Source organism: Pezoporus occidentalis, unplaced genomic scaffold, assembly GCF_034315485.1.
Source record: "Pezoporus occidentalis ecotype Australia unplaced genomic scaffold, CSIRO_AGI_Poc_V1 ctg15, whole genome shotgun sequence".
Lineage (NCBI taxonomy): Eukaryota > Metazoa > Chordata > Aves > Psittaciformes > Psittacidae > Pezoporus > Pezoporus occidentalis.
This window is the reverse complement of record NW_026913316.1, coordinates 3,980,137-4,052,225: the sequence shown is the minus strand read 5'-3', so window position 1 is coordinate 4,052,225 and position 72,089 is coordinate 3,980,137. Positions and strand designations below refer to the sequence as shown.

General features: G+C 42.3%; 2 protein-coding genes across 3 annotated transcripts; one reads left to right on the top strand and one right to left on the bottom strand.

The window, feature by feature from the left end:
• Positions 1 to 20,656: 20,656 nt before the first annotated feature.
• MED10 (mediator complex subunit 10) lies at positions 20,657 to 24,274 on the bottom strand. 2 transcript variants are annotated; one of them, XM_062610873.1, is made up of 4 exons: positions 24,090 to 24,269; positions 23,773 to 23,856; positions 22,577 to 22,679; positions 20,657 to 21,461 (listed from the first exon to the last, which is right to left on the bottom strand). In XM_062610873.1, exons 1-4 carry the CDS (start codon positions 24,215 to 24,217, stop codon positions 21,366 to 21,368), a joined length of 411 nt encoding a protein of 136 aa, XP_062466857.1. In that variant the 5' UTR covers positions 24,218 to 24,269; the 3' UTR covers positions 20,657 to 21,365. The 2 variants fall into 2 exon arrangements, with proteins under 2 accessions (XP_062466857.1, XP_062466858.1); XM_062610874.1 differs by having other exon boundaries at positions 21,363 to 21,492; positions 24,090 to 24,274.
• A 15,362-nt stretch (positions 24,275 to 39,636) lies between these two features.
• UBE2QL1 (ubiquitin conjugating enzyme E2 Q family like 1) lies at positions 39,637 to 58,109 on the top strand. Its single transcript, XM_062610907.1, has 2 exons — positions 39,637 to 40,933; positions 56,761 to 58,109. The coding sequence occupies exons 1-2, from the start codon at positions 40,106 to 40,108 to the stop codon at positions 56,890 to 56,892; spliced, it is 960 nt and encodes a 319-aa protein (XP_062466891.1). The 5' UTR covers positions 39,637 to 40,105; the 3' UTR covers positions 56,893 to 58,109.
• Positions 58,110 to 72,089: the final 13,980 nt, after the last annotated feature.

The window sequence follows — 72,089 nt, the reverse complement described above, 5'->3', positions numbered from 1 at the left end:
ATCATGGGCCAAGACCCTTGGAGCACATTTCTGGGCCCATGCAGGAGAAGGAGGTGATCAGGAAAAGTAAGCATGGGTTTACTAAGGGCCAGTCATACCTGAACAGTCTAATTGCTCTCTATGAGAAAAGAAATGGATTAGCGGACAAAGCGGAAGCAGTGGATGACTTTGACGTTGTGTTTAGCACTTATCAGCCCCTTTCAAAACACCCTTTCTTCTCTGAACTTGAATAATAAATGACATCTGATAAATTTCTGTAGTATTCCTACCAGTTAGCACCTGGGTCTCATCAGCTTCTGACCACAGTGACTTGAAGTGAAAGAACTTACACAAAGAGTTACGGATGTCAACTTAAGGCTCTGCTATCCTGCAAATATAGAGAAGATATCCTTGTATCCATGGAAAAACAACACATATTTTCATTGCATTGGCAGATTATTAGCCTGCAGAGAAGCAATGATAAGCACCCATATCTCTTAGCGGAGGTCTGAAATCCAGCAAGGGAATAGTTTCTGCAGTATGAAAACAGATGCTTACCGGATATGGGGTGGCTCAGCACCTAGGGTAACACCACAAATGAGAAAAGGCAAAACATAAATAAAATGTTAATAACACGATGAAAAACTGAAGATTTTAGAGCAGTAGCTGCAAAAGAAGCTTTCTGAGCCTCTGTTCATCCTGACAATAGCTGGTCACATCTCCAAAATCACTGACAACATCACACATGCAGGTTTGAAGCATCTGACTGGACACTGCAGTCTGTCCTTGCTCTTGTTCCATCACTATTTCTGCACATTCTGAAGAAGGGCGAGGTGTCCTTGGAGGCTCACAGTAAAACACTGTGTGTGAGCCTTGGAAGCTCACAGTAAATCACTACACCTCTGCCTCTTTAGCATTCCTTCCCTTAGCAACACCTTCCTCAAATCTAAGGAAAAAGTCTTCTCAGAGTCTAAGCACACCAGTCAGTCATTGCCAACAAACAAGAAGGTCAGGAAACCGGGAGCATGAATGACTTCAGAGGAAAAGCAAAAGACACGAAAAGAGGACACTGGGTAAGAAGGGAATCCCAAGCAAGTAGAGAAAAGTTTGTCCCTTGGGGAGGAGAAAAGATACAATTCATCCTCAACTTTCCACTTCTCAACTTGGAGAGTTACAACTAGATTCAAACTTACCAATTTTCCTAGCTACTTCCCCACCCCTAGTCTCAGTACTTGGACAACTTGCACATAACAGGCCTCTACAAAGCTATAGAGCTGCTGTCTTTTCATATAAGCGCTCATCAAAAATTCCCCAAACACTTGGGCTAACTGTCCATATACCTCTTCCTTCTCTTAAACCCTTCGCAAATCCATCCCATACACCCCTAAGTTTTTCATAGTAAGCTCACCTTGGTTGGCATAGGCTCTTTTCCTCTTGCTCAGAGTACACTCAACACTTTGTGTTCCAGTGAGGAGTCCTACACCTAGCTTCCAAAATGATGCAAGCTCTACAGCTACTTCACAGGCTTTGCTTTGGAGCCATTTGGAATAGACTTTAACCACAATAAACTGTTGGAGGGCAGAAGAAAACATTCTCCTTACTCCTTTGGCTTTTTCTCTTGTCAGGTGCCCTGAGGACACTAACAGTCCCGAACTGACCTTATTGGCCTCACCTGGGATCTCCATCAACATACCCTCCACCCACTTGTCTGAAGCTCCATTAAGCTGAGACCTGAGGCACTAGCTCTTGGTTGAGCTATGTTTTAGATGTCTTTAGTCTGGACTCTGGACTTACCTCGTGGCTGAATCTTAGACCTATGTTCTAAGTAGTTGGTCTCCAGTTGTGCCTCTGGCCCTCTCTCTTGTGTGGACCTCAGACTGCATTTGTTGCTTTCCCTTTGAGCCTCATCTCCTGCTGCTCCCGGCTCAGATTTCTTAGTGTGCCCAAGACCTGATTTGTCACCTCACTTTCCCTGGGAATGCCAAAAGAGCCTGTTACTAGCTCCATACCTACAGATCTGTGTCCTAATCAAAGACAGCACTGTCCGTGCCTATGCTATGGTCATCCTCAGCTCCTGGGTCATCTCTCCTGTAGAGGAGCATTGTTCTTGCTGCTTCCTGGCACCTCTTGCCCTGTGTGGTGCAAAGCAATCCTCCTGCACTGGAGAGCCCATGCTATAAACAATTTAGTAATGGTCAGATACACTGCAGACCTGGAGCCGGACAAAACTGGGTTTAGGGCTAGGAAGAAGAGCAAAGAAATACATTAAAAAAACATACAGAAATCCAAATTTAATATATATGGTGCTATGTAACCTGGAGCTGTAAACCAGGGAAGACAGACAAAGGTGTACAGACATGTGGCATTTCTCTGCCTGTAGAAATCTGGATCTAAAGCTCTTTTTGAACATTCTCATCATGACACTGTATGGCAGCACAAGGGCTGTAAACTCTCCCCTGCTCTCAGAATAGCTGGTATCCTGATAGTATGGTACTGATTTGGCAGCATGTTCAGATTTTCTCAAGAAAACAAGGGAAGCCAGAGTAGACCCTATGCATACCAGAGGTAATTTTTTATTCTCTAAGTAAAACTGGCCAGAGGAGATTCAAAGTTACAAATCTTGACTGCAGGTTAGATGTTTTTCTCCAATCTGGATGAACTGACAGACTTTGAGAGCAGGCATTAAAGCACATGTCCCTCCTCAACTTGTGTTATGAGCTGGAAAGGCTCTCAAGGCACTGAGCTTTCTGCACTCTTAACCTGGAGGGAGCAGACTGCATGCAGGGAGCAAGAGGGTCTGTGGTTTTACAAAGCCATCCTAGGCCCAGTCTCCAAAAGAAGTATATTCCTATTCAGTCTTCAGGGCACACTAATTCAAACAAGAGCAGCAATTTATACATGCAGGTATATTTCTCCCAGATGTGGAACCAGACCAGAGATGTCAAGTGTAGATACTCTTCTTCTGGAAGAGTTCTTTATGGAAAAAAAAGAATCAATTATCAAATAAAGTGGTACTAATTTGCCACTACCTTCCTCTTTTTGATCACCTGCTTAAACCTTACTGAAATAGAAGAAAACTCAGAACAAAATCCATAGACTAAAATAAATTATTATAGCAACACAGACAATATTCTTGCTCTCCAAGCTTCATTTCAAAATCTCAAATATGGAGAGATAGCCCTTAGTCTCAAGTCTTGTGCTTTTTGAAGTTTTATCTCTTGAAAAGCAAGACAGTTTGCAGATATGAGGTTCAGAATTACTAAAATTAATATCTTTTAAAATATTTTATTTTGAAGGCTTAATAAATGTACACAGTGTTATAGAATGACATATGCAGGAATAACTGCAGTTTCCCTTGTTATCTGTGCTATTCTTATCTCCATGGTAGCTAAGCACTTTAGAAAAGAATAAGCAAACAACTTATTGCTGCATGCTTCTCTCCCTCAGCGAAATTCCTGGTTTTCTGTTGTTTGCTCGCAATATCTACTGTGGTGTCCGGACCAGAAAATGTCAAGGTTAAAAGAAGTATGTTACCTAACTGTGCCACACACTCTCCACAGCCCTTGAAATTTCTGTTCCTGAGAAGCTACAGTTAATCAGCCTGATTCTGTCTGTCCTGGAATGAAGAAGGACTAAAACTGATTATTGTATCTTCCAGGTATCAACTAACAGCTCTTCCAAGAAACAGATCTGTCAAGGCTTTCATCACACTTGCAGCTCATGGACCCCAGCCTTGATCTTGTTTCCTTCATCACAGAGTTAGCGACTCCTGTTTCCCACACTGGGCTTCACTCCAAAACCTGGGACTCCTTCATGCTGATGAACCAACCAAGCCAAAAACCTACCATGTCAGGGAGATGGGCTACATCAAAGGTAGAAGATGTGTGCTTCAGAGCCACAGCCCTGAACACCAGCCTCACAGCCTGTCTCTGGCTGCTGGCACTTGAACACACAGGCTTGAGAATGAGATTACACAGGAAAAAATAGTTGAGAATAGGATTTAGTAACAAGATAAGAGACTGTAGTCAATGCAGGACTTGATCAGACAACCATATTGACCAGCAGCTTGCTTATACTTGACTATTGTCTTTCATCTTCACTTCTCTCCATTTTTTCATGCTTGTAATTCCTCCCACCCATCTCTAGCCCTCTCTTTTTTCCTCCCAAATAAACCACCCACCCCCATTATTTTTTTTCCCAGTGGTCCCAGATTTGCTACATCTGTAACCGCTTTTGATATTTCTGATACTGTTACCTATAACATCTCAGCTTACATGACATTATCGATACAGTAACCTGGACGCTGTTTTCCTTCCAAGACTGCACTCCCCAGAAGTATTCCGGTCCAGTTACCTGTGGAGCTTATCTTTCCCTCACATAGTTCCTCAAAATGAACTGTGAAATCCATCCGTTTCTCATGGTGTCACACTGTACTGTTTGTCAGGAGCTCACTCTGCTATTTGTTATGTTCTGCAACTTCTCTTGTTATGTTCAGTGTTTTCTTGTGGTCTGTTCTGTTATCCAAGCCTCTGGACGGGGCCTAGTCATTGCCCTGTGTATTTCACAGGGGAAGGTAAGCCATAAAGTGTCCCGGTGCAGAAATCACAAAAAAATGCAAATAATGTGCCCCTTGCACGCAATCAGAAAACCCAGTTGGAAAGGACTTTTGGAGGTCATCCATGTAAGTCTTGAGAATGCCAAGGAAGGAAATTCACTGTCTCTTTGTGCAACCTGTTTCAGTGCTTAACCACTCTCACCATGGAAGAATTGCTTCCTCATACATCACTGGCATTCTTATTGTTGCACCTTGTTGCTGGAAAAGTTTTTGCTTGTCATTTCACTGTGCCTATCCAACAGAGTCTGGTGCAATGTTCTCTATAACCCAGTTTTAGTCTAAGACAGCAGTTAGATTCCTTTTTAGTCTTTTCTTCCCCAAGATATGCCGGACCCACCCCTTTAGCTATCCCCAGCCACATGAGCATACTGGTGTCCCTCTACCAGGCTCACTCCCTGGGGCTTCACCTCTTCCTGGAACACATCATGAATGGGAAATTTGCTCCTGTACCATATGAAGTTCACTTTCCCTACCCCGTTCACATCAGCAATGTGTCTGGTTCAGGACAAAGACCAGGTAAATAATGTCAATGGAAATAAACCCAATTACTCAGTGGAAACAGAATTCAGCTGCATTTCCCCATAAATGGTTCTAAGAGAGTATAGGCACATAGAGATATACCAAATAAATTACAGCTTTCAATTCTGTGGAATCACTTCCCCCAAGGCAAGGCTATCTTTTGTGCAGAGAAACAGAAGGGGACAGTCTTGGATTTAAAGAATGAGAGGCAGGGAAGCTATTACAGAGCTTTAAATGAATGGAAAGATACTGTCAGAAATTCAGAAAAGGAACTCAATACCACCTGGCCAAGGATGTTAGTATTGTCTGAGTTGCTAAGCAACTATATAATAGTTATTCATTTCAAGATTAGGTAAATTTTGTCATTTAAAGTATGAATTACAGTCTAGTCTGTGTTATTCAGAGAAAACCAAAATTTACTTTGCAGTGATATAGTACTTCTCACTCTTTCGCTTTACAGTAACCTGCCAGTAACATTTTCATACACTGGTTAAGAAACGTAAAATCCTTAATCTGAATATGGATATCCAGACAGAAGCAGCCTTCTTTCCTCAGTTTTTCCCCTTTCCCTGAGATGTTTTAATGTCACCAAACCTGAAGCTGTTCTCTACCACTCCATGCCTCCTTTTTTTGTATCTGCATTCTGTCAGTACATGACAGAAAGACATATTATAGTAATCAGTGTTCTGCTGAAAGCACAGCATCTTGTTTGATGCTTATGAGATTTATGAGCTAAAATAAGTCCTGGTCAGCACAGATGTTAACTGTTTCAAGCATGCTGCTGAAACCGCCCCCGAATACTATTAAAAATAAATAAATAAATAAATGGCACATTAAAATAATTTACAATTCCCAGTTTGCAGTGCTGGAATAGATGGCAAAATGTGTTCAGACATTTTTAAAGGCTGTTCTACCACACAAGACAAACAAAAGAATTTAGTGACATGAAGAAAGATGCCATAGAGAAAGCCACACAGGATAGAGAGGAAACTATTGAAAACATCAACAGATTAAATACACCTTCAGATTTAAGCATTTATGTCTTTTTGTTATTTGTATCATATAATAAATCATATAATACATACTTCATAGTAATACATAGACCATAACATAACTTTTCATCGGTTAAAATTATTCTGGTTTTGATTGTGGCATCCCTACAATGATAATTGCCAACTAGTAAAAACTGGAGAGGTTTTATAGGTCTCAACATATCGATTCACACTGGTCAAGCACCTGACCTGTTTTTCTTTGTCCAGCAATCTCCTCATTTGGCACTTCCCACCTGCTCTTTAGGGAAGGAAGGTGGATTTAACATAGCTCACCTGGGGATATGTTTATTTTTTTAGTAAGGAACAGTTTCATTTGGATGGTATTTGAGGGTGAGCAGTAGCCCTAGAACGTACTCAAAGAGCAGGTCTTAGGCACATGGTTGCATCATGAATATTTATCTGGTGGCACGTGAAATCTCTGAGCATCTTGGCTGTGCTTTTCTCCTTCTGCAAGACACCCTCCTTTGTTGGGCCAGGGCTGCCATAGCAACAAAAGGCAGCAGAAGGCAAGGGGGCTGATAGGCTTGTATATAAAGCAGGTTGGATTTTCAGGCTAATTAAAAGGTTTTGTGTTCTGGGTCACCTTGTAAATGAGATACGATGCTCAGAAAGCGGCAGCCAAAGCTGTTCAGCAGAAATACACAAAGGTTGAGCACAACCCGTAATTTTCATGGCAATGGCTCTAGAAAATTGGTTCCTGGGTCATCTTGCTAAACAGACAAAAGTTGTTTTTATGAGCCAGACTGTTAAAGCCATTCACTCTGAGTCTAAAAAGTGATTCGTACCAGTGGACCACTACTCTCAGAGTCCTTTTGATGCACTTGGTAAATTGCATTTAAATTAATTTTAACACAGCCTGAATGAAATGTTTTTTTAAAGGGTATATATACACATATATACATACATATATATACATACATATATATATATACATATATACATGTATATACATACATATATATATATACACATACATGTATATATGTATATGGCAGACTCAGACCTTCCCAGGGCCTCTTCCTTATACAGGGTAGAGATGTTGTGGGAAAGTGTACCTGCAGACAGGACCTTAAGAGCACTATAGGGCCCCTCAGTTAATGCATAGCCTGACATACTTGCATAGAGCACCTTGGCTTTACACATGCACATCTGCAAGCAGAATATTTTGCAGCTGCTAGTGCTTACCTGGGATGTTGACAAGGACATCAGGACAGACATCTATCTCCCACAGGCTACTCCCAGCATGTCATTAACAAGGCTTGCTCTCTTACTGTTTTGGCTTTGTTCCTATCTTCCTTTAGCATTATGGATCAGTCCTTTGCAGAGAGAAAACGCTGCATACAGTGAATCACTGCTCTGGTAGCTCAGATCAGGTACATAACTGCTCATGAATTTGGGGGTCATAAGGTTTAGTTTTCAAGTTGCATCAGAATCACTGCGTCTAACACCTACTTTTGGACTTTGCCTGATTTTTAGTGAAATGTTTTAACCTAGCCCAAGTTTCATAACTTAGTCTAAGCATGTCTGAATGAAACCTTATGGTCTCCAACGTTAAGAACGTCACAGGAATATATTAAGGCTGGTAAGATGATCTAGTCTCTTCTAGCCTTATCAATTTTTATAATATTTTTTTGCAAGCTTATCTTTCTTCTAATTCTTTTGGCTTAATGTTTGTATTCACTCTAGGTTTGTCATTTTTTATCTTAGTTACAATAACACTAACCACTGATGTAATAATAACAGCTAATAAGAATTGTGTATATAATAAGAATTATTGGTGTAATAATAAGAGCCACAACTGTGTAAAAAAAAAAAAATCCGATCCATTCACATATTCTCTCTGCAGAGATGGGGCAGCATCTTCCTTTAGGACACATTGGTCCTTTGAAATTAGCAAGCAATTTGCTGGTCAGTGCACCTAAATGAGAAACAGGCAGTAAATCAATGCCTGCACTCAGGTCCCTGGGCTCGACAGTTATTGCAGGAGCTGCAAAATTAAACAAGATCCTTACTCTACCATACAAAGTCAATTCAGACCAATGGAAGAATGAGAGAATATTGTCAGTTCTTCGGGCAAATTAATCTTTCATCTTGCCCTCTCTGATGCTGCCTCAGAACTGTTGCAAAAACAACTACTATAGAAATGGATCAGAATGGCGTTTTTCTCTGTCCTTCAACTTTATACCACCTCTCCCAAAATACTGCTGCCTGTGCAATACTTTTTTTGTTGTTGTTGCTGCTGTGCCCAGAAGATAAATCAGCTCCAGCAATTTGCAGCTGTTTAAAATCACTGATGGGTCTTGAGGATGCCTTCTTTGAAGGGAAAACACATCCGATTAACCATGTGTTCGCTTATTAGGACTCTCTTCAACGCCCTTTTATTATACTGATAAGCGGACAAAAATGTGCGGAGAGCATTCTGCATTTTTTTAGCTCTTCAGTGTACCAGATCACTTGCAGAAAACAGACTAGCAAAACTGCTGTAATTCACTTCAATTTTTAATAGCTCTCTTGTGCTGTAGCTACAATCTGTGTGAAATTACTAAAGCGCTGAGTAAAGAAAGCAGCTGTTACAGTTAATGGAGCTACAGTATGACCAGAGCTTTCTGATAAGTGTGCAATAATACTGCACAAAGTACATACATTCACTTATAAAATATGCATTATTATAAAATGTAGAATTATAGCTCAAAAAAAGGCTCCCAGGTTCTTACATGAGAAAATTTCAGTAGCGCATGGTATTGTACAGTATGGTATTGTGATTAATTCACCAGAATCTGAAAGATATACACTCTGTGGTGGTGTGCAGTTGGATGACTGCATACCTGTATATTTAAATACCATTTTATATGTATTTACATATAATTGCTAACATTCATTTGAGGTTATTAAAATGATTGCTTGTACAACCATGAGCCATGCCAGTTTGAACTTTTACATATTCATTTAAATGTGTCTGTGTTTACTCAAACAGCCCCAGCATGCAGTATAGATAAGAAAAGGAAATGCCAAAGCTGTGAGATAGACATTCCTTTTTCTTTCCTTTTCATAATGCATTTGATCTAGTTCCCAGGAGATTTACATGGGTGAGCTAACATGATAAAATATTACAATTTAGTCTATTAAATTGTTTTCAAAGAAAGCTTAATTTTATCTCTGTGCCAAGAGGACTTAGACAAAGCAATGTGATTTTATGCTGAAGGATTCCTGGGCAAAGGAGAATGTCTTTATTTCCTTTACTTTAATACCTGCTCTTAAAAAGCACATGTACCTGATGCAGCAAAGAAGCAGAAAATGCTTCTCCTTCTTGTCCTTCGCCATGATGTATAAAAGAGGATTTTAAAACATTCTATCAATGTTGACAAAAGATAATTTCATTCTTTGAAAAAATACCAGAGGATTTTATATATGAAGCCAGAACTGGCATATACTCTATGCAAATGTTTGATTAAAAGCTGTGTTCATTGTCTTTTCTTTAAGTGGTGTGGTTCTGGATAGATAAACTGTGTGCAGTAGGAAAGGAATCTGACTTGCCCAACAACATTTTTAATCCTAAAATGATAAGGAAGAACTTTTCAATCATTCACAGAACCATAGAAATATAGAATAGGTTGGAAAGGACCTTAAAATCATCAGGTTCCAACCCCCCTACCATGAGGGACACCTCACACTAAACCATGTCACCCAAGGCTCTGTCCAACCCAGCCTTGAAAACCGCCAGGGATGGAGCATTCACAACTTCCTTGGGCAACCCATTCCAGTGCCTCACCACCCCTACAGTAAAGAACTTCTTCGTTATATCCAATCTAAACTTCCCCTGTTTAAGTTTTAACCCGTTACCCCTTGTCCTATCACTACAGTCCCTAATGAAGAGTCCCTCCCCAGCATCCCTATAGGCCCCCTTCAGATACTGGAAGGCTGCTAGGAGGTCTCCACGCAGCCTTCTCTTCTCCAGGCTGAACAGCCCCAACTTTCTCAGCCTATCTTTGTATGAGAAGAGCTCGTGCCCCCGATCATCCTCATGGGCCTCCTCTGGACTTGTTCCAACAGTTCCATGTCGGTTTTATGTTGAGGACACCAGAACTGCACACAATACTCTATGTGAGGTCTCACGAGAGCAGAGTAGAGGGGCAGGATCACCTCCTTCAACCTGCTGGTCATGCTCCTTTTGATGCAGCCCAGGATATGGTTGGCTTTCTGGGCTGCGAGCGCACACTGAAGATGGATCATGTTAGGTTTCTCATTAACCAGCACCCCCACGTCCTTCTCCACAGGGCTGCTCTGAATCTCTTCCCTGCTCAACCTGCAGCTGTGCCTGGGATTGCTCCAACCCAGGTGTAGGACCTTGCACTTGGCATGGTTAAACTTCATGAGGTTGGCATCAGCCCACCTCACAAGTGTGTCAAGGTCCCTCTGGATGGCATTCCTTCCCTCCAGTGTATCAACCGAACCACGCAGCCTGGTGTCGTTGGCAAACTTGCTGAGGGTGCACTCAATCCCACTGTCCATGTCAGCAGCAAAGATGTTGAACAAAACCGGTCCCAACACTGATCCCTGAGGGACACCACTCGTTACTGGTCTCCAGCTGGACATTGAGCCATTGACCACGACTCTTTGTGTGCGGCCATCCAGCCAGTTCTTATCCGCTGAGTGGTTCACCTCTCAAGTTGATGTCTCTCCAATTTAGAGACAAGGATGTCATGTGGGACAGTGTCAAACGCTTTACACAAGTCCAGGTAGATGACATCAACTGCTCTACCCCTGCCCATCAGTTCTGTAACCCCATCATAGAAGGCCACCAAAGTGGTCAGGCAGGATTTCCCCTTAGTGAAGCCATGCTGGCTGTCACCAAGCACCTTGTTGATTTTCCTGTGCCTTAGCATGCCTTCCAGGAGAACCTGCTCCAAGATTTTGCCAGGCACAGAGGTGAGACTGACTGGTCTGTAATTCCCAGGGTCATCCATTTTCCCCTTCTTGAAAATGGGGGTTATATTTCCCTTTTTCCAGTCATCGGGAACTTCACCTGACTGCCATGATTTTTCAAATATGATGAAAAATCATATTTGGCTTCGCAACTTCATTTGCCAGCTCCTTCAGGACCCGCAGGTGGATTTCATCAGGACCCATGGACTTGTGCACGTTCAGATTTTTAAGATGGTCTCGAACCAGATCCTCTCCTACAGTGGGCCCAAGGTCTTCATTCTCACAGTCCCTGCCTCTGCCTTCCAAGACTTGGGTGGTTTGGTCAGAGCCTTTGCCAGTGAAGACTGAGGCAAAGAAGTCATTAAGAACCTCAGCCTTCCCCAAATCCAGGGCAGCCAGTTCTCCCAGTGGCTTCCAGAGAGGGCTCACATTGTCCTTATTCTGTATTTTATTTGCAATGTACCTATAGAATCCCTTCCTGTTATCCTTAACATCCCTAGCCAAGTTTAATTCTAATTGGGCTTTAGCTTTCCTAACCTGGTCCCTAGCTCCCCGGACAACATCCCTATATACTTCCCAGGCCATCTGTCCTTGGTTCCACCTTGCATCCAGGAACAGCAAAAGCAAGATTACATATTAGAGAAAGTATGTAGTAGAGAAAAGCTAACACAGCTTTTGGCATAGGAAAGGCTTTGCATACATACGGGGAAGGTGGTTGGAGTTCTCTAAAGGTATGTGTACATTTTGGACATCAATAATGCATAGACAACCTTTGTTTGAATTCCCTGATGGCCTTCAGTAAGATCCCTCATTTAAGAATCTTGAAGAATCTCAGGTTTTAAAAAGACAAAATGAAAACCAGAAACAGTTCAGAGAATAGTGGCAAGTGTGATCTGAAGTACAAACCAGCTTCTATATAGGGAGCAGCTACAAAGAGTAGCCTTCAGCCTGGAAAAATATTATTGTAAAGGGAACATTACAGTAGTCTATATAACTGCGAGTAGCGTGAAGATTAGAGATAGGACATGCATGCTCCCTATCTCTTCTAGTGCAAGAACTAAGAATTAAATTAGTGGATGGTTGATTTAAACCAAACTGAAGCAGAAACCTTTTCACGTAACACAAATATGAACTGTGAAACTTCTTGCCATGTGATTCTATAGATGTTGAATAGGTTCAAATTGCAGACTGACAAATTCATGGACAAATCTATTGAGATTTATAAAGATCAAAGGTAATATACATTAGGATGAGGATGTCCCCATATCCTAAATAAGTGAGGGCTAAGGGAATGTACACAGTCACCTGTATAGAGCTACATTGCTCTGAGTCTCAACTTTCTCTGCCTGGGAATCCTCTCTTCACACACCTATTCTGTTACTTCAGGCTGTCTCTATTCATCAAATAACAGTAAAGATAACAGTAACAGCAGTATTACTGTGACAGTCTTTGTAAATGATTGGTCTGTATAATTTGGAGCCAAATAAATTAGAGAAAGAAGTGTTTTTACTAATTGCTTCCTTTCTTTTGCTTTCACCACTACCTCAGTGAGTTCCAACATGTAATCATAATGGTTCTTGTTCCCCCCTCCTCCCCCCCCCGCCCCGATCACAATACACTACCATTGCTGAGCAGCAAATTGGATTTTTCTTGCAATCTTTATACTCTGCAACCATAAGTATCAATCTTAAGAGATAACAGATCTTACACATACGCTGAGCAACCTCAGAAAGATTATATACATAAAAGCAGAAAGTCTGTCCAAGCTAAAAGTACATCTATGAAGCTATGTGTCTTCTGCAATATTGCATAAGAGAAATTCCCAGGCTGAGTAAAAAGCAATAAAAAAGCTGTCACATAATTTATGCCTATTGTACTCTACAAACATTTCTTGATTTGAAAGTTTTTCAAGTTTCTTATTTGAAAGAAGAGCTCTGAAAGAAGAAATTTTATTGATTTTTTTAACACACTTCTTTTAAATAAGATTTGTTGTATCACTGAATCCATCTTTCATTTTATTGAGTACCACATGCCTATTCAATTATTGATTTAAGTATTGTAACCAAACACATGATGACCAGAAATTATATTAAACAGCCTTAGGAAAACAGTATCTCATATTTCACCAGAGATCTTCAAAGCCATTTTTGTCTGCTGAAACTTCTTGAGTCTTGGGCTCTGACCATATAAGAAAATCTTTATTAACAATATTGCTCAAATGTAATAAAATAATAGTCTATTATTTAAAAAGTATTAGAACACTAATAATACTTTGAAAAAATAGTAAGATTCAAGATGGATGGTCACACACAAAGTGTTGTGGTCAACAGCTCAATGTCCATTTGGAAAGGAGTAATGAGTGGTGTCCCTCAGGGATCGGTGTTGGGACCGGTCTTGTTTAACATCTTTGTCGCTGACATGGACAGTGGGATTGAGTGCGCCCTCAGCAAGTTTGCCAACGACACCAGGCTGTGTGGTTCGGTTGATACCCTGGAGGGAAGGAATGCCATCCAGAGGGACCTTGACACGCTTGTGAGGTGGGCTGATAACCAGCAGGTCAAAGGAGGTGATCCTGCCCCTCTACTCTGCTCTTGTGAGACCTCACCTGGAGTATTGTGTGCAGTTCTGGTGTCCTCAACATAAAAAGGACATGGAACTGTTGGAACAAGTGCAGAGGAAGGTCATGAGGATGATCGGGGGCCCAAGCTCTTCTCATGGGAAGATAGGCTGAGAAAGTTTGGGCTGTTCAGCCTGGAGAAGAGAAGGCTGCGTGGAGACCTCATAGCAGCCTTCCAGTATCTGAAGGGGGTCTATAGGGATGCTGAGGAGGGACTCTTCATTAGGGACTGTAGTGATAGGACAAGGGGTAACGGGTTAAAACTTTAACAGGGGAAGTTTAGATTGGATATAAGGAAGAAATTCTTTACTGTGTGGGTGGTGAGGCACTGGAATGGGTTGCCCAGGGAAGCTGTGAATGCTCCATCCCTGGCGGTGTTCAAGGCTGGGTTTGGCAGAGTCTTGGGTGACATGGTTTAGTGTGAGGTGTCCCTGCCTATGACAGGGTGGGTGGAACCTGATGATCTTTAAGGTCCTTTCCAATCCAAACCTTTCTTTGAGTGTATGGAATTTCTTATATATTTAAATGACAATCTCTTAGTTCAACAGTATGTTTCTAAATCCCTCATGGGTAAAACATTTTCCCTGTAAACATGGCACCTACCAATGGTTTTGGTGATGGACAATTATGAGCTTCTTTTTGTTTACTGGCAAGGACAGAGAATTTCTGTGACAATACAGAAATAGTTTCATACATATAACTTAATCTATATAATCACAGAAATTTTGAATCTTTATCAACATCCCATATAAAAGTTTATGAATGTCAACAATTAACATGAAGAGATAATGCTATTTGTGCAGTAGAAGTGATGTAAATATGGCCCAGATTCCCACAAAGGAATTTAATAATCATACAATATTGCAATAATTTGTATCACCTTTTCCCAGATTATATATAAAAGTAGCTTCATCTTCCTTTGAGGAATATTTGGAGAACTTTGTTTAATATAATGACCAAAGTGCAAATAGCAAGAAATTAGATTCAGGTCAGGTCTTGAGAAATGGGAATATTATGTGTTATTTCTTAGAACATAAAGGGACTTTTTTTCCAGGAGATGATAAGAAATTATTTTGAAAATGTTCATACCGTGCATAAAGATGTTTCTCTTTTACTGTCTGCGTTATGTCTTGTTGAGACTAAATACAATCTAGTTCTCGGTATAAAGTATGTCACAATACAGAAGATACAAATTCCTGGTTTGATTAACAGTATTACAAGTGCTGTTACAGAAGTAACCTGTAATGTGTGCCCCTCCATTATTTTAATTAGGAAAATGTACAGAAAGATGTTAACCACATGGAAGTAACTGAAGTACACACAGTAAATACAGTGTTCTCAGAGCAGCGCAGATACTCGTGTCACCTTGACTCTGTGCTCTGCAGAACTGGAAGGACATCTGGCAATTTCCCAGAAATGCTACAGCTATTAATCAAAGTAAGAAAGGACTTTGTGTTGAAACAGGAGAATCCAGAAGTATTCTTGACAATGACACATCTCTTTTATTAACTTGCTATTAAGCTCAGTATTTGGAACACTTCTTACACATTTTTAAGTCTTTGTTTATATAATTTACTTTTTAAATACATTGATTCAGAGATGTTTCAGTAAAACTGCAAGCTCAGGTAGTAGTTTCAAAGTGATCTAGTTAAAATCTCGAAAGATCACACAGGGCAAAAAGAAACAGATTGTATGGTTCAGCTTCCCTATTCAGAGAGCAGAAGAGAAGATTACAGAGTACCTGGGATAACTTTATTGGAAATACACAATAAGCACTTTCAATCACTTGGGAACTGCATTCATCAAAGGAAGTAATTTATTAAATCATCCCAATATAAAATATTTGGGAAATCATCAAACCATTACCATCACTTAGCAATACTTTATCAACAAACTGAATTAGAAAGGTCAATCAATGAAAACCAAACCGCTCTGCCTAGAAAAATCTTTTGCATCAAGAAACATCTGGACATTATGAGAGAAACAAATTGCTTCACATGCACTGGTTCTTTGCATTATTCTGAGAACTGGCTAAAAATGAAAGTGCCTTAGTCTGGAGGGAAAAAACCTAGCAAGAGCTGTGGGTTAGATATACAAACAGCTGATCAGATGCAGCATGTAACTCATGTAACAGGTTATATCTTTACCTGTTAGACTTCACATCTTTACATTAGGCATTCTTCATCAGAAGGTTTCAAGGAGGAAGGCTGGGCACCCGCCTGCTTCTGCTTCCAGTAGCAAAAAGGACAGAGAGAATGCTGAACTTTAACAGGTTGCAGTAAAATCCCTTGCACCTTCTTTTCTTCAACAGAAACCGATCAAGAATTTTATACTGCCTTTGTTTATCCTAAATGGAGTATAGGAGCACACTCTCCATCTTAAAGAGTCCAGCAGCATTATCTAATATATCTTCATTTTGTAGTGTGTGGATAAGGACAATTATTTAAAAAATAAGCAATTACCTGCAGTTACTTTTTCTCTATTATTTCCAGAATCTTCATTAAATTCAAAAATACACTTTAAATTCTTAATGCTCATAGGCTTTCATACCTTCCTTTTAGCTAAGCTTCTGTTGCCCTTTAATGATTTTAGATGCTTTGTGGCCTGACTGATGTTACATTGATGTTATTTTTAAATAGAATTCAAGATAACCTCCCTCTGTACAATCCAGGTAACAAAATGGGAAAGAGCAAAGATGTAACTTTCTCCTTTAACAAATGTCTTGAAGGTTATCATCTAACAGAGCATACATCATCAGTGTCATTTGTACATATGCTCCTTTTCAGAGAATCAATTAACAAACTAGAGAAAAAGTAGGTTTGATTTTTGTGTTTCATATGCAACTGGTAATGGTAAACAGCATTCTTGTTCTACAAAATCAACCCAAATGCACTTATTTTGACATTTTCTTTTCTTAAACACACATAAATTACAACAGTTACCTCTCTTCCATATTATGCTGACTATGAACTGTTTGGGGCAGTTGCAGCAATAGCAAGATGGCCAGCCTAGAGACATGAGTGAAGCAAGTACAGAACAATAGAATGAGATAGTGTCACAAATTTAGAACTGGAGCTGAGCAGAATGTGGAACTTCATGGTTTAGCACTTTCTTCTGTTTGCTGGTTTAGTTTTTTATTATTCCTGATATACATAACCCTCAAGCCAAAAAAACAGAATAAGATAATGTTTTCTTAAACACACAGATTCCCTATCAATCCAATCCCATGATATCACCTATAAGGAATATTATTCCCTAATCCTCCATCTCCACTAACTACTCCAGGCACCACATTTACCACAACCACCTAGATATCCAGAGGAAATGTATAGTCCATGCATTGTCTGTAAATCACCTCTCTCTGAGCCAGGGAAGCCTGGGACCTTCCTGCCATGAGCAAGCATGGACATCAGTTATGGGGCTAACCATCTTCACTGTGGCCAGCACTGGGTACTTAGTAACTGACAACAACAAAAAATTGTAAAAGAGCAGACATTTCACATTTTTTTTAGGGGCTGTGGAAGCATCTGTCCCCCATGGCCCCCCACTGCTCCAAGCTGATCTCTAAACCCTGTGGGAAGCTATGGCCAGCATGCAAAGGCAGACTGCAGCCCTTCAGCCTTCTTAACATCTCCTGCACCCAGAATGATGTCAAAATACTCTCAATAGCGTCCAGTAAGTATGATTTGGTAACAACTAATTCTTGTGAGATAAAGGAAAAAAGCAAGATGCAGAGGGAAATGTACAAACTGTAGAAAATACTACCCTTTACACGGTAGAATAATTGTTAAATGCTGAAATTCAGAGTAGAAGAATCTTTGTTAATCGGGATAACAACAGAGTAAAGCTTAAAAAAAAATAATAATTCCTATTGCATTTTTATAAAATGGACCCTGGAAGGTACTATGATTCTGGCTATGGAAGTGTGAGAGCTGTTATTTTTTAGAATCCTCTGCCACTCCTGTGCCTTCTGCAAAATCAACTTACTCAGCAACTTTAATAATGCTGCATAATAGCAGTGAGAAGAAAGAATGCACAAGGCCTTGCTAGGACATTGTGTAGCTGGCACAATCAAATACATAATGTGGCACCGGTATGAAGAGAACATGGCCAAAACTGAACAATGCTTCACAAACAAATCAAATGCATAGATGTAGTCCAAGTCCTTGGCTCAGGATTTCTAGAAGAATGATGGGGTTTTAATGGTAGCAAAATTAACAGCCTTTTCCACAAAGGTATAGGAGACTGCCTTATGCAAAAGCACATTGGTATTCCTGTGGAGTGACGTAAAGGTTATAGCCGAGACAGAAAGGATCCTCTCTGGAAAATTCAACTAATTCCAAGGGCTTCCCACATTAAGCACACCAAAGCACAGAAAATTCACAGATTCTAGGAACATAGCTTCTCTTTCACCATTGTCTAACAAAAAGAATGTCATCTTACCCTGCCATGTGGTGCTCTTAAGAGATGGAAAGTACCAGGGTTGCGGAGAAACGATTCAGCTGCATAGCAGGCAGAGGGCAGCTGTGATGCATGGGAACAACACACACTTTTCTGTTAAGGAGATTTTCAGCACATGCAAAAATATATAATAGTCAGGAAGTTAAACGTTGAATTCTGTTCAGTGCTTCTATTTTCAAAGGACAAATCCTCTTTCTGGTGCACCTTTCCTCCTCATGCCTTCTCTTCCTACCAGCAGTAGCAGTAAATCCATACATTACAGTATTAATCCATTATTAGTTTATATGGGAAAATACAGATTGAAATAAAGGCATAGAAAGAACACATTACAAAAAAGCCATACCATGTATAGCTCATTATCTCTGAGCTGAGTGGTGTCCCTCAGGGATTGGTGTTGGGACCGGTCTTGTTTAACATCTTTGTCGCTGACAAGGACAGCGGGATCGAGTGTGCCCTCAGCAAGTTTGCCAATGACACCAAGCTGTGTGGTTCAGTTGATACCCTGGAGGGAAGGAATGCCATCCAGAGGGATCTTGACACACTTGTGAGGTGGGCTGATGCCAACCTCATGAAGTTTAACCATGACAAGTGCAAGGTCCTACACCTGGGTCGGAGCAATCCCAGGCACAGCTACAGGTTGGGCAGAGAAGAGATTCAGAGCAGCCCTGTGGAGAAGGACTTGGGGGTGTTGGTCAATGAGAAAATGAACATGAGCCAGCTTCAGTGTACACTTGCAGCCCAGAAAGCCAACCATATCCTGGGCTGCATCAAAAGGAGCGTGACCAGCAGGTCGAAGGAGGTGACCCTGCCCCTCTACTCTGCTCTTGTGAGACCTCACCTGGAGTATTGTGTGCAGTTCTGGTGTCCTCAACATAAAAAGGACATGGAACTGTTGGAACAAGTCCAGAGGAGGGCCACGAGGATGATCAGGGGACTGGAGCACCTCCTGTATGAAGACAGGCTGAGGAAGTTGGGGCTGTTCAGCCTGGAGAAGAGAAGGCTGCGTGGAGACCTCCTAGCAGCCTTCCAGTATCTGAAGGGGGCCTATAGGGATGCTGGAGAGGGACTCTTCACCAGGGACTGTAATGATAGGACAAGGGGTAACGAGTTAAAACTTAAACAGGGGAAGTTTAGATTGGATATAAGGAGGAAATTCTTTCCTGTTAGGGTGGTGAGGCCCTGGAATAGGTTGCCCAGGGAGGTTGTGAATGCTCCATCCCTGGCAGTGCTCAAGACCAGGTTGGACAAGGCCTTGGGTGATACGGTTTAGTGTGAGGTGTCCCTGCCCATGGCAGGGGGTTGGAACTAGATGATCTTAAGGTCCTTTCCAACCCTAACTATTCTATGATACAGCATATAAACTGATAGAGACATGCAATGCCAGGCTCCTCACATCTAGGATGTAAATCCTGTGATAGTATTTTCACACTACCAGCCAAACATTGTTATACATTAACACAGAAGTCTCAAAGTAATCATGTGTAAAAACTAATTTGAGAATGAGGACTGCATTTTAGAATATGGTGTTTAAACCTAGAATTATAAGCTGAAAGTTTTGAATGGCATTACAGCAAAGGAGTTGAATCAAAGGAGGAATCAGAATGTAAAATTAAGTATTTGGATTTTTTATTAAAGAATTAAAAAGATAAGGTCCCTCCTGGTTGAAAACTTTACCCTCATGTAAGAACATTAATGTCTCTAAAGTTACTAATAGAGAAATAATGCTTAGCATGACAAATTGGAAGCAGGTACAGAGATGTCTGCATATATATGCACATATAAATGTAGTGAAATTAGAAATTAATAGAGAATATGCACTTCACAGATAGAAGTAAGAGTTCCTCCAGAGGCCTCACCTTTGTTTCAAAGTAAAATCGACTTTGAATGTACTTTAAACTGTTTCTGACCCCAAACATCTTTAAAACCATTTGTGATCACAACCCAATGCCTTGAAAAACAAATTAAATATATCCTTGCAGCATCTCTTCAAGACTTCACCTACAGGCAAAGATGCTAATCACAATTTGCACTACATAAAAGAAAAGGTCCCCATGCTGGTCAGAAACCTACCACCGTCTGCAGCATACTGCAATGGAAAATAAATCAGTGTTGAGACTGAGTAGTCTAAAACCTTCCACTGTGATAAGCACATGCTCTACACCTCAGGGCAGTGAGCCCAACATGCTGGTTTATGTTTGGGAATATTTCAGAACAATTACAGATTTCACAAATGAGATCGCAGTTGATCAGAAATGCTTCGGGTGACACTCACTGATGCCCAAAATCTTTTGCTTCAGGTACTAAAACAGAAGTCTCCCCACAAAACCGAAATACCAGGTTGACATTATCTTCAGATATACAGTCTTTTAACAGCCAAGTTTTGATATAAATTTCACTTCTCTCACTGTCAGTGAGGAATATGCTGTTTTTCACAGGCTTCACTTCATTCTCCAAAGAGTAACATACAACAGAAAAATGTCAGAATTTAGATTTATTTTTTTTTTTAATTCAACAACCCGCTTACAGAAAATGAACAGAATCAAGCAAAAGCTTACATTAAATACTATACAAAATATTAACATTGTTGAGGAACTAGGGCACAAATAAGCTCACTTTCTATATTCTCAGCCATCTGAACTGCAGCTCATAGAACAAAACAAGAATATCTGAAGGGTTTCTTAGCTGCAATTCATTACGACACACAGGAGAACCACAGCCTTTGAGAGGCTCCTGTTCAGCAGAATTTGCTAAGATGAAAGCAGTCAACCGTACTGAAATAAAAACTAAAGCAGTTTACAAATAAAGAATAGTCAAATATAGTAAATACACTTCTCTTTTAAATGGCTGAAGCCACAATGCTCGAGCACACTTTTCAGAGTACAAAACCCATGATTTTCTGCTCCGGAAACGTACTTTGCAGGAAGTGCTACATAGTGATGCCCAGTAGGCAATGACATCTCCAGAAGCTTTCAGGAAAGAACACATTACCACAAAAAGTTTCAATGGCAATCTTTGAGTAAAAGTCTTCAGAAAGATTCAGTAGCTTCAGACCAGAACCATCAGCAATCACTGAGCTCCTTCACGGTCCACCACTGCCATTCTTAGTACAGTTGTTGCAACAGCTCAGATTCTCCCTCTCTCCAACATAGAGTGTTGTCAGTTTATGGAATTGACAATTTTAGAGCTATCAAAGGCCATCTTAAGGAGGCGGATCTTCTCCTCGAATAGCCTTGTACTTTGCCATGTCTTCCGGGAACACTTTTGTTAGTTCTTGAATTAACAGACTTTTAAATTTCTGGAGAGAAAAAGCAGAACATACACGCCACCTGCATGATTTATTTACATTTTCTCAAGCAATGTTATCTAATTAATGGAAGTGTTTGTATACAACACTACATTTCAATGACCTAAGAGAATGGTACCCCCCCAAAAATACCTCAAAACCACACACAGAAATACATAGTTATATTTATAAAATTTACAGAAAATGCTCTGATGAAATCTACTAAGAAAGCACGAGGCAAACTAAAATGCTTTCAGCTTCCCTTAAATTAACTAGTATTTTCACCTAAGAAATACAAAATAGTTAGACCTCTCTGGTAAACTCTGATGCATCAACATCTGCCTGATCTTATTAAGCAAAGCTGATAAAGGACATCCCCTTGATTTGACATGGAATCCCCTCCACCACCAGAACTCACACCTGGCTTAGAAATACGCAATTCTTCCTACAGCTTTTACAAACACAAAGCATATCAAGTATCTACATTCTGCAGCACTACTTTTAAGTTCAGCTAATGAATGTTTTGAAACACAAACAGCCCTTTCTCAAATCTCACTAAACTTCCTTTTCTGAAGGTGTATTTCAGGAGTAATTCCAGCAGTTAATCAATGCAGCAGAATGCCTGGATTCATACTAAATGAAAGTACAGGTTCAGAAAACCCCAAACACTTTCATATATTTTAAATAAATTTATAAAGATTAACTCATGCTTATGGAGTACATTTAACATTTTAAGACTCTTAAGACCCATTCAAGACTGGAAAAATACCCCTTCCGTTTTGCTTATTGCTAGATTTACACACACCACAGTTAGAAATCTACAACTGTGTGAGGTACTTTCTAGCGTTCAATATGAAAAACAAATACCCTGTAATGCTACATGCAACTTTAACCAGAGTAAAATCATAGTGACATCTGCATCGCCAGATGTGGGATGAGTTACACTGTTTCTTTTAGAACAGGAAACAATAGCATCAATTAAGATACAGGGATCCAGAGCAATTCCTAATACAAATGAACTAAGGGAGTCAATAATTGCACAAGTGAAAACCCCTCACACACCTACAGGAAAGTAAAAACTTATCAAATACATTATTACATTGCTACTTTCATTATTTCTGGTTTACCTTCATTGTGTCAATTTTTCCTTTTACTTGCTCATTTTTAGCCAAAGCTCGCTCCAGACACTCTTTAGTGTAAAGCTGAGGATTGCGGCCTTGATCTATGTATCTGAAAATAGAAAAGAAAGATACTACCTACATAATTATTCACCTTGTTGTCTTTCTGTTACTACTATTTTCCGAGATGTGCATTTTAAAAAATGCATTTTAACTCAGCCATTTTCAAAAGACAGTTCAAGCAGGGCACACCTTAATCGGCAGATACAGAAATGTATTTCTGCTTTGCAATGTATGCGCTTGAGAAAGGGAAATTCCATCACTGACTAAAGAACACTCTTGGATTTACAGATAGAGTGAAAGCCTAACTGAAGCCCTGTATTGCCAGCAACACACTAGAATACAGCAAACCAGAATCATCTGGACTTATAAGAAACACTAGTAAATTAACTTGTCAGCTCCACTGCAAAAGCTGTCTTGTATAGCTCTTGTTCTACATTCATGATTTTACTTTTAATGTTCTAATTTTCTGCCAGCAAGAATGTCGCTACTGAAACAAAGCATCTAAGTACTGGCCTAATGTATTTCCACCTGCAACTTTAAATCCTGATTCTACCCTAGTGTAAAAGCACATTTCCAAAATGAAAGCTTACCTACCAAACCACTAGGCTCAGCAAACTCTGTATTAATATCTACATATCTAAAGTCGGCATAAATAAAAAAATAGAAAAAAAAAAACCACAAAACAAATACCCAAACAACCCAAAACCAAACAAAAAGAATAAAAAGAGAGATCTGAAAGCAGACATATAATTAATCAGTTCTCTTACTCTCCTGCCTTTCCACAGACTGAAGGTACTTCTTACCTTCTTCTGCCCGCTCATGTTCTTATGAGGCATTTGAAAAATGGAGTTTAAGAAACAAGCAGTCCTCAGTGAAAATACAGAATCATAGGCTGGTCTGGACTGGAAGAAACTTTAGAGACCATCACATTCCAACCCCCCATGCCATGGGCAAGAACAACTCCCACTGGACCAGTTTGCTCAAAGCCCCAACCAGCCTGGCCTTGAACACTGACAGGGATGTGCCTGCCACAACTTCTCTGGGCACCCTGTTTCAGTGCCTCACCACCCTCAGCAGCAAAGACACACTATTTCATATCACCCAAGTACAGCACCTTTCCTTCTAGGCAGAATGTTACTTACTCAAACACTTCCAGGGGCACACTAATATCATGCAGCTGCTGCCGGCACTTGTCGATATCCTGCAAGCCCGTCACCATGAAATTTCTGTAAGAAGAAAACGGGTTGTTTTCAGCCAAGAAAGGGCGGTACTGCGCTAACCCTAACCCCGGCTGCGAGGGAAACCCCGGCGAGCCCCCCTGGCCCTCCGCCTGCGTTAGGGTGACAGATCCCGCCGGCAGCGGCCTCCGGTACGCCGAGGCTGCCGGCTGAGGGGGGGCGGCGGCGGCGAGGCCCGGCGGCCTGGCCGTGTAACGCAGGAGGAGCGCCGGGTGCCTCACAGTTTCTGGTTGAGCCCAGCCTGGCTGCTGGGCTGGAAGTCGCTGACGATGATGCCGAGCTGCCGGATGTTCTCCACGAACTTCTCCAGGTGCTCTTCCAGCGAGTCGAACTTCTCCGCCATGGCCATGACCGCCGGCACGCACCTACCACTTCCGGGTGCTCACGCAGGCGCGGACGGAGGAAGGCTGCATTGGCCACGCCCCTTCCACGCCCCCAGGAGTTAGGCCACGCCCCCCCCCTGCAGACAACTGGGATATAGGTAACTGCATGTTACGCCCCCCCCCCCCCCCCAGAGCCTGCGAAACGCCCCCCGTCCTGCTCCCTCGGCCGTGTAATCGCAGTTTGTCGCTTCCCATGGCTTACGTTCGTTACGCGTGTGGCTCCATGGAAGGATGCTCTGCCCACCAGACAAAGTATATGATCTATAAATCCTCTTTGCACGAGTCGGTATTTGCTTCGGTCAGCCCGGATTTATCAAATACGTGATCACAAGCAATGAGAAATGCTTCTTACCTTGGAGCTAACCAATACAAACTATAATCAGTGTCTTTTCTAAAAGCCAGGTAGTTGGAGTTTGACAACATGGATCATTCAGTAGCTCTCAGAACTGCTTTCCTTTCTTCTGTTACCATATAACATCCTTTGGAACTTTTTGTTACCATATAACATCCTTTGGAACATAATAATTTGGAACAAATTAATTGATCAATAAGCACATAGAGCAGAAAGATTTAGAAAAAATACCATAATTTATATTGTAAGTAACTATATTGCACTCCTACCCTGATTTACATGCAGAAAGCAAGCAATTACTGGCTTGTAAGCTGGACATCTGTGCTGGACAGTTAAGTAGGGTTTGTAATAAAGGATAGAATGAGAGGCTATGTGGATCAGTATGACCCATTTTGGAAGACTGGCACAGATTACGTAGAAGAAAATCCTTTTTTGTAAACCTCTAATGAATTTTTCCAGGGGTCAGTAATGATATAGGTAAGACTTAAACTTCCCATCAGCTTCTGGTGAAATCCTTAGCCAAAGTCTTTCAAGGAACTAAAGCAATGGCATAAGGGGAGAAATCCTAGATTGAATAAAGAACTGATTGCCAGATAGAAAATGAAGAACAGGGGCAAATGTTTAATTCTTGCAGGGGAGAATTGTTTCCAGAAGAATCTTACAGGGAAGTGGGCTGAAAATTGTGCCATTCAGTATGGTCAAAGATGACCCAGAAGAGAGATCAGTTGGTGCAATGAGAAAATTGGCTAATGAGAAAGTTATTTGGCAGAATAAAGATGAATACACATTGTAGGACCTGAAAAGGCTTGGTGGCTGGGCAACAAAGTGTCAGAAGAAATTCAGACAGATAATGTAAAGCATTGCACATAGCAAGCAAAAAAGCCCAAACCCCTAGTTTCACATGAAGATTCACGGCCTCTTGACCATTACCATACAGAAACAAGACTCAAGGATCATATTAGAAAGTTCCATGATAACATTAGCTCAGTGATTGGTGCTGGTGAGATGTCATATGGAGAGTTACAAGTTGTTAGAAAAGGAGTTTGTGAACAAAGGAGAAAATGTCACTGTGCTACTGCATAAACCCACAGTTCACTCCAAACTTGAATACTGTGTGCCGTTCTGGTTCCCTGGAGGAGATCTGGAAAAGAGTTAGAGAAGGGCTGCCGAGATGACTGTAGATGTGAAATAGCTTCTGTACTAGGAAAACATGAATAGACAGGGACTCTTCAGCTTGAGAGAGAGCCCACGGATGACAGCTATGACTGATACTTTCCTGTATTTACAAAGCCACAAGTGGTCTGGAGCCTACGCTGTCTTTCAGCCCAAAAACTAGGGGCCAGCAAGTTAAAGACAACAAGAGACAGCTTCAAAGCATGCAGAAAGAGGTGATTTTTCTCAAGCAAGGTTTAACAGTCTTGTAGAACTATTTGCCAATGGATACTATGGATAGAAAAAACTTTGCTGAGTTGAAGGGGGAATGGGACAAATGCTTGGTAGAGAGAATCAGACAGAGGTAGATAAACCCCACCTGGCTCAGGAAATCCCATGAACCAAAGGTAGTCCAAGCCCAGGAAAGTAGTCGGGAGTGGTCTCATAGATGTTTTTCTTATCATTACTCTTCAACATTTGCTTCTGCTCACTGCTGAGCACAGGATACTGTCCCATATGGAGCCTTTATTTGAATCTGTGTGGTTACTGTTATGAGGTCCTGCTTGAACTGTCAAAGAATGACCTTTGCTCTGTAGGATGGAGACAGATTACAGAGTGTTTACTTACCAAGCAGAGCATAAAAAGATTGATTTGAGACTGTATATATGGCCTTCAGGTCTGGAAAAACTTCAGCTCACTATTTTCTCTTTTGGTGGTATATATACTCCAGATAAATTACTTTTCTATTATAATATGGCACAACACAGTGTTTAATTAATGAAAGTGCTTGTATAGTCCTTTTTTTTTCTCAGAAATATAAAGAGCAACAAATAAGTCAGCTGTTTATACATCGCTGGAACTGTGATTCTCCTCCCAGCTCCTGTTTTCTACTGCTGGCTAATAAAATGGAAGAAGTGAATAAAGAAAATGAAACACACTGAGTTCCAGTGGTGTATGTTTTCTCTCCTTCTGTCTTGCTTGCTTTCTGTTGTTGACTTTGTTACTATTCCCTTCTGCGTGATTGTATCTAATGCACTGATCACTTCTTCCTCATTCTTCAGACCCAGAAATGGAGGTTGAAAGTTCAGGTCATTAACTAGGAGCAGTTAACCTGCCTAAGAATTCCATTTTATGAGCCAGCTACCCTTTTTATTTTAATTAAGACAAGTGATAAGAAAAGAGAAGCAGGGAAGATAGATGTGAGCAGCATAGAGAATGCCATTTACCTGCTCTTGGTATATCAAGTTGATTGTATTTATGTTTAGGATGGTTTTTGACTCACTCAGAAGCATGCAGTATTTTCATCTTTTCCTGCATAAAAATAACGTGATAGAATAAAATAAACAACTTTTTAAAATCCCATTATTCAGCTGAATAAGAGGTCTAATTAGTTTCCACACAGATTTGGTATTTAGCAACTTGTTCATTAATGACTTTCAATCACATGTCTTGCCACAAATAAGCAGGATGATGCATTTATGCATCATGGCTGGATCTCAGTCTTACAGAAATAATCTGAATTTATTTACCTAAGAAGCAGCAGGATCAGGATTTTGTTCATACAATAATTTTTGCTCTTCCAAGTCCTGTAAATCTTGAGATGTTCTGGGACCTGATCCAAAGATAACTGAGCCTCGGGAGACTCTTTCTATTGATAGTAAAGGATATTGGATGACAGAGTCTGTTCTCACAGCTCTGGCTCAAAGGAGGTCAGCAAGACACAGCAAAGGACTCTACATATGTTTCAGGATAGGAGCATTATTTCCATAGTGTAATGACAATTAACCTAGATCTGCAATACTGAAACCTTTTATTTCATAGTACCATTAATATCCCATTAAAAAATAATTCTTAAGGTTGTTTAAAAAAAATGCTGAGAAATCAAAAGTATTATCTGTTGGTTTGTTGGGGCTTTTTTTTCCCCCGGAGGATAAAACTTATTCATCACAGTTCATATTGCATCCATATTGCTGCCATATGTCATTTAAAGCAAAATTAAGATCTATTCTTCTGAAATGCAGATTTGCTTTCAATATTTATCAAGTAGCTTCACATGATCTTTTCCACAGCTGTGAAAAATACATATATATATATTGTACTCTTAGAAAAAATATTCTCATTATATAATACCAACAAGTGAGGCTGATTTGCCTATTGCTGGGGTTTCTTTTTTTCAATTGTTTTTTCTGTAACTCAGAATAACTAGTGCACTGTATTTAAAACTGATACTCTTTTCATTGCTAGAGATGCAGGAAAGAAGGCATAGGAATCTCCTGTGCAGTAAGATTTATTAAGACCCCCAGACCACATGTTGGCTAGCAAATGAAATGAATCTGGGACCCTTCTCCTGCAGTGAGTCTAACTGGCATAAAGTAGCCCTTATTTGTATTCCAACTCCTGAAATGTACTTGAAAGCAATTCTGGAAGAATAATGTTAGTCCAGATTAAGAAGATGGCTGGGTACCATTGTCACAGTTAAAAAGCATGGATGCTTGTGTCCCTGCATTTGCGCCCTTCCATGGCATTTTTTGGTAGATGTATTATTCATGGTGTACAAGAAAAAGGAAGGAATGCCCACATGGGTTCAAACCAAAACCAATCAGAAAAGCTACTTAGCATTCACAGTTCTACCCTGTTGTACGAAGTGTTTAAACAACCAAGTTGTGCAGACTCGTGGTTACAGCCAGAATGGAGCGAGCCACCAGCACTGCTGCCTTGGGGCTGGGAGTAGTACTGTGGCTTGCACGGATGTTCTGCAGTAGAAGCTGGCATCGGCAAGCACCACAGAGTTCAGCCAGATCAATGTGAAGGGTCTCCCATTCACCAGAACAGCCCACAGGCTGCCTCCAGTTCGAACTGGGACTACCAGGTTGTCCAAGTCACTTCTGAACTGCTCAGGTTCAAACCAATCACAGCATATGTATGCATGGGAAGTTGTAGGCAGTGAAGGGATTTTTAGAACATGGTGGAGTGAAAAGCATGGCATATTCTTTTTTGCGGGGAGGTCAAGTAACTCTTCAATTTTAAACTCATTCTTCACACTCTTTTGTGCTAATATCCCACCCTCTTCACAGTCTGCCTGCATTGCTGGGAAAGATACTTTACTGTTCATATCCAGTATCCTGTCTTTAAATAGGTTTTACTTACAGGTGTCGCCTGCAGGAGACTCTAATTTATAGCTATTGATTCTTTCCACATCTCTGTCTACCTGATGAAGAAATGCTTTACTGTCCAGTTAGTTTTGATCTCAGATATCTATTCTCTGCTTTAATCAAATAATTGAATCATCTCTCAGACTTCCATATGATAAATTAAACACCATGAACTCTTTACATCATTTTCTTTAATGACTTTCAGGTTTTTCGGTGTTTCCATCCTTCAATATCATCAGAAAAGGGAAGATGACCTGCACATCGAAATCTGGTATTGGTCACTTCAGAGGTATTCATCTCTGCACTCCCATGCTTTGCACTGCTCTCATGTATCCTTTTCTGTCCAATGCACTGCACGACTGCAAAATTCTTCTCTGCCACAAGATTCCATAGGAAGCTTGGGCTGATCTGGTACATTACAACCCCTAATTTCCATTAAAGTTTGCCACCATAGGCAATATAGTCTCCAGTTACAGGAACTTGCACAATTTTCTCCTAGTAAGATGACTTTGTTTTTATTAAAATGCATTTCTTTTACAAATACAAGCACTCAGTTGAGCCTGCCTCCACACTGTTTATCACTTCACTGGCCTTTCTGTACACTCTTTCCTAATTTTATATTTACCTCCAGCTCATCAATACAACTATTCAATTATTCCAGTAACAGTCCCCCAGGGAACTTGGCTAGCAATATTGCCAAATAAAATCCTACTCAGGAGTGGCCCTGGGAGCAGATCACCCCATCTACCTCATTGCTCTCAAAAGTGATTTCAGAGTGATTGGACCAGCCTGATGTGACCTGAATTCCAGGTAAAGTCTGGCATAAGAACTCCATGGTGCTCTTTTTACAAACTATGGATGAGATTGTGTCAGATTTGCCCTGTTCAGCACTGCCATGTCCATCCCCCTGGGGACTGCCTGGTGAGCCTCCTGCCCCAGCAGTTCTTCCAGGATGTGCTTTCAATAAGTGCAGTCAAAACACCTCTGAAACAAAATGTGGCCTAGAGATAGAGGTGTCAGCAGAGAAAACCAATATGAGTAACAGTTCACTGTTGTACATCAATGCTGGACGCTGGGGACCAATGTATATTCCTTTATTATCTTCCCTCCATGGACACTTCTGATAGGGAGCTGCAAGCTCTACCTGATCTCACTTTGGCAAGCACATACTGTTTGCCAGAGGATGGAGAAACACAATATACTGAGTGTCCTAGGGGCCATGACAGAGAAGACTGATCATGCACAGGTAGGGAACAGCCAGGTACCAGAAAAAGGCTGACAGAAGAGGAAGGGACCATCTGTTCTCAGAGCAGGAGGAAATCAAATAAGATAAACTGATTCAGGAATTGTTTGGTCCCCTGCCTGCTCAAGACCCTTGGTGTTACTGGGTTGACATCAGCCCTTCCACTCTCTGTCTTCCTTTTGCCACCAGAACCACAGTGGCAGACTTGCTTACAGCCTCCTTGGATGGGTACCACAGGTATAGGGATGAAGCCTTTGCCAAGCCTGATGAGACACCTTTAAAAATAAATATACCTTACTAGAAGCCTGTGTATCTTCTTGAATGAGATGATACCCAGGCTGCTGCTTCTCATTTTTACATATTTTTCTGCTTTCACATTTCATATATAAAAGCCACCACTGGCTCAGAGCCCAAGAATATGTATGATATATGGCAACATTTGTAAGGATGGGTGTAGGTAGATGAAGACTCAGTTTAAACCACTATCCAGCCCTGTGGCTATGACTCTATGACATGAAAGCAAAGTTAAAAACCCTGCACTTCGCAGCTCTCCTCCCAGAAAACGTCTGTCCATGTTTGGCAGTAGGTGAGAAAAGACCAAGCTGGGAAGCTGGTAGAGTGGTCCAGCCTTGGAGAAGGAAAGAAGTTATCTTTAGGGTGCAGCTCCTGCCATATTCTTCCCCTGATCTCCTGTGGTCACAGTGAGAATGATGTTTGAGCATTCAACTCACCCATGCAGTCACTACGATGCTAGGCCTGCCACATCCCTTCCAGTCTGGACCTCCCTGTGAGCCAAGCCCCACACTAGGCATCAGCTCCCAGGTCCTGCTCTGTGGGTTGCGGGTGGACACCTCCCAGAGGCTTCATGGGAAGCTGAGGCAAATTGTTGTTTGGTCTGAGGGGTAGCAAGGAAAACCCAGAAATTATAGGAGAGTTTTCTATAAACACTCTTATGTAGGAAAGGTACTGGTTTTACAAGGGTTCATGGAGCATTGTGCGTCATGTATGTGATCACTGTCATAGATGTATGGAGACAGAGTCTAGGAGCAGAGAAAAGAGAAAGGAGGCCAATCTTATGCTGTATGATTGCTGCTGGGCTGCTCATCACTGGTTTGGCATTGTAGTAGGCAGTAGTGCTGTATGTGACTCTGCTGATAGCCAGCTATGTCTCAGTGGCCGAGTTTAGAACAAGCATTATCCATCACTTGTATTTGTGGTTTAGGTTTACAACAGACTTAATTTAATCTTCTATGAAGGCATGTCTTAAACCCAAGAGGATTTTGTGTTTCTATTTCCCATAACTTAATCTGAAAACAAGGGCATTTCCAAGAATACATCCATTCTGTCTTAGACAACCAGATAAAGCAGTATTCTTTAGAAACCAAGGAAGTTACTGATTTCTTCTAATATAGTTAATTTCAACATATTAGCTTTCAGAGGAACAACCAGGCTTGAAACAGCAAGCTGAGATTTGCTGTAGTACAGCCATACCAGTCCTGGAGAACATCTTCTGAAGTGCACCCAGGGACTTCCAGGACTTACACACAGGTTTGGTCCTAGTGTCCTCTTGTAGATGTTGCAGGAGAAAGTGCATGTTGTTGCACAACCTAATAGAGAGAAGCCTCCATCTTTTGGCTTGCTAAGGACAAACACAAGCAGCCAATCTACAACTGTGTATACATCTTCTCATAATCCACGATCTCCGTGTGCATCTTCACTTGTTAGAATGGTGAACAGGAAAGGACCAGTGACCTGCACTGATCCCATAGGTGGTGCCGAAGACCTTCTCTTACAACATCTGTGCTGGCAGCCAAAGGTGACAAACCATTTGGTTTTTGCATGGTATATAACACAGTGCTCACTAGATTCCTTCTTACCTTGGCTTTGCAGAAGCAGCAGTGAAGAATGCAAGGAACTGCAATTTCTATTTCCAGAGTACAAAGGAGAAAATGTATTTCTGTAACCTAAGTGGTGAAGCACATGAATGTCAGCTGATTGTAAAAAGGACCAGTATTGCATGTCTGATGCTGTGCATTTAGTACGCTTGTTGTTCTAGCCATGAGCATGGATAACTGCTGACTGGGAATGCTACCATTGGTTGGTCCTGTTAACATACAGGTCTTACCTTTTTCCAAATTCAAAATGTGCTTTGGGCTGGAGCAATGTTTCTGTAACTTTCTGTAGATGTGACCTCTTCCAGGACCTCCCTGTCTTCCTGGGACTTCTTTGAGTAAGCTATGTATTCATCTCTCTAGCCAAGGGCCAGTGAACTACCAGCTGGTGGCAGCAGCAGCTTCTCCAAGATGCGGGTGTGAAGTCTTGATTGCAGTTCCTGCTGACCCTTTATGACAGTGTATGAAAATACACACTCCTCACTTTTAAGGAACCGAGCCATTGCTAGTAATCTTGCAACTAATCCAACTATTTTTTAAGAATTTAGCTTCTTTAATCCTTTGTCACCCCTTTGAACTTTTTCCTTGGTAGCTTGGGATTTATAATTGGCATTGAGAAACACGAAGCTAAAGCATGCCTCCTGTGATGACAGTGCTGATGTTAAGATCTTAGGGAAAAGGACGAAGAGTTCATTACCCATAAATGTGTTGCAATTAACCTTTCTTGCTTTCTTGCTGTAAAGAGGAAAATGAGAGAATGTGGTGAGATTTAAGGGAACACTAACTTAAAGGATTGACTGGAGTCAAAGCAAAAGTGTTTAGTAGACATCAAAGATGAGAATACACTGCGAATCCAAATGTGATCTTATCATCATCTTATACAAAGGTTCTCCTACTTTCCCATCTCTACTAAGAGTACCTCACTGAGTGCCATCTTCGCTCACATCAGCCTTTTTCTATAAAGCTGCATGACTGAAGAACATTTGGCTCCACATCCTCTTTATCACTTCTACCAATACACTCTTCTTTCTTTATCTCTTCTTTCTTTGTCTGCCTCTCCAGATTTACGTAAGAATTCCTTATAATTGGCCCCTCAGCACATGACTTTCTGCTCTGCACTTTGTACTGTTGAACTTTATCCTATTCCTGTCACTTCAGGTGAGCAGGAGCTCTGTGATACAGCTTTAAAACTCCAGAAGCCAAAAATTATTTCATGGCACCATAAGGTATTTAAGACTAAATTAATGGAATTGCAGCATTCTACCTTTAAAGTTGGAGCTAAAGTTGGTCTCTCTGTGTTAACCACATGTGGTTCACATTGACATCTTTCTATTACTTAGGTGACCTAGAGACTCATTACCTTTGTCTAGCTGGGGGTTTGCTGGCACCCTGAGCAGATAATAAGCTATATCTGTGTGTCCCTTTGGTGCTGCTTTCAGGCACAGCTGCTATGCCCTGACTAGTGAAACAGGTCTGGCAGCAGCCCTCACCTTCATGTGGAATGAACTGCAGCGGACGCAGGTCACCCCTCAGGCTCTTCTTGGAGTAAAGAGCCACTCATCACTAGCTGGAGACTAAAAATGGGGCTACCTAGTGCTCAGATGCATATTGTTTGCCCACAGTTTAAAGCAGAAGAGCTGTAAGGCCTCAATAATGGCCCTGGTTCTCTGATTATACCCAGGAGCCCATGAGTTCACGATCTCAGACCCTCAGAAATTCTAGCCAGAAAATTCAGAGAGTCATTGTCTGTACCTGTTGAACAAGAATTTTTGCATCTGGAGTAAAGTGACCATCATACAGTTGCCATTCCTCTGTTCCATGAGATACAGCCTCCTCACTGAGCAGCTACGGAATGACCATGAAGGTGACATTGTAAGATGAAAATGTGGACAGAAAGTGGAGGCTGAAGGTGGAGCAAGGTGATGCATGCATTGTACCTTTATCTCAGGAGAAATTTATGAATGATTTTTGTGCTTTACAGTAAGACATTTCTCAGCATTACTGCCCATATCTTGCATTTGTGTGTGAGTGCAAGAATTGAAAAATACATGTGTGTTCATGAGATGGTCACCTCTGACACAAAGGTCCATGATTCAGAGTTCCTGGATCAAATCTCTTTTAGTAAGTAGCAATACATGAAGGTGAACACCATGAACGCAGAAAGCCTCTCCTGAATATTTCCAGTGCTGTGCAGACTTAAAAAGCAGACAGGCAATCCTATTCTCCAGGGATCTTATTTACCTCACTCATTATCAAAAGCTGTTGCTGTGATATAACGGCTATTCATTTACCTCATTTATTCATTTACCCAGGTACCCTTTGCATTTACCTGGGCTTATCATGTCCATGCAGTAGAGGTTACCTTGTTTATCTAGCTCAGTGAAAGAGATTAGAAATGGCACATGGACTACTGACACAGAGAGGAAGGTAATTTTGGAGGATGTGCCAACAGTAATATAGGGACTGCATGTACACTTTTACAGGTTTTTACATTCCAGAAGAGAACATTTTTGTGTCTTTCATCATTCTTGATGTTTGTTGCTAGAAATGCCTTTCCTCTGAATATCCTTTTAAAAGTAAGTGATGCTGTCACTTTGGAGGATGAAAGGAGGCAGGCAAATACCAAATAACCAAGCGTGCCCAGTAAGATACTAGTGAGTGTTGGGACAACTCAGTCAGGCAAGGAGGGAGAGACGGCTAAATAACTTGCTTGTTGAGAAAGTGTATGCTTTCAGGTTTGCAGAGAATTCACTGAATAAAACTCCATTGATTCTAGGAAGCAGGCTTGTTTCCCATGCTGTAAAGGAAATCAACGATGCCTACCAACCTGATCTAGGTAAATAACTCTTTCTGAGTACCAGATCTAGAAGCAGGTCTAGTCAAGAGTATACTAGCAGGACACATAAACCCTAAAATTTTTAATGCCAGCTATAGCAACCTCTCTGCAGACTTGCAGAGGAGGGCAAAAAAGACCAGTAAAGGACAAGACGTGCATCAAGAGGAATAAAATAAAATCTTTCCCAAATCCAGTGGAAGCCCTGAGGCATGGAATTATTATAAGTATAATGCAAATTGACAGTGATCTAATCTATTTTCTCACACATTTGGGGATACTGACACATCAGATGCTCAGGGACTCATAAACTTAATTTTCTATCTTTAGGCATCTGCCTATTTGATTGTGCTGTACAATTATGTCCAAAAGCTTCTCGGGCTCCATCCTACAAAACCTAAAGCTACAGTTTCCATTGCTCAGGAGAGTATTCGAGCCCTTAATTCATCACATAGCTGGAAGCCTTCGGATTTCAACTCCGAATGTATTCGGGATTACTCACTGTACAGCCATTTGGCCATGTGATGAAGTCAGTATCTCTCTCTGACATTTACTTCTCAAATATATTTATAAAGTGTTACCACACCCCCACTCAGTCTTTGGTGGGCTATACTAAACAAGTCAAGCTCTTCTAATTCTCCTAAAAGGATGTGCATTTTGTTCCCCTCATCATCCTAGAAAGCTTTTTCGCACTTGTTCAATTTAAGTAACATTTTCTAACACACGTGGGCCTTAAAATTCTGCTGCATTTAACTGGAAGCAAACAATACACATCTGAGCTTTTTGCTGAGCCTCAGGTAAACTCACCCCATTCGCAAACTCAATAAAAATGAGAAAATTACTGGCCAGTATTATCCTGCTAGAAAAAAAAAGAAATACTTCCTGTAGCCCCAAACAACACCAAATTTGTATTGCAATAGGAGTTCAGAGCTTTGAATCTCCAGCTACTGACAGGTGCCTGTCTGTATCAGGAAGAGTCTGAGATGTCCTTCATCAGCTGCAGTCTGCTCTACATGAAGCTGCGGGAAGCTGCTAGACCAGAGCTTTGAACACTTTCTTCTTTTCACTAACAATGGCTCAGCCTGAAAGCAACTCTCCAGCTAAATATGCAGGAGAAATATCTGCCAGAGGTCAGTCTGGTTTTCATACCCAGATGCTCTTTTACCTCTCTGATTCTGAACTTGTTGCATCACTTTAGGATGCCATAAGTGGATCAACCAGTCCTGCTCCAAGACAGGTAGAAGGGTTGTGTCTGTGAGCTTCAGGCTAGTTCAGTTTGGCTCCTGCACCTGGCAAACTGGTGAGCATGTATAATGAACAGGGTTAATAGATGTGCTTCTACTGTGTACATTAATATGGAAAAAGAGTTGATGAAGAATCCGTAAAGAGTTGTTCAGAGTTTTCTGTCAGTCAGTGAATTTGTGGATCAGGACAGTCTGGATGATGCAAGAAGAGTCTCTGCTGCAAGCTGTTCTTCTCCCCGTTTTGCTTCAAGGCCCTAGATTTGCAGCCATTCGGAGTCCATCCTGGGCTAACCGATTAATTCCGTTGCTGAGGAAGCCAGGGTATGGAAAACAGTTGACTACATCACTTCAGCTTTTCGAGGGGCTTCTTGTCTCTGGTACCCATTTGCAGAGACCTTGCTCTTTTTCATGGCTTCACTTCCAGATAGGTACCTCAGCAGTTATATGAGACAAGTAAATAACTTTCATCATGTTAAATTTATGATAGTGGCGCCTGCTGCCAACTGTCAGAGGAACACCATGCAGAGACCTTTCAGTTTGAAACATTAATGTGGCCAACACAAAGGCTCGAGTTGCTAATTGGCATTCTGGGTTCAGAATATGTGCCCCGTGTTGCACTGGGTATTCAACCAGGGACAACCACTGAATGCCTTGTTCTGCACGACCGAGCACTAGGACTGAAGCTACAGGTGAAGTTTCTGTGACTTCAAGCTTTTGCACCACAGCAGGAGCATCCTTCCAACCTGTCCCATCACGTTTCTCTGCTCCACCTGCTAACAAGAGGCACAGAAAGTTCCTTCTGTGCATTAGCTTCTCCCTCTGCGAGTCTTGCTCGTGTCTTTTGCCCATCAAGCACAGATTACTTGCTACCTGGAAGCATCACACACCACAAAATGTCTGCATGCAGTTTGTCTGTACTCCAGAAATTTCCCAGCTCCATGGATGGGCCATCAATAGCTCAGTGGGGGCAGTGTGTCTGGAACTCCAGAGGGTTACCAGGGGAAGGCTTGGCCACACTATCCAATATCCTATAAACAGGAGGCTCTGCATTTGCAGAAGGTAGGAGAGGAATATGAAAGGGACAGAACATTCCCCCAAAAGCAACAGATGCTTTAGCCCCACCCCCACCCCCTTCCCCATATTCCACAGGATTTCTAACCTCCTGGAAAACACTCTGTCAACAGTATTTCACATGCAGCTCTTGTCAGGGTAGGGAATTAGCAAACACCTGCAACACACACTGGGGATCTACACACAGGGAAGGATCAAAGCAGTCCCAAGGGTTATCATGCTGACAGGGCATTTGGCCTCGGCAGGAGCAAACAAGGACAGCGCTGTGGTGTCTGTGCTTCCTGAGCCATAATTTACAGCTCTTTATCCTAGTCCTCTTCAAAGCAGGCTAATGAAAGATGCACCAGGTATCACATGTGGGTCAGCTCCACTAAGAGACTCCTGACATTCCTCTAGGGGGTCTTCCAGGAGCAAGAGGAGAGGGCACCCACACCCTGCTCCCCGGAAGGATCTGAAGACCTGTGCCACCAAGCCACCAGTCCCAGCGTACCGTGATGAAGCCAATAGTAGCCATGGAGGTGTGCTGTGCCTCCTCCTCGTTCGTGCCATGCGGCCCCTAACTCAGTTTGCATTTCTCGTGACCTCCTCAAATACAGATTCCATACAGTGAATTTTCTTGCTTAGTTATTAGGTAAAATCTTAAAATATATAAATACTTCTCTGTGAGCATTGCACAAACTGGTAAAATAAATTATGAACGACCTTGTAGTAAGAAGGTTTCTCAACAATTGCATTAAGATTCGGAGCCTTTAATGATGCCAAACTTGAAAAAACAAATATAATTCTACTCCTAGGATCTCGATTTTAAAAAACAGCAAGTTTTTTAATCCCTGGTAGACCAGACTATCTACCATTTGGGTCCATCTGTAAAGCCTGGCAAAGAGAACACATTTCATGCTATCTAGTTGGAGACTCAGGGTCCATGGCAAGTGGTCATCTGCTGAATATGGACCTGCTGGTAAAAGTCAGCAGTTTAAGCCACAGGAAGACGAAAAGGGAAAAAAGATGAAAAGTGAACAGACCCAAACACTTTTTTTAGAAGCAGGTCAGTTACCCAGTTTTCACTGAAAACATAACGTCTGCTTGCAGACTGCTTCTGAGAAACCCAGACAGTTTTTGCTGGGCATCTTTATAGAGATGCACAGCAGCCCTTTTCCAGCATTGGCCACTCTTCAAAAGCACAGAAGTGGTTCAGGCCTCTCCCAGGGAAGGGGATTTTTGGTCGGGGAAGGTGTTATGGGACATAATGCTGTTACATGCACACACTGCTCTACATCCTCTGCTCAACAGGTGTAACCACACTCTGGGCCCTGTCTCCACCACTCCCAGATCCAAAACATCTTTTGTGTTGGTTTGTTTGGGTTTATTTCCAGTCTCTTAAGGTAAAAAGGGACAGACTGTCAAATCAGCTTCTTCCTTGCACAAAGTCCCAGGAGGATGAACCGACCCAGTCTGGAGGCAAGCAGGTGTAAGAGATAATAGTGTATGAGATATCTACCTCTGCTGTGCTGAAGAAATAAAAGCTGTCCCATTGTTCCTAACACAAAAGACACAGGAATACACACACACACAAATATATGCATATGTATGTATTTGTACCCATTTTTCAATCATGTATATATATTAATTTTTATAGGTGTTTTATGTATGTCATTATATATGCTTAGGTGGGTAGATGTCTGCACAGTAAGTACATATGTATCATCACAGACTGGTTTGGGTTGGACGGGACATTAAAGGTCATTCCGTTGCAACCCCCTGCCATAGGCAGGGACACCTTTCACTAGACCAGGCTGCTCAAAGCCTTGTCCAGCCTGGCACTGAACACTTTCAGGGCAATATATATGTAAATATCTATAATATATCTATACAATACAGAGGCATTTAAATGCAATTATGTCCATGCACATGACCATACAGTTCTTCTGTGCCTGCATTACGTATGTGCCATATACACGTGCATACATGTGTCCCCAACTCCACGTATGACCGTACGTAACTTCCCAGCCATGCGATCACTGACACGCACACGTATGCGTGAAACACCGCTCCCCACACGCACCCGTGGGTCCTGCCCGGGGTGGTGGCTACCAGCGCCCCGGCGCCACTGTCACCGTCCCCGGCCCGCTTCGCCGCCAGGGCCGCGCTGCCCGTGCTGCCGCAGCGTGGGGCGAAACGGGCCCGCGCCGAGCCCCGCAGCGGCAGTACCGCCTGGTACATAGGCAGCGGCGGGGGCTGCGGCCGTGGGAGCCTCGACAGGCCCCAGTCCCCCTCCCTCTCCCCGCCCTGCCAGAGCCTTGCGGCCCGCCCGGGGCGGTGCCGAACAAAGGGCCGGAACGCGCCGCGCCGCTGCGGGCGGGCGGGCGCAGAGGCAAGGGGTTGCCGCTGCGGGCCTCGGCCCCCCCTCACCGGGGGTGGTGCCCAGCGCGGCGCGGAGACCGGCCCGCCGGGGATTGGCTCTGCCGGGTGCGAGTCGAAGGTACCGGGGAAGCCATCTGCAGCGCAGGCGATTCCGCCGCTGCCGCACGTGGGGGGAGGGGGCTCTCCCCAGCGGCCCGTTCGAGTCTTTTTTGATTCCCGTACGTCCTCCCTCCCCCTATTTTTGTCTTCTCCCTTTTCGCGGGATCACGGCCACGGCGGTGGGGCCGTGATGTCCCAGGGAGAAGCCCCGCTGCTGCTGCAATGCTGCCCGCAGCAGCCCGAGTGAGGGGAGGCGTTTGAGCGGCGGCCGCACGTCCTCCCCGCGGCACCGCCGCCGCCTTTCCCCGCTCCCCGTGCGACGAGACCGGCGGGAGAGGGGTCCCGCCGCCTGGCAACAGCGGATCCCCCTAGCGGGGCTTTACATTTATCATTGTAATAATAATAAAACCCCACCGACCCATCAAGGCGAGAGGGAGAGCAGAGCCGCGCACAACATGGCCACTCTGCTGCGGAAAATCGGGCTGATCCGGCTGCACAACCGGGACACGGAGGACCCCAAGCACCACCACCACCGCAGCAGCAGCAGCCAGCAGGGCTCCTCGCTCAGGGGCAAGGGCAACCAGAAGAACAGCAGCAACAAGCCGCAGCCGCAGGGCCCCCCCGGGGGCGGCGGCTGCAGCAGCAGTAGCAGCGAGAGCAGCCCCGGGGGCCACAAGAAGAAGAAGGCGCCGGAGCTCGCCACGCAGCCCTCGCAGCCGCGGTCGGGCGGCGGCAAGGAGAAGCCACGAGAAGCGGCCAGGGAGCCCGGTGCCGGTAAGGAAGCGGCGCAGCGGCCCGGCCCCGGCCCCGGCTCCGGCTCCGGGTGCGGGTCGGGCCCGGCGCCCCTAGTGCCGCTGCCGTCTGGGTCCGGTCCGCTGGCGCCCGCGGGCCGGCAGCAGCACTGCACGCAGGTGCGGACCCGGCGGCTGATGAAGGAGCTGCAGGACATCGCGCGGCTCAGCGACCGCTTCATCTCGGTGGAGCTGGTGGACGAGAGCCTCTTCGACTGGAATGTGAAGCTGCACCAGGTGGACAAGGACTCGGTGCTGTGGCAGGACATGAAGGAGACCAACACGGAGTACATCCTGCTCAACCTCACCTTTCCCGACAACTTTCCCTTCTCGCCACCCTTCATGAGGGTGCTCAGCCCCCGCCTGGAGAACGGCTACGTCCTCGACGGTGGAGCCATCTGCATGGAGCTGCTCACCCCCCGCGGCTGGTCCAGCGCCTACACCGTGGAGGCCGTCATGAGGCAGTTTGCGGCCAGCTTGGTCAAGGGGCAGGTAGGAGGGTCCGGGGGCTCTCACTCTGCGAGCGTGTGGCAAGGGGGTGAGAGCCTGTGTGCGTGTTTGGATAGGGACCCCAGAGGGCAGCGGTTCAAGCCTGCCTGTGGCTGACCTTGACCAGGCCTCGGGGACAGCTCTTCCCCAAGGACCTGGTGTTACTGGTGGGAAGGAGGCAGGGACACACATGTTCTGTTCTGGGGTCCCTTCTCTGCCAGGCACAGCAGAGGTATGTATGGGGCAGCTTGAAGGAGCAAGGAGCACGTGCATCCATCACGTCCTCCTGCACGTCTTTTGTCCCTGTGCTTGGCTGTGCTATGTGTGGCACCAGGATGTCATGCCTTTTGCCCCCAGGAGGCATCTTCCTTACCCCAGAGTAGAAGGTGCTCTTCAGGCTGCAGTGGGGTTTGGGATTCTTCCACCTCCTGCCCTTCTCCAACTATTCAGCCATACTTGCTGGTCCCCTCCGTGAAGGACTGCTGCTGGCATAGGGCACGACAACGCTGGAGCTTTGTCTGGTGCTGTCCTGAGTAGCATCCCCTCAGGGGAGAAGAGGCAACCCTGAGTTTGGGGCTTGGCACACAGGACAGAGGTGTGGCATGGGGTTACATCTGGAATTTCTGCCTGAGCTGCCGGCAAAGTTGTGCGAGTTTATAATCTCGCTGCTCAAAAAGAACAAGTCATTTCGGGCACGTACTGCAGCAGCCAGACTGTTCCTGCCAGCTCTGCTCCCTGGAGGAGGTGCCTGGTTCCCCCGGCAGAGGATCTCACCTGAGCTGAATCAATGTGGTTTATGTTTTTTTTACCCTTACTCTTCTGCAGAGTATCCTTAGAAGTTTTTCTTAAGCCGTTTTTATTAAATGGGTAAATATTGCCGGTGAAACTCATAGACAGTGTTTATTTGTGGTTACCGTAGGGGCCAATATACACATGGCTGTGACAGGGTGATTTTCCTGTTCACTTTGTGAATGCCCTTGAACCCATGGGACATGCACAGCTCCACATCTGTGAATAAATGATGCTGAGTAACTTACTAAATTCATCTCTTGGAAAGGAGGTGGGGGAGAAGAGTAAATAATAACATATATTTCATTTGCTTAAAAATGAGGTTACTCCTGTTTGCTTCTGTGGAGCTACTTGCATGAGCAGAAGTAAAAGTTTGGGTTTTTCTAAGACTGAGAGTTAATTTTTGATTGTTTAAAAGACCCTTTTGTAAATGGCTGTCCTCTTTTTTCTCTGCTTGATTTGGGCCTACTGCTCCTATTTTTAATCAGATAGTATTTTTCCCTGCACTTCGTCTGAAGAGGTCAGGTTTCCTAGGTCACCTTGGGATATAAAAAACAGGGAGAAAAAAAAGCACCCTAATTTACATTGAGCCTGGGGAATATTGAAGTTCTGTAGCTCCTCCTGCTGTGTCTCACTATTTGTTAACCCGCCTCTTTTTATAGAGATCGTGGTTGTCATTATTTTAAACAAGACTTTAGAAGGACAGTGGTGAATTATCAAAATTTTATGTAACAATTATTTAAAATCTTTATAATCATTCAGCATATTGCTGAATACTCAGTCTGAATGTTGAATGTAAAAGGGTTAAATTAAGATTTACTGGGATCATAAAATGGCTCAGTGAAGAAAACCACTGAATTGTTTTACTGGTAGTAAATACTAAGCTATATAATCTGACAATTTGCTTCCCTAAACCACTCAAGAGGTTTCCAGAAAGCAGTAGTGATTTTTGATAACAGGGGATGTTTACGTGTGCATTGTTAATAAACACATTTAAAATGCAAGACTTTTGGCAACATCCTTCCAGAAGTTTATGAAGTTAATTACAACAAAAGAGAATGAAAGGCAGTAATAAATCGCTGCCAATAACTTAGTAGTTAAATAGGTGCAGTGTGAATATTTCAATATCTTGGATCGTTCATGTCAAGTGGAAAGGTTAATAGGTAATACTGGCAATGCGCTTAATTTCTGGGTTACAGAGGTGTCTCCTGTGACGGGTTGCCAGCCTGTCACCATAGCTGGGCTCCATGTCATGGGAGCCACATTTCTGTAATCGCACTCCCCTCGTTATGTAATCTCAACTCCATTGCATAATAGGGCTCAAAATACGACAGGTGCTCCCCTGTCCCCGTTTCATCTTTCTTTTGACAGGTAGTCTACTTTTGACTGGTTTAAAAAGTAAAGTGGGGCCGCCGAAACATGGAGAGCAGTGCGGCTGGGTTTGGGTCGCTCTTGCCATGCGGTGGCCTGCAAGGAGCCATCTGAGCAAACAGTGATGGCTTACACCAGGTTAATTGTGCAATTCCTGTAAGCAGCCTGCATCCTGCAGTAGTGTGGAGCACTCAGCGTGCTTGCTATTAATCAGAAAGGCTGGAAGGGCGAGGGCCATTCTCCACCGCCTCAAAATGACCCTGCTCAAGCAAATGGAGGCCACGATGAGGCCAACGGGAGATGGGGCACTGCCGGTGCCAGTGGGTGAAGAAGACCTTCTGAAAAAATGTCACTGACTCACAGCACCATGGTTTGGCATGAAATCATGGTGAACGCTCTAGCCTGTGACGCATCTGAGCACACGTCGCTGGCGTGGGCCTCTGTGTGAGTAGGCAGGAGAGAAGTTCCCGCCAGCGTTCGTTCCTCCTTTTGGCAGTTTGAGTGATAAAACCGGGGTGGCTGATGTCACTGTTTCTCATCAGTCCTGTTTTGCTGTGCTGACTGTAATGCTGCTGTTCTCTGCCAGTTCTTCGAAGAGAAACGCAGCACTTCCCAGTCTGTTGTTTTGTCAGAGCTAACTGCAACCTATGGACGTATATGACCACCTCCTTTTTGACAAAGCAGTCGAAAAGCAGACAAAACTAACACTGAAAATACATTTTCAGGCAGTCAGGATTCTTGACAAGTTCAGATTTTTAAATAGATTTCACAGACCTTGTAGCAGAGTAGAAGAAAAACATTCTGACATTTCAATGATGAAAAACATTCCACTCAGGAGCTATGTCAGTAAGGAGATGTAAGTGTGCAACGTGGAAATTCAGAAGTAGCACTTTTCTGTTACTTTTCAGCATAGCCCTTGTATTCAGAGAAACCTGAGTCCAGGTTCCCAAACCACAGCATGTCTCCCAGGGACTGGATTTTAAAGCAGGGTGGTTGTTTCTCCAGATCTCACCAAGCAGGAACCATACAACTCAGGTGACCTTGCTTGAGAGATGTCCTGCCTTGTGGGATGCCTTTCTTCCTGTTGTGAATCTAGTAGTGCTTTTTTTGTCCGGGGAAAAAAAAAATCAAATGGAAGAGAGATAGTTTCTGTATGAATGAAACAATTCAACAGACCCAAACTATGCTTTTTTATTTCTTTTCCCTGTTTTCAAGGTTGGGGGGGGGAAGTTAATTGACAGACAAGTTGGGATTTGTTTGGTTGGTTGCTTCAGCTATTCAGCTGAGAAAATCAATTATTCACACAGCTCTAGTCAGTATCTTGAGGGGAATTCTCAGTACATCAAAGGCCTAAGACTGTTTATCTGTCTGGGATCCAGAATCTTTATTTTTTAAAAGTTGGTGGTGTCCTTAACTCAACTGTAGCCTCTGTTTTAAGGGGATGACTTTGTACTTGCTTCGTGAACAGTCAGCTGCTCGCTGGCTCCCACTGCCATTGGTGAAATGGTAGCCTTGAGCCTCTGCAGAGCTGGGGTGTCAGCCAAGGAGGTGGGGTGATACTAAGGAAATGATTTAAATACTAGTTATTTGTTGTCCTGGAGGTAGCTGTGCCACATGCCTGTCTAGGCAGAGCCTCCCATGTCTATCTGTCTATCCAGGCTGGGGAAATGGTCCTTTCAGCCTTTAAAATGGTTTACTGCTAACTTAAGAGAGATTTTAAAAAAAATCTGTTGTTCTCTGCTTCCTGATAACAGAGCTGTTGTCATGATAATACTAATAACTAAAGGAAAGAAGGCGGAGCAGTGCCAGTGGTAGAAGAGTAATAAAACAGCAGGAGGTTTGTCATGGCTTTCCTTGAGTAATGCACACAGCTGAGGCCAGCACCCATGTTTCTGGGAGGAGCTTGTTTGAAAACATGGTGGATGAAAAGGAGCAGACTTTGTCCAAAAGTAGGACAAGTAGATTTTGTGTCATGTAATACACGTTGTTTCTCACTGGGAAGGAATGATTTGGTGCTGGTTTGGTGGAAGTTTTAAAGAAGACAAGGCTATGTATGCCAATGTCCAAATAATGCATCAGGAATATTTTTTTATGTATTTTTGAGAACAACTAGCACAGATGCATCTTAATTCCTTGGGGATTTTGGGTTTAAGATTACGTTAGTACTGACTAATATCTGCCTTATTCACCTGCTTTATGATTCCCTTGTTCTCTCCATTGAGCAGGGGGACAGGACTGCCAGTGAAGGGCAGCTGTCAGTTGACTGGTGACTGCAGATTTCATCAAAGAAAAAGTTGTTTTGAGGAAAACATTCCCTTATATTTCCAGTGAACAGAAGGAGCATAAAGATTTTGTGAGGGCATACTAAGATAGGAATGGGGAACCCCTAGTTACAAGAATTCTTGCTGTGATGGGCCTCTGTATAATGATTTAAATTAAAAACAAAAAAAGTAATTTGTAATTAAAACTTATTTTTCTATTGGAAAATGCCCCGAATTGAAATAAAAGTTGTTGGTATATAGTACTTTCATCCCTCATATTGTGGTGTTAGAAATACCTTAGTGGATTCCCTCTAAGTTTGCTTCAAAGGGTATGTGCCTTGTATGACTGTTGGACTGATCTATCTTTCCATTTAAAAAATATAAGTATCCCAGCTGACTTCTGCCACAAAGAAACAGGAGAAATGGGCTTATTTTATGAAAACAAGACACAGAAGGTAGCTGTTAATCATGGTCTAAATTACTCCCTCTTCATCCTTTCAGACAAAAAGTATGACTGAGCAGATAACAGATGGGACTTGTGTGATGTCCAGGAGGTCAACACACTCCAGGTTTTTCAAATACATATAGCAGAAATTAATTGCAAATACTTGGGTTTTCATACCCCAGATGCTGGATTTGAGGACTGTAGCCATGAATAAATCAATAAAACAGCTAATCTCAAAGGCTGCAGAAATGTGTAGAGAACACAGTGGTCTCTGAATTATTTGGAGCCATTGTATCCTATCAGGGCCTAAAAAAATAAAACTGGCTTGCTTTTTGATTTTGATTAGTTGCCTGAACAAATGAGGCCAGTTATAGTCAAGGAAAGAAATGCTGCTTTAGGTCCACGGCTGAAAAACACACTGACTCATGCAAAAAGGTGACAGAGGAGACAAAGGATGTATTATGGGGCTTGTTCCCCATGAAAAGGTATAAATGCTAGGCCAAAGAGGTAACAGAATACTGTTTAGCTACAGAGGAAAATTAGCTACAGAGGAAAATTAGATATATTTGCTTTCTCGGGTATCTTCTCTATTGCAATTGAGAAACCTAGGATTTTTCAAACTGAAATTTAGGTGGGAACATACATATTTACTATGTTGAGATGCTAGGATTGATGAATGGGCTGGAAAAAATACTGTTAATGTGTACTCTGATATATTGCTGATCTGACTATCTACTATTATTATGCAAATATATGCTACTGAGAGGAATGAAGACACAGGCATTCCAACTCATTGAAGTAGGAGGCTGGTTTAACTCTTTTAAAAAGCAGGAGGAACATAATCTCCGTTTTATCACTTCAGAGCATAAAAGGGAAAATTTTAAAATACTTTGAACTATCATTTTTAGTGTTAAAATAGACATCAAATAAGTTAAAACACTAAATTGAAACAAACTACTTATGTTAAAACATGCTTTTGTGGCAGGTAGAACTCATTCTTCGTGGCAATACATAGCTGATCTCCTAAATAAGAATTTGAAAGAACTGCTGCTTTGGATAATAAGAAAATTGAATATGCTCAAAAGAGCATGACTCTTCTCTGAATTATAAAAGAAGTCCTCATTTTCTTCAGTGGAACTTTTCAGATAGAACTGTGTAGCATTTGGGTGTTTTGTCAGGTACTACTTTGTTCTTTAACAAAGTATTTTTTCAAATGCAGAAAGCCTAGTCCCAAGGGGTGATGTTGTGTCCTCCTGGAGGAGTAACCTAAATAACCCGCTTTCTATTGTGAGGAAGATTTACTCTTCCTTATGCAGGCTAGCCTTGAAAATATGCAGATTTCCTAGCATGTACACAATACCCAGGGATTTCCATGCATGACCAGACACTTCCAAATTGAAGATTTGTGACTCCGCAGTAATTCTGGTCCTCATATCACCAGAGTCTTATTGCCAGGTGTAATCTGAGGCACATCTCCTGAGTGGGCATCTGTTCTCACGAAGTGGGATGTTGGTTAAGTAACATAATACTAGATGCATTTCTTTTTCCTATCTAAGCTCCTTTTGGCTGATGAGAGCCAGGGAGAACTTCAGGGGCTGCAGTGGTTATGCTGTCTGAATGGCTCAAAATATGTCTTAAATTTAATGTGTGCAGGATCCAGTTGTCTCAGTTGTAAATGGAATGCTTGGTTTCTGTGAAATATAATTCCGGAATATCATCATGCTGTTCCAGTATTTAAAGGGTGGCTACAAAGAAGACAGAATCCCTGTTTACAAGGAGACACATGGAAAAGACAGAAGGGTAATGGGCACGAGTTACCTCTGGGGGCATTCCGACTGGACGCTAGAGTGAAATTTTTCACAATGAGGATAATCAGGTATTGGAATACTCTCCCCAGGGAAGTGGGGATACTTTTAAGTTTCAGCAGGACAAGTAGGTGGACCATCTGGTCTATGTCATGCTTTGCCTAGAAAGGTTGGACCAGATGATCTTTGAGGTCACTTCCAACCTGGTATTCTGTGATTCTGTGGTCATAATATTTTTGAAAAGTGTGTGGCCTGGGGCTGGTCATGCTCCACAGAGTCATTTCTAGAGGGTGCTAAGCACTCCACATTGTTGGTCTTTTAACTCTGGGTGGAAACATCAGTAATTGAATAGATCCTGGAAGCTGCAGGACAAGCCACACAGGAAGGACGTGGTGCTGTTACCTAACCTGGCACGGCACTGAGAATCTAAGGAGCATAAGCTAGGGAGAAGCATGGGTGTGCTTTGATGAAAGTAAATTAGCAGTCCTCTATTGGTCTGCACAAAACAGGTAAGTGGGCACCACCTTCATGATGTTCGGGTTATTCCTTTTATGAAGCAAGGTGCAAGTCTGATTTGGCCCATTCCAGTCAAAAGTCAGCCTGAGGAGTGGTATATCACGTGTGCCTGTTCTCAGTCACGTGTGGCAGATACACGTCTCCCTCATGTATGTGCAGAGTCTGTCACTGGAAAATGTCTTTTTATCTGCTTCATGGTTGTTAAAATATTGTGTTGTTAAAATTGATGATCCTCATTGATTTAATCCTCTTCTGCACAGGCTCACCAAAACCTCTGGAACGTCTGCCATGACTCCTTGATAGAGTTACAAGCCAGTCATGGTTCCAAATCTGCATTCAAAGATGAGTCAAAATAAACTGGAGGAAGGAGGAGTAAGCCTGCATTATGAAATGGTCTGGAGCTCAGATGCTTCTCATAGTCAGGCTTTATGAACTGTGGAATGAGTAGATATTTCTCCTGTTTCTAGTTTTGTGTTACAGATGGTAACAAACTCCCAGCTGCAGTAAGAAGTATAGGGCTTATTCCCATAATATGCGCCCATAAAAATACCTAAAGCATCACATGCTGTTACTGATTTTTCACATTTTCTATGAATTTCTATAAATGACAAATTTTCTATAAATTTGGCAAGATAATTTCTATTAAAATACAGCTAGTATTGAAGTGTTCTCTAATAATTACATGGAGGAGGATGTTTCATAGTTAGAGCACTTAGTCTGAGGAGAGGTGATCTGAGTCTAGCTTCCAGGTTTTGCCACTGACTTCAGGTGAAGTCATGGGCAAGTCATATAACTTCACTATATTCCTCTTTCCCACCTGTGAAGTACAGGTAATCCTCTTGCCAAAGGTTGTATGAGGATACGTACTTAAAAGTACTCAGAAGTGGGGGCTCTGTGGGTAGATGTCCGTGTGCATAGTATGAAACATGTTGTAGTCAAGAGATTGACACATTTGTATAAATAGAGGAAAAGCACATTGGCTTGTGACTCTAATCGTACCGAGTTTGATCTTAACTAGGTTAAATGTTCCCGGAGGTAGCCTGATTTTTACTCCTGGTTGTTTTAGCATTGTGAAACTTTGGTAAATTTGGAGATAGACATTGTTGTCTGAGGTATTTGTCTTTGCAACCTTTCTTAATGGATGGATTGAATTGTTTTGCTTTGCTTGGGTTTACATCCATGGTTGTGTTTAGCTTGGGTAAGTACTTCAGGTTACTGATGTGAAGGACCTGTGGGCTGAGGCAAAGACAGGTTGTCATGCTCCCAGTGTTTGCACCTGGACTCTCAGTAACTGCTGGTACCGGATCCGACAGAGACATAGTCCAGAGAGCTCAGCGGAAGGCTGAAAATGTCCCTTTGCCATTAGACTAGCAGGTGCCCATTTGATGGCAGGGGACAGGGATCATCTCTTTTGACTGACACCCACCTACTCCCTTGAGATGCTAGAGGCACCTTCCAAGAATTTGGTTGACTGCCAAAATTTTCGCAGAATCATGGAATAGTTTGGGTTGGAAAGGACGTTAGGGATCCTCTAGTTCTAACCCCCTACCATAGGCAGGGACACCTTCCACTAAACCAGGTCACTCAGAGCTCCATCCAGCCTGGCCTTGAACACTGCCAGGGATGGGGCTGCCACAGCTTCTCTGGGCAAACTGTTTTCAGTGACTCACTACCCTCACAGTAAAGAACTTCTTCCTCATATCTAATCTAAATCTACTCTTTCAGATTAAAGCCATTCCCCCTTGTCCTGTCACTACTTGCTCTTACAAAATGTCCCTCTCCAGCTTTCTTGCAGGCCACCTTTAGGTACTAGAAGCTGCTATGAGGTCTCTGCAAAGCCTTCTCCAGGCTGAGCAGCCCCAGCTCTCTCAGCCTGTCTTCATAGGAGAAGTACGCCAGCCCCCTTATCATCATGCCCTGTGCTACAACAGGTCCACATCCCTCTTCTATTGAGGACACCAGAACTGCATACAATACTCCAAGTGAGGTCTCACGAGAGCAGAGTAGAGGGTCAGGCTCACCTCCTTCGACCTGCTGGTCACGCTCCTTTTGATGCAGCCCAGGATACAGTTGGTTTCTGGGCTGTGAGTGCACACTGAAGCCGGCTCATGTTCAGTTTCTCATCGACCAACATCCCCAAGTTCTTCTCCTCAGGTCTGCTCTCAATCAGTCTCTGCCCAGCCTATATTTGTGCTTGGGATTGCCCCGACCCAGGTGTAGAAGCTTGCACTTGGCCTTTTTTCTTGTTCTTTTGCCAATGTAGTTTGTCCCACCCATACAATGAAGGAAGGGAATTTCTTAACCCTCATCTGTACTGAAATCATGCTGCTTACTCTGTGCTGACTTTAGGGAAAAGTGAAATGCAGTGCTCTGTAGCTGTCAAACAAGGATTGGGGCTGTAAGTGCTTACATCGATTAAGAGCTGCTTGCACCAGACTGCACACAGACAAGTGAGTGTTAATAATTACTCAGCTGGAACTCAGATTTTTTTTTTCCTGGACAAATAACAGTCAACTCCCAGAAGGAGCAATTTAAAGGATGCTTTAAAGCTGGAACTTGCTGAGTTTTCAGTTCTTTGTGTGGATTAATCTTAAAAAGGAGACCAAAAAAGGCGTGGAAATACTGCTTTAGAAATTACACATTTGCAGGAAAACATCCCATTTTTAATTCACTTATGCTGCATCATTAACAGTATTTGTCTACATCATTTTCTATACTGCTTTGTTTTAGCTATAGCTAATAATTATATATAGTGTAGTATAAACTGTGTGCAGTTTTTGAGACATGATTAACTGTGCCTCATCAGTACATCAAGAAAAAAATATAAACCACATAATTGGGAGGAGAGACCATGTATATTGCACTCTAACAGTGATGTTGTGACACACTGAGAGCATGACAGTAGCTTGCTTTAGCATGGCTTTACTTTTGAATGCTTCCCTAAAGCCAGTGGAAATATTTTTCTCTGAAACTTGTTTAAATATTCTAGAATTAGACTGGTTCAGGCTTAAGCATTGTATTCTTCTGTTACTTATCAGAAAGGATTGGAGTATGTTTGCATAGTATGCGGCTCTGAACAGTTGAGGCCCAAAGCTATTAGTCTCTGGCACATTAGTGGAGTACATTATGTACTGGAGACTCAGTGTGTGTTCCAGCTCTTAGAAAATCCACCGGTACTGCATCATCTATGGAAAAGCCTGGGACAACAGACTTGGAAAATGGGCATATCCCTGTGGGTCTCTTTCCTGTCCTGGAGGGCTCACCACGAATGCAGTGTGTGGCACAGTGACTTCCAGCAGTCTTTTATGTACCTCTCTAAACCTTTGTTTGTTTTCTGTCTCTTGACATTTACCTAGAAGTGGGTCACTAAAGCCTGCTATAGAGATCTCTCAAGAGATAAAGAGAGAAAATGAAATTGTACCCATAAACCGTTATGCTGGCTTAAACAATGGGCCACATTTAGCTCCATGCAGAAGGCAGGTATGGCATCCCTGCCTATGGCAGGAGAATTGGAATTAGATGATCTTAAGGTCCTTTTCAACCATAACTGTTCTATGATTTTATGATTCTATGATTTGCCCTTGGAAGACCAACCTTGAGTTATTTGCATATCCAGGACTAATGAAAGGGAAGCAGGGCTGAGGAGTTTGTGTTAAGACCAATGTTAACAATGTGATGGCATGCCTGCTTCTGAGTTTAATAGCTGTGTATTGTTTGCAATGAATACATCCTTTTGTTAACCAGTCCAGGAAAAAAAGTCTAGATGTGCCTGAAGGGTTTGCTGTGTAATCTTAGAGATGTGTAGCACAGAGGCTTATGCTATTTCCAGAATAACCTCAGTCTTTTAAGGGCTGGTGACCAAGTTCAGTAAAGCCTGGAAAATTTGGGACCTATTAACACAGGGATTTGCATCAGGAGAGGACTGAGCACAGCCTTGAAGGATTCAGGGCCTGGCTACATAGTGCCACAGCTGACCTGTGTTGGCAGTTCAGCTCCAAGTATCCAAGTTGGACTTAGAGACCTCCAGAGACCCCTTCCAGCTAGTATGTCGGTAATCGCATGATCCTGTGAAAGAACGGCTGCCATTATGTAGTCCTGTCTTTCAGGTAGTGCCAAAAGTGACTTGACATGGAAGCACACGTGACACTGTGTGCTGTGCCAGAACTGTTGGAATTGCTATGTTTGGTTTGAGAGAGAGAGAAATCCCTTCATCACTGCCGAAGAAATGCCACTGAGGCCATCCTGATTCTGGAAATACCAGAAAAAAATATCAGGACTGTTTTTCATGACACAGAGGCCAGACGTGGGCAGATACATGGTTGTAGTGGGATTACAGGGCTAAAGAACTTCAGGCTTCATTCTTGGTATCTTAGTACAGGACTTAACTCCATCTTTGCACCACTTCATGACATGTTGCTGTTGGGGAAGAAAAGATACGGTGCATTGCTGATACTGATACTGAAGGACATTAAAGAGCTACTAGATGTTTAGTTGAATATTTTTGAGGGTGCGCTTCAGTGTCACATAGCCTTCGCAAGGGAAGGACTTGCTGACGGGCTCATGATTGTGGAAAAATGTGTAGACTACTGTGGCATCACTGGGAAATAGAAAAGTTCCTGGATTTGCCCACAGTGGTCTGTAAATATGGGTGCAAATACATGTAAGATTTACCTCAGGTCTTTTGTAGGGACTGTGCTCCAGGAGGACTTTCTCCTGGCAGGTATCAAGGTTATAGACTGGATCCTTATCAGCTGTTTGTTTAATAGCATTAGATGAGTTACAAAGAGTAGACAAGTGCCATGCAATTGCTCACTCTGTCACGCAAACCAGCTGCAGCAGGATCATGAGTGAATGAGGAGGCTGAGTGCTGCGCATAGTCTTCTGCATTTCAGCATGGCTGTGTAAACCAGTTGGATGCTATGGCATTACTTTCACCTTTCATATGTTTCTAGTGTGTTAAAATTATATCTTGAGAAGTACATGAAGTCACAGCAGATGGCAAAATCTGAAATGTTCTCTCTAACTTTTTATCCCTTTATGAAAAGCACTCTGTGAGCGTCTGAAAGTATTGCAAGTATTTAAATAAGCTCCTGGTGCGACTTCTCAGAGCTAAAGTCGACATTAATATCTTTATGAAAGGCTTTCTGGGGTTATCTCTGTTGTTTTTAATCTTTCTGGAATGTTTTGATCTTGTTCAGATATCTTTTTTTGATCCTGTGCTAGGCACATCAAAACATTGGCCATGTAGATGATCTATTAATTGGTTAATAAGAGCCAGTGCTAACTAACCACGGCAGTAGTGACGTGCATGGTTTAGAGACTGGTCAAAATGCAGTTGTGCGGAATTGAGCTTTGGCCAGCATTGTGTTTACATACTGCATTTACTGTATTTATCATACTTACAGAATGCAGCGGCTCATCATTTCCTGAGCAGAGTTTAAATGACTGCATGTGTAAGCAGCAGTCTGAAAACAAACTGTAGTCAGAGCTGGTAACGGTACGTGTTAATGTGTTTGATGCCTTCGTTTGTAATTGTGTCCAAAATGCCTTTTTTTTTTCAGTTAAACTAGGGAAGAGCTTTGTGGGAATGGCAAAAAGCTAAACATCATAAAGACAGTAGATACCACCAGAGTATAGGCTCAAAAGTGTCTGAACTGTTGGCTGAAATTCCAACCTTCTTTCTTTATACCTCAGGTTTGCATGAGGCACCAAAAAGGGAAACTTTCAGTCCACAAGGTTAAATTTCATCCAAATTATAAACACCTGGCAGGATATTGGTTAATAAGAACCAGTGCTAACCATGCCACCCATAGTTTCTGTGTAAACATAGAAATACATGGGCTACATTGGGGTAGGATTAGCTGGTCTTTGATGGTACAGTTTACATGCAACCTCCATATGGTACCAGAATGGAAGTGTATTTAATGATCCATTACATTAATAGCAAAGAAGTATGAGAATAAACTCATGGAACGATGCTAATTTAATCTGCTGTAGCTCCAGTAACATTTTAGATGATGTGATATTCACTGCGTTATTGCAGCACCAAAGAATTCTTACTTCATTTGTTTGAAAGCTGACACTGAACATGAACGATAGGTGTTCTCAATGCAAAGATCCTATTTCTAGGTACTGATTAGTATTAGTACTTTGATAAAGCTGGGGAAGACACAGATCATACTGTGCTATGAAGGTATCAAAGGTATCAAAGGCTATCAAGTTATAGCAGATAATATGTGTAAGACAAGAAATAAATAGCAAATTAACCTAATCCAGAAATTAACTAATAGCGTAAGTTTATATTTGCTTTCGAAAGTATTCCGTTGGTGAGATTTTGAGGACAGTATTTCCTGTGCTGATTTAATATTCTGTTGTACTTTATCTTTTCCTTTGTTTCTCTGATATGCTTCCAACAAAAGCTCAGATTAGGAAGCAAATACAAAACATGTTTTGTAACAACAAGAACACTTCTGCGGGATATGGAAGATAATTAATTAGTCAATGAGATTTTAAAAATATGTTACCCGGTTTCATTTAATTATTCCTTTTGTCACAAATAAAAAGAACATTTTCTAAGAAAATGTCTGTTTTAAATCAAGTACCATTCAAACCATCCTTATTTGGGAAATATTAATTGCCAGATTAGTATGGGGATGGGGAAGTTCTCTTGCTGGTTAGCGTGTCAAGGGGTACTTAAAGAGGAAATGCATTGCTAGTGTGAAAATGGCAACTAGGGAGAAAGACAAGGAAAAGCATCAAAAGATAAAATAGCTATTTTTGTGAAAACCAGAAGGGTATAAATTATCTGTGAGTAAATCGAGGTGGGAATTAGAGGCTGTTCCTAATCTTTAGTTAAGGTAGGCTCTGAAAGAGAAGTCAAACCACACAGAAAAATGACTTATTAAAACAGGAGTAGGAAACAGATCTTTTATCTCATGTGTCCATAGATTCGTTATAATAGGGACGTTGCTGAACACAAAAGCCTATCTGTGCAATACTGTGATGACTTTCTAGAACAAAATGTTTTGTCCACACTGCAGACTAATCCTCCTCATTTTAATCCATAAAAATAACTGTGATGCTTCATAGACAGAGTTTGGGTTTTTTTTCCTTTTTTTCCACCTCTGTAAACCTGATTATTTTCTCTGTATAGTTTGTTGCATGCAATTGCAAATGACAATTTTTTGCTTAAATTCCAAATTAACAGTAAAATATGGGAGGCAACCGATGGCCTGATGCACCGTTTTAGGCAAAAGAATGGCAAAAACAAGAACATGCTAACTTGGTTCTTAATAATTGTAACAGTGTAATATGGGATCTGCTCACCAAATACCATTTATCCTAAAAAAGACTTTCAATGAATGCAGTGTATCAAAGAGTTATTAAAATTATTAGACTTGTGATTTTAATAAACTTTTATTTTGTTACAAACCCAGTAGACACAGAAACTTTAAAGGGTGCTATTGCTGCAGAGTGGAATAATTATGCAACTCTAATTCTTTCTTGTGTCTCTGTTAGTTGGTGGTTGACATGGGCCAATGTGAAAAATAAGGTAACCTATTAATAACTCAGTAAATGTCTCTGTTGCCAGACAAGGTTTTGAAATTATATACTGCCCTACTTTTAGAAGTAATATTTGATTGCAAAGTAATGAGGATGCAGTATGTTTAAATTTGTGTATTTCCATTTATTATCAAACTTGTCAGGAAGGGGTAATAAGTTAGACTTTTTCATGTAGGTTGAAAGCAAGGTGTTCCTGCCTTTAAGAAAGGCCAGAGCTATTCATTTCTCACGGGTCAGGTTAGAAGAATGCAGCGCGTTTTGTGGGATGGATGTAATTTTTAGTGATATTTTACATTGGCAGTGGGGTGTGGGAGGTGAGATATTGGGAAGCCCTGAGACATAGCATACAGAAACACTCTGCTTTATGATGGTTCTCCAGGGCTGCTGACTAGACCATATTACAAGTGTGTCATCAAAATTGGTTTGAAACCTCTTTCCGCCCCCCATTCCCAAGCTGGTACCTCAGCACCATTTGCAGCCTGCCTCCTTCTCCACCCAGAGCTGCTGACCCTGGGGGACTAGAGTGGGCTGGGGAGCCTCCTCCTCTCCTACAGCTGAAAAGGGCTGCTGGGGATGCTCACAAAATCCTCCTGTCCCCAGGAGCCGCCTTGCTGAGGCGCCTTTGCTGTGGCGTACTGGTGTGCTCCTCGCAGTCCCTGTCTGCTTAGGGCTGCACCCCTGACCATGTGGGGTGGGCATGAGGGTTGACACACCAAATAGTTGATGGTAGAGGTCACTTAATTTGTTTGCAGGGTTCCCATGCAGCAGAGACGGAGGTGAGCTGTGTGGCACAGCCGCAGCAGCTGCCGCTGGTTGCTGCATGCAGGGCAGCATGCCAACACAGGGGCTTGCTGGGAAGAACTAAGCCCAGCAGTTGTCTCTTTCTATTTTTTTCCCTCCTTTACTGCATCACGTTTTTAATCATCTCTGATGATGTGTTTGTCTGCCTCAGTTTGGGCACTCTGCTTTCTGGTACCCTTAAGTGAATGCCTCTTGGCCTGATGCATTGAAAAGTTAAGCTGTGGTTTCCAGCTGCCTGTTCACGTGTTTAATGAAGGTTTTCTTTTTTGTTTGGTGCAGGGCCGTATCTGCAGAAAAGCTGGCAAATCAAAAAAGTCATTCAGTCGAAAGGAAGCTGAAGCAACATTTAAGAGTTTGGTGAAGACCCATGAAAAGTATGGGTGGGTCACCCCACCGGTCTCTGATGGCTGATGGTAGCAACCTGCACTTGACAAAAATGCTGAACAAAAGTACTGTGACATCTCCTCAGTGCTGTACACCGCCCATCCTTTTCTACTTCAGCTTCAGTTACATACCATGAATGTCAAGGAGACATCTAAGTTATTTATGAACAGATGTGTTTACAGAGGGAGAGGAAAAAAAAAATGCTGTGTAGGATTATGTTTCAAGACTGGAGAATGGTCATCATTGAAGTCACTTGAGCGGATGCTGAGATTGCGTCATTTGCCCCCATACAGCCCACATTGTCTTCAGCTTCTTTCCATGACAGCAGCACCAAACAGCAGTACTGGAAAGTCTGTTCATTACTGCTCAGTTCATTTAAATGTAAATGAAACAGTTAATATTTAATAGGGAAGCAGTGCATTGCAGGTACATGTTTGCTGTGCTGTTTATCTTTGTCTCCTAGCAGGTCAACATAACTTGAAGATTTGTCTTTATGTGGAACTGTGGTCTGCTGTGACTAAATTTAGACCTCATTTGTGCTCTATATATGACCTTTAATTCATAAATGAAACCAGAATGAAAATGCTGAAAGGTCGTAGTGTTGAAAAATTAAGTGGAATCACCCAACCGGTTACAGTGTGCTATCTATGCTGATATTGTGATGTGCTGTTCAGAAATAAACCAGTGCAGTTAGCTGAGGGTTAGGTGGTTTTTTAAAACGCATCCATGCCAGGGCTCAGAGTGGTTGGTTGGTGGTAGCAGAACCATTATTACCCTGCCGGTACCTTCTGCAGTAGCATGTGGCCTGTCCGTTCTTCAAAATGGCAAAACAAACGAATGGAAATGGACAAAGCAACCTTAAAAAAGAAAATCTGCTTAATTTTAAAATGAGATGCCAGTAACAGAGTAAAAATTTTCAAGTCAAATGAAACATGGTTTGTAAGATGATTTGCATGACTGGAATTTTCTTTTTTGTTTTCACTCAATAGGCATTGTATGTACTTAGAGCCCAGTATCTGAGAAAACCCACTGATGTATATAAATGTCCTCTTATTTAATCATGAAGATTTAATTTTCTGGTAAACAAATCAAAAAAGAAAAAAAAAAAACAACCAGCTTTCTAAGCGACTTCATAAAAGCTGAAGGTAATGTTTAGAATGGTGTAAGAAAAGCATTGAAAAATGTGGATTCCAAATGGAAAATCGTATTGGAGACATGCTGAATAAAATCACCAGTATCGTTTCTGTTGCCTCAGGAATTTAATCATTTTGGCCAAATTTTATTCAAAGTAATAGGTTTTCTATTGTGAAAATCTAGGCACCTTGTAGATAGTACCTGCTGTGGTGATACTTTAATTGAAAGCAGGACAATATAGATTATAAAACTGATTTGGAGGGGGAAGACAGTGTGTGTTTGAAAACAGTTTTCATTATACGGCTAACACAAGACCAAATTGAAATGGTTGACCAGTTTCTGTTTGTATTACAGCAACAGTGGAGACTGTACAGAGAGCTTTGGAGGGTTGCAGTTTGATTTAAAACTACAGCAGAGAGAAACAAAAGAGTAACAAAGCACAGTGGAGTTTAAACACAAGCAGAGAAGCAGCAGAGCAGGTGTTCTTGCAGTATTGGTGCAAAACCACTGCTCAGGTTATCTATAGATGCTTTGCCAGTGTAGCAGTTTGTCAGCTAGATAGGGGGAAAAATAATCAAAGCCTTCACCAAAATGGCTATGCAGGGCAGAACCACTCAGTTTTGTGGACATAGCTGGTTTCTTACACTTCCATTTGCATCAGCTGCCTCTTCTCTTTCTCTGACCATTGGTGGTACCCACAGGGTATGCCTTACCTCAGTTATAAATGGAAATGCTTGGTACCGCAAATCTGCCCAAATCTTGCTTTGTATTTGGAGAGAATACTATAATCAGTGTATATGTGTTTTTCCCCTCAAACTGTGCATCATTTCTGTGCATCCAGCAACAGAATGTGACTGTTGAGTGAGGAGTGACATGTCAAGGAGTTTATTTACTCAGTTTTATAAACACTTCTTTTTCTATCCTTTCTGAAAAAAGGAAACAAGGATGTTTAGGCATCAAATAATTTGCAATCCCTGTAAGGACTCCCTGAGAACCTATAGAGGGATGTAGCACTGGAAAGCGTAAGATTTGTTCTCCCTTTGGAAAAACTGTTCCCTCATCAGCACAGTAAAATCATGTTAAAAGCAGTGTGAGGGTGTGGTAAATCTTGGAGGGAGGTTATTTCTTTTCTGCTGTTTTTTAACCTGTCTTCTTTTTCTGTCAGTGGGTTATTTTAAATCTTCCTGAGAACCGTATCTTTAATATTTAATTAAAGGGTTAGCTAAAAGGAACATAGTGGGTGGATTGCTACCACTTCCCCCAAGCCTACTTATTATGTGTCTTCTTAAGTGTGCTTTAAATAGTTATAGCAAACATCATCGCTAAAAGTCACAGTTACTTTCTGGTTGTAGGAGGTTCTCTGTATCACTCAGAGCCTTAGAGCAGTAGGAGAGGCAAATCAAAAATCTGGAGAGCTTTGAAGCTGTAGCAGAAGGGGAGCAGAGCGCGTGTGGTAAGCTGCAGCAACAAATCGTGCAAGGAAGAAAGAAGGAAAAGTACACTGCATGAACTAGGGCAGGATGAAGTTCCTGACGCACCAAAAATAAGGCTGCTCCTATTGAAGAGACAACAACTTATAGCAGGAGCAGCCTGTGCTAGGGGAGATGCCAGAAAAAGGGGACAGCAGGGAGCACAGAAGTATTATGCTTCTGACCAGGGAGGAATGGAGATGGCTGGCTAATAATGTAGTTAATTAAGAGATTTCGAAAGAGGGTTGATCTATTTTAGGGAAAATTAGTCCATGTTTTTTCTAGCTGTATGATAGACAGGGTCTACTTTCTCTGCAACAGGCAAGCCTAAAGAGAGTATTGGGAAAGGAAAGGTCTGTTAGAGAAAGGAAGAGAGGAAGACCTGAGAGAGAAGCATAGTCTGAGGAGGATGTAACTGGGCACCTGAAACTCAGGATAAAAAAAGTCTGGTGATGGAAGGGTATGAAACAAGGGGTAAAAGGAGAGCAGCACAGCACCATAAAAAGCAACAGGGAGAGGTGAAGGACAGCAGTTTAGATAGGACCTACTGCAGGTGCTGGTTTCAGAGTTGCTCCAGGTGCCTTTCTGTTGAGGAGCTTCACTGAAAAAGATCCTATAATGTCCTTTTTGTTTGTATCCTAGAAAGTCATATGTGCTTCCTCCTTGTTCTGGCCTTGTGGCAGCTGAGAAAGATGGTAAGTTTTGAAGCTGTGCTGTGGAACTCAAACCAGGCCATTGCCTTGCTTTTGTGGCAGGAATAAAGCCAAGTGTCATTCCCAGATCCAAACTTGAGGAAGCCAAAATCAAAGTAGGTTGGCCAGTTGTCTGCTTTGTCAGAGTTCCTCAATATCAAAGAAGGGGGAGGATTTTTTTTCAGACAGTAAACATCAACAGTCGCCCTTTACCCAGTCAAAAATCTCCTTAGGACTTCTTGTACAATTAGCAGTCAGCAGAAGTCCTCCAGCTCTCATTAAACCCATTTTATCAGAGATACTATTTTCCATCTGCTGTCCCCAGAACAGATGATTAATTTAAAACGAGCATCTGGGGAGGTGTGACGTATTAGGAAGTTGTTCCCTGGCTTTTTTAGAATATGTCCTTTTGGAGGACCTTCTTTCAGTCTGAAAAAGCTACTTGGCCGAATACACACATTGCACAGAGAACACTTCTGGTAAAGGGAGAAAGCTATCTCTGAATACCTAAACACTGAAGGATATCCATAAGGAGCAGAGCTGATGATTTATATGGGAATGTATTTTTGTGTCCCTAGAAATCAGTCCTAAAAGTTCAACAATCAAAAACTCACCAGTCAAAGACCTCTTGCACTTGCCTTGTTTTCTCTCCCGAAGGCAGTCAATGTATCTCCTTCATTCCAGCCTAAACTTCAGTCCTGAGTCCAAAGAAAGATAACAGGTGTGGTCTGTTCATTTGGTGCTATGACACTGTATTATATAAAACACTCGCTTCATTCTCCTTGTTGAAAGCAGGACATAAAATCCTAACACAGAACTTCTTGCATGAACAGCAGGGTTGGAACAAAGCCTTTCTAGTACAACAAATACATGTGATATGACTGTGTAATATACGCACTTTTAGAAGACTCATTTTGAAAGCCATTCAGAGTCACAGCTGCCAAGCAGCGATCGATGCGATGGCCAATGCTCTGATGTGTGTTTCTTTGCATTCCACAGGAATCTGCAATAGAGAGAAATCTATTCTTGATAGGCTAGCTGTACAGAGAAAATACTTTAGAACTAACTGGCACTGGGATTTAAATCTCAGCATATTTGCCATATTTTACTTCTCCCCATTAAGATTTTCAGGCATAGACCTGGAACCGTAGTGTCTTTGCTTTGCACTAGCATTGCGCCCAGTGTGGTTATTTACATGACTCCAACGAGGTGGTCAATTATGAACACATGTCTTGTTGAGAAAGTTTTTAGAGGAAAAAAGTCTTCCAGCTGAACGCTTGGGTGTGGAGCTTGGCTGAGGTACTGCGGGTTTACTTGTTTTGCGCTGGATGGGCAGATGCGATGCTTAGCTGAAATTACATGGGGAAGCATTTGCACAGAGTGAGTCAGTGTGAAAAGTTTACCTTTTCCATGCAGTAGGTTAGTTCTGATGAAGGAGGTTCCTCTCAAACTGTACTATGACCTATGCAAACAGAATTAAGCAGGCTGACCTGCTAGTACAGTCTAATTTTCCAGTTACATATCCCCTTCCAGCCAAGCACCAACCTGTATTCAATAGCCTGCTACAGACCTCAGATTTCAGAAGATGACAGTCAGTAGAGATGCTGAAGAAAAACTCCTGGGTATGTATCTCCTCCAGCCTTCTTGATGCATGCCTGGGGGGAAGATGCAGCACTGATGTAAGTGAATGAGTGAGACCGAGAGGGCTGTGCACATGCACTGAGGGCATGCAGTGCCCTGCAAGGTGCCAGCTGTGGGAAGCTGGAGCAGCAAGCCTCTGAGTTTACCTACGCTGTGTGCATCCTGTCTTGTATGCATATACTGATCTTGCAAATACTTTATAAATGTGTGTGTTACTTGTACTGAGTCAAAGGATTCGGTGTGTCTGATCTGAGCAAGCATTTGCAGGGCAGATGTGTTACTAAATACACACTGGAGGTTTTTGTGTAAGTTAGCGACACATTTAAAGTTTTTCTTTGCTCACTCTGAAGAATAAAGTGGCTGTCAAACTAGGTCTGAGGACAAATAGGTTGAAAGTGAGTCACCTGCTATTATCAGCACAGCTGCATTGGAGAAGTGGTTTCGTTTGTGCATCAAAAGGTAAAGGTAAGGTGCTCAGCAAGAGCAGCTAATAGGACATTACAAGACAATGTAAAGATAGAGCTTGTCTCTGTTCCCCCATATATTATTGACTACTTAATTGCATTCTCTTAAATGTACTTTGCTCTGCTTTGTAAGTTTTACCTCCCTTTTATATCACTTCCAAGTTTTACTGAAACGCTAAGGCAACATTAAAACAAGTCATGTAAATTTACATTTAAATTAAAATTTACATTTAAAACCTGCCTTTCAATCTAGAAACATGCAAATGCCATGCTGACACCTGTCAAATTTCACCAACAACTTTCTCACACTAGTAAGTGTTGGACAAATCCGTGATGGCAGTATTTAACACAAAAATGGAAACTGTGTAATTTGGATGTTTGACTTTTTTTTTCCAGATTGCTTTGTCTTTCAGCTTGATTGACTTCAGATGAGAACGTCAAGCTAACAGCAGTGAAGCTGTCATAGTGTTGTTTATTTATAACAGTTCCTTTTGTTCATGCTGCTAAATAAGGTGGCAATAAATATTCATTGCAGTTGTGTTTCACCAAATGGGAATTCAGAGATAACTCCTCACACTCCGAAAACTTTGCACTTTATACTTAGTGTTTGCCACCACACTTACATTCATTATCTTTTGCTGACAAACATCCTTGTATTTTCTCATTCAGTGACCTCATGTGTTTTGAATTATTTGTGGTTTACTAACAGAAATATTTGAAGTATGTTGCAGGTCCTCTTGGCAAAATCAGAGAAACGTGACTCAACCAAATCTAATTGTCTGTGTGACTTAAAGGAGTTCTTCACTTGCCATTTGCGTTAACAACATCCATGGACTTTTACTAAAGATTCCCCTTCCAAAGTTCCTCAGCAAACCAAGACTTCAAATTCAGCAGGAAATCCATGCTGACATAGATTAGCATGTATCTTGGGAATGAAAGGAGACCATCCCTAAGAGATATTTAAACCATTTCTTCATTTATGCCAGCATTGTTCAGTTCTGAGGATGCATAACAACAATACAAACACAGGCAATGCCTTATACTGGATGAGATTGTTCTTATTACCTAATATAATGTTATAGTGTGTTAGTAGAATTTATGATATTCCACCAAATTGTGAGGAATGATTGATACTCTGGGAGGCAGGGCTCACATTCAGTGGGTCCTAGACAAGCTGAATGAATGGGCCAACAGGAATATCATGAAGTTTGGCACTGGAGTAAGTTACCCAGAAACAATAGCATCTCCGTTGTAGGAGATTTTTGGTACTGAACTTGATAGTGCTGAGTAACCTGATCCATCTTATAAATAAGCTGTGCTTGAAACAGGAGTTTGGACTAGAGATCTTCATAGGTCTCTCCCAAACTAAATGTTTCTATGATTCTTTTACATTATTTATATTACAAATTTTGCTGTTCAGAGCTATTGGGGAAACAAACTTCATGGCCAAAAATATGCCTGTAAAGCTCTATCTGATTCATAAAGCTGCTGACCTCCAGGAAGGGCCAGCTGATCATGACTCTGTGCTTAGTGTGAAGTGCTCTATTCCAAGCACCCTATGCTCTAATTTAACTGCATGGAGGTAGGTGTACAAAGGTGTGTAAACACGTTGAAGGTATCACTAATTAGCATATCCACAAACATCTTACAAGATTGAAATATACTTCCCTCAGCAGGATGAATAGAAAGGAAACCACATAAAACAAGCCTGGAGCTTATAGATGGGATCTTCTGCAGGAAAACTCTAAATGCTGGAAAGCAAGTTATTGTAATTGAAGTTGTCTGATATTGCAAGGCTTTTGTGATTGCTAAGGTGAGCTGTTCTTGAATTCCTAGGGCCAAAGCCCCTGTTCTCAGTCTTGCCTACATCTCGTTTTACCTGTATCCTCTAAACATTCTGCAAATTAATGCCTGAGGCAGAAAGGATTTTGGTGGCATTTCTGACAGGGACTATCACCCGGAATGATGTGTTTGATGTCCCTGTTCAGCTGCACAGCATATCCCAGTCTGGTCAATATACGTATTTCCCCTGCCCATCTTACAGAGTCAACTGTATATAGGCCACTGTATGGACCTGGGTTTGTCTTTTCCTTCCCTGCTCCCTCGTATGCTTTGCATCACTGTTCCTGGATAGGAAAGCCTTCTCTGATTGCGCTTATTTTGACCCATTGCTGTCATAAAATTGTGTTGTCAAGTATCCTTCCCTCACAAGCTCCGTCAGAGCACTTTGAAAAACAAAGGGATCGAACAAAGGACCTAATGTATTCAAAGTGACTAGCCCTAGAGCCCAGCTGTTCACATTGCCACAGTGAACAGTGTGTGATTCAGCTTGTTCATCCTCTGTGCTGGAGCAAAATGGAGTAATAATGGAAATGCAGTTGGTTTGAATGTTAAGCACTGCAAGAGCAGTTCTGCTGCTTTCAGTGAGCACAAGAGGTGCTCAGCCTTTACAGGGTATCTTTCAAACCAGGGGTATCGATGTTGAGTTGCCTGTCACCTCTCCTCCAGCACCAGGCAGAAAGAATCTGAGCCTTGGCCTGACCTTCTGGACAGTTAGTCTATGGGCACTTGGTTATTCTTGATGTATTTTTATTTTTTAATGTATTTTTATTTTCTAGTTACATATATATGTATATATACACACATATACATGTGTGTGTATATATATATTATATATACAGGGGAAACTTGGACCCAAATCAAAAGCAAAGCTGAAACAGACTGTTCTGATATTCTTTACACCGTAACACCCATAAGGCTTTCAAATCTGTAGCATAACTACATACACATCTTCTGCAGCATTAGGGGTATAAATGACAACTTTCTCTCTAAACCATTCCTGTTCTTTCTGCACTGGCAGTAATAAATTCAAAGGTTTCTACCCACTGGACGTGACCTGAAGAGAAAATGCATTTCTTGACATGAGTATCAGTGACAGATAACATGACCTGCTTGCTAGTTGGAGCTATCTACTCTACAATTCATGCACCATCTCCCGGATGGAGACAATTGGACACTGCCTGTAATACCCATGGTAAATTCCTTATGGAAAAAGCATAAATGTAACTAGGCAAGCCATAGTATGAGTGGCGAGGATCCACTATAGCGAAGGTGGCAAAGGAGGAGTCAGAAACAGCCTCCACCAGTACACCTCCTGACCATAAATTATTGTAGGCAACCGTGTTCCTGGAAGAGCTTACAAGTCCTTTGGAAGAAAAAGAAGCAGAGGCTCTTGCAGCCTCCTGAAGGAGAAGCTTCAGTTTATGCAGTTGATTTCTCTTTAGATCTTCTTCTGACAGAGAAGAGCATAAATTCTTGTCAGTAAAGAAAGCCAGACTGGGGTGGACGAGAAGTCAGGGGGTGCCTAGGAATTTGAAAAACTGCCAGAAAATGAGTCCTTATACCTGTTTCTCCTATATTACCTCACATGCCTGGAGCAGCCGTTCAGTTTAAATATATCTTCCCACTTTCCCAGTGTTTTCCCAAGAGATGCGGAGTACACATGGCTCGTACCCAAGGGGCCTTGTCACTGAGACCATCATGGGCCAGTGCGGACTCCTTCTAAATGAAAAGTTGCGAGCACTAGTAAGAAGAAAAGCACTCACAAATGTTTGTGTCCTCAGCCAGCAGGCACCTGTAAGTTGCATGACTTGTATCTGCTTTGCAGAGCTATATACTTGATTTGGTATATTTTTAGGTAAGTTTTGTGCAAAATACCAGCTGGAGAGAAAGTGGGAAGTTGTCAGTGTCACAAGTAAATTGCAGTGTGTACTGAGCTTACGGAGCACAAATAAACATAGCTGCTGCTTTTTTGTGTGGTTTAAAGTTATGCTCTGCAATAGTGACAGCTATCTCCTGTTAGAGCTAATGCATAAATCTGAGAGTAGGCAGCCTTGGTTTATACCACGGTCATGTCATCTCTGTCATTGAAATTAATTTCAAGAAATAACGTCTTCCTTCAGGATGCTTTTTCAAGTGATCTGCGATATTGTCCCATGACATGTAACAACAGCTCTAATGTCATAGAGAAAATGAAATGGCGTTTCATTTCCCAATGCCTACATCCCTTTAATACTGATGCTGTAAAACAAATCGTGAAAGCTTAAGCATACTCATTAACTCATGAAGTTAAACAGCCAGCATATCCAGTTTCAGCTGAACAGGGCAGAGAACCAAGGAGTTTTTTAAATGTTTGCTCAGATTTTTCTCTATATAAGCAAAAAATAGTAAAAGGGTCAGACCTCCCTGTTTCCAACTGAAAAATGTCTTCAAAAGAATCCTTAACTTCTTAGGGAGGCTATGTTTACACTAAGAGCAAACAATCTTTTCTAAGCAGAACCCCCTGCCACTGTGCTTTCATCTTCCACAGAGGTGTCCGGCCCCTGGTTCCATGGTAGACTCAGCCAAACCAGGAATACCATTGCTCAGCAGATGAGAACATTGGCAAAGTTTAGTCAGTGTTATCATCAGTAGCATAAAGAGATTATCCTCTCCGATTCAAGCAACTAGTAAAAATTTAATCCTTTGTAGGCATTACTTCAATTAAATTCTGTCAGTCTGTAAGAGGAGCATTTCGGTATCTTTGATGGAATCCACCCACTTGTAAGAAAATACAAAGTCTTGGCTTCTTGACGTCAGAACAAAATAAGGAGACTTCTTTCTATTTTCACAGCTCCTTGACCAGGGATTCCACTTTGTTTACAGGCTACATACTGAAAGAACTGATTTTCTCTTCCCAGTTTTTTCCTTGACTTCTCCAACGGAAGCATCTGCTACTGCCTAATGGATAAACCTACCAGATTCCTTGTGGTGGGCTAGAAATGGAGAGGTGCGCCAGCCTCTTGATCGTCTTTGTGGCCCTCCTCTGGTCTGGCTTCAAGAGGTACATGTCTTTCCTGTACTAAGGACTCCAGAGCTGTACACAGTACTCCAGGTGGGGTTTGCCCCACATTGCTGCTTCATGTTCAGCTTTTCATCCACCAGATCTTCAGTTTACAGTGATCTCTGTAGGTCTTTGTCTGTTACTGCCCCGATGTCACTGGAAACTTCCAACATGCTCAAAGCTGGTCAAAGAGGAGCCCTAGTTTTCATATTGCTATGCGTGGAGCAGCATTGGCTAGTTGGTAATTCCCAAGGCATTTGAAGACTCTGAACACAATGTACAAACATACTGGCTTTTCCTAAAGAATGCCTGACAATATTTATATGTTATAACTCCATAATCTTTCAATATTACTTGCAAATTCCATTCATGTGTTCATGATATGCAATAAAAACAACTGGTTTATCTTGTGCTAGGCAAAAGTTGAAACAGGCATCTGGTTTGTATTTCTGATATAACACAGAAATGTTGAGATCAGTACAAATGAATTACCCATCTGGATGAGACAGTCATTTAATTCTGTATCCTGATGGCTCAGAGGGGAGCGTCAGACTTTTGTCCTGCGGATCAGAATGATTCAGGCCGGAATGGAGATGATCTCGTTCAACCTCTTGCTCCAAAAAGGCCAACTTTGAGGTTAGATCAGGTTGCTTAGCTTCTGCTTGAGCCACAGATATCTCATAAGGCGGACATCCCACCACCAATCTGCACAGCCTGTTCCAGTGCATAGTTCCCCTCTGGGTGATTCACCTTTTCCTCCTGTCCAGCCAATACCATGCCTGCTGGCTCTTGTCTTCTTTCATGGGCACCTCTGAGAGGAGCCCGCGTTTGGGAGAAGTGAATATAAAACCAGTTCAAGAAGAGAGCAAAGAACTGTTACATTTCCCTACTTTGTGTGTCAACGTGACATCTCAGTGTTGTACCTGCCTGGAATCACCCATCAAGCAGAGGTCGCCCCTGAGCTGTGTACAGCAGCACCCAGATCTCACCACCGTCTTGGCGTTCTCTGCCTGAAATTCAAGTGTTTGAGGAGTTTTATCTTTTCCCCACAGTGCTCCTTCCTTTGTGTTCATTATGGAGAGCCATTCGTCATGGTATCTCCATTTGTTTGTCTTTCACTAGGTTCTTCTTCATATGACTTGCTTTGTAATATTCTCAGGTTTTAGCTAAATCAGGTAGCCATGTGGCCTCTGCAGATTCCGCTAACTCACTGTTCACATCCTCTTTCCAAATTCCCAAGTATTTCATATGTTATGCAGATCAACTGTTGAAGCTTAATGTTCTTGAACATTTTAACATTTCTCATCTTTTTCCATCCTGAAGATGGGTTTCTTGGTGCTACCCTGTTTGCTGTATCATGGCCAGACTTGTGGCAGTGAGAAGATTCTGTATTCTTATATCTGCTAAGAAAGGACTTCCTCAAAGGCTTTTGAATGATTGATCGTGTTACGTTGTCCTTTATCTTTTCTTTATTTCTATTTTTGTGTCAACTGACCAATTAAACCTGTTTGCCAGCTGCAAGCACAAGGTTTTACTGGCTCTTGGTTCTCTGGATCACCCAGGAAGCTTTTTTTAATCTGAAAAATAAAACCCAAACCCAACCAAAAACCAGAACAGAACACTCAGCATTTTGCGTATCTTTAACCCTATAGCACAAAATCAGGTTTCAGCCTAGTGGAACAGGATAATTTTTATGTGCCATTTGGTTAGGTACCTACTGTTTTGTTCACCAGTTTGTCCCGGTACTTTCTGTCCTTACAAGACTTCATCATTGTTCCCAAGCCTAGAACTGCCATGTCTTCAAATGGAGACAACTTAAAGGCAGTTGCCATTAAGAAGCCATGTAGCTTGCTAGCGATGCCCTGAGCTGCTCCCTTTAAGCACTCAAGGGATCAGCTCTCGCATGGTCACATTTCCCTCAGGAGCTGGAACCAATAAATGCATCAGTGCTTAAATGTGTTGTTCGCTCCTGGGAAGCCACAGTTTTAGCACTGTGCATATGATGCCCCAAGTGCATGTTTTTCTTTTAACATTGGCTATTTGATCTTCAAAATCCTCCTGAGGTTCCTCTCATCCACAGCCAGCTGCAATCCTTTGTTTGCTTTTTCTTCTAAATGTTCCAGGATTCCTGTTTCACCCAGCAATATCTTCCCCAGTTTCCCAGTGCTTATCTTTTGTTATCCTGCTTCCCACCCAGTTTATCCCTTCTCCCTGAAGCTTTCTCTGCCTTTCTCTAGGGACTCACAGCTCATTTCACTTACAAGCTGGGAAGCACAGAGCCATTTGTGAATGGACACATCTGCACAAGTAGAGGGGCAGTGTTTAAGGGCGTATTCATAGTCAGGCCAGACAAGCTTTTCCCCTGTTCGAAGAAAAGTGCTGCAGGGGTGTCTATGGGAGGAAGCAGCTTTTATTTGGTGTTTGCAATGGTTCTGCTGCGGAAACATCTCTCATGCACACTGCTCCGCTATAGTGCTGTTTCAGCATCCTGGGCTCCTCCAGACCTATTCTAAACAGAATCGTAGAATCATAGACTGGTTTCAGTTGGAAAGGACCTTAAAGCTCATCTGGTTCCAACCCCCCTGCCATGGGCAGGGACACCTTCCACCAGACCAGGTTGCTCCAAGCCCTGTCCAACCTGGCCTTTAACATCTTCTCTGGGCAACCTGTGCCTGTGCCTCACCACCCTACATCCTTCAGGGGTGTGGGGAGACAGTGTTTTGGAACAGTTTGTTGAACAGGGTCACCTGCCTCCAAAGAACATCTACATAATGAGAGCTTGTGGAGCTGTTATCACAGGCTGCATATGCTTCAGCTTCTTCTGACAGGTTGTTTCTGGGCCGTCTCATATGTGCCATATGTGAGAGCCATTTGTTGCTGGTAGCACACTTCTTCCACACGTAAGGGGCAAACAGCTCTAGCGCCAGAGCCAGTCTTTCTGTCTGTGACCTTCAAGCTCAGCCAGGGGTCTGGAGGCAAATACAGTGGATTTCCAGTGATCATGATGCATTTGTTGGACTCCTGTCCCCAGACCTTTCTTAGGAACACTAGTTGACAGCTTTGCTTGGTGGTAACAGCCATAAATTCAAGTCTTGTTCTTACCAGCTGTTGAGACTCCTTTTTATTATCAGCATCTGCTGTTCATTTTTGCACAGTAAGGCCCCTCCATTGGCAATTTTAGCAGTTAGTCTGACAAAAGGTATCATCTATATACATCTCTCTACATTCTCTCTGTAAATCAATGGTAATTTGTCAGTAACCACTCATTTCCTACCAAGACCTCACTGTTCTCCCATGTACTGTCTTTGTGTGTGTGTGTATTAAACTTGAGTACTGCATTTCAGGAAAATACAGTAGTATTTCAGCACAGCTGTGTAGAAGTCCATCTGACTTCTCTAGAGCTACATTTTGCTGAATGCTTCCCTGCAGGAATGGGTGAGCACTGGAGTAGTGCCCAGAGGTGATGGACCCTCCACCCTAAGACATTCCCAAGACCCACATGGACCCTAAGCAACCAGCTCCAGCCTTGAAGGTGATACTTTGTGGTTCAGGGGGCTGAACCTCCCCAAGTCCCTTCCTTGTTTTAGTGGACAGACTTGATTTGAAACGCAGTCTCATCTGCCTCAGAGCGTAGCCCGGAAATTAATCTAGAGAGACAGAAAATTACATCAGATTTTTGTAGTTGGTTGGCACGTTACAAAGGACATCTCAGGGAAATACCCTGCTTCATGATGTCTACCTTTTCAGATTAAATCTGATTTAATGTGCTTTTCTATGAACTTCAGGAAAGAATTGGGATGAGTTTGGCTCTCCTTTCAATGTAGTTCACAGGAGTCAACAGTATTGCCCCGTTATCATAGCACTACCAAGGCAGGCTGTGGTACAAAATGTTAATATTCTGCCCTGTGCTCAGGGTACTCATAAAAACAGTTTTCAGCACTAGTATTACATTATCCCTGCTATTTCTTCTCAGCGGGAACAGCACAGTCTCTATTTTAGCATGATCAGAGATTTCGTATTATTTTAACCCTGCAAGCCCTTTCGTATGACATCAGTTCTTAATAGAGCATGTCACTTCCATGGCCTCTTGCAATTTGTCATAGGAAACATTAAAGAGTTAGGATTAAGTTAAGACAAAGAGCTAAAGAGTTAGTTCTTATTTGAGGGTTTTGAGTGAGGTACTACATGAGCTTTCCCAAACAATGACTGTGAAAAGCAGAATAACTGCAATGGCCATAGGAAGAAAATAAATGGTTTGTCAGTTGTGATGACTGCTGTTGTTATCTGACACCTTTTTCTAGGTTTTCCTACAGCTCACCTTTTTTCCAGTGCAATTTCATAGCAGTGGTGCTTGAAAAGGCTTATTTTCCTTTTTTCAGACCAAAACCCCAGATTAACTGAGTTGTTTCTGCTATTCGCTAAACACTGAAGACCCCCTGACAGGGAAGTTAAATTCAATTGCCTTAATGTTATTTTTGACTGTCTTTAAGTCTTTAAGATGGTCTAGAGCATGGGAAACATCTCCATGGGACTGGCTGACGTGACATGGAACCTACTGCACACCCATGTATTACGTCTCTCCACAGACCATTTGCTTTGCGATGGTATCATGAGCCATCTAGAACAAAGCAAACAACTCGCTATCAACACCTTCAAGTAGTATTTCTTCCCAAAGGGGAACTTCCCAGCCTCCTTGAAACAATCCCAGCGGGATTAGTGCCTCACAGGCTGTCATTCCCTTCATACCAACACTTCCTTTCTGAAATGAGATAACTGAGAAACTGAATCTCCTGAGCCCCCCTCATTTTACCACATGCCAGCTGGCAATGTCTTATATCCCCTCTAGGCACAGTGCTGGGGTGGCACTTATTCACGTGGACGGACATCTCTTGGCCAAAGTTGAGAGGAGCATGAGCTTTGCTGTACTGTCTGTAACCAGATA

Bases quoted from the DNA above. Each gene is read 5' to 3' on its own strand.
- UBE2QL1 (XM_062610907.1), top strand. From the start codon at position 40,106: ATGGCCACTCTGCTGCGGAAAATCGGGCTGATCCGGCTGCACAACCGG. The intron at 40,934-56,760 runs GTAGGAGGGTCC...TGTTTGGTGCAG, and splicing joins CCAGCTTGGTCAAGGGGCAG to GGCCGTATCTGCAGAAAAGC.
- MED10 (XM_062610873.1), bottom strand. From the start codon at position 24,217: ATGGCCATGGCGGAGAAGTTCGACTCGCTGGAAGAGCACCTGGAGAAG. The intron at 23,857-24,089 runs GTGAGGCACCCG...TTCTTCTTACAG, and splicing joins GCTGGGCTCAACCAGAAACT to AAATTTCATGGTGACGGGCT. The intron at 21,462-22,576 runs GTAAACCAGAAA...TTTTCTCTCCAG, and splicing joins GAAAAATTGACACAATGAAG to AAATTTAAAAGTCTGTTAAT.